Here is a 72,089-nt window from a genome sequence, read left to right on the forward strand (position 1 = left end):
TAAGACAAGTATAAACTCCTCAGGTGAGATGTACCGTTTGGGATAGGTTGGGTTTAAAGGACCATTGGGACGCCCAGATGGAGATGCTCAGGAGACAGCCAGGGAGACGGAAAGGAGAAAGGATGAGGCCCACTGGCCAAAGGCAAATAAAATCCTAAATTTTGGCTGGGCATAGTGGCTCATGCCTGTAATCTCAGCACTTTGGGAGTCCAAGGCGGGCGGATCACAAGGTCAGGAGGTCGAGACTGTCCTGGCTAACACAGTGAAACTCCATCTCTACTGAACAAAATACAAAAAATTAGCCGGGCGTGGTGGCGGGCGCCTGTAGTCCCAGCTACTCGAGAGGCTGAGACAGGAGAATGGCGTGAACCCGGGAGGAAGAGCTTGCAGTGAGCCGAGATCATGCCACTGCTCTCCAGACTGTGCAACAGAGCAAGGCTCCATCTCAAAAAAAAAAAAAATATCCTAAATTTTAGATAAGAAGGCCCCAGAGCTCCACCACAGCAATCTGTTGCTGTGGGTTTTTCCCAGAGGCAAACGAATCTCCCAGGCAATATCTGATATTTCCTCCTAAATCCAACCCTCCTTCACCCTCTGGCTGGGAAAAATCATCCAGGTTGCCCTAAATTACAAGACACCAGACTACAATTGATTGTACAAATGACAGTTGATACAACATAATGCTTTTTTATTTTGTTTTTTATTTTCATTTTTTTGAGACAGGTTCTTGCTCTGTTGCCCAGGCTGGAGTTGCAGTGGTGTGATCACAGCTCACTGCAGCCTCGACCTCCTGCACTCAAGCAATCCTCCCACTTCAGCCTCCCAAGTAGCTGGGACTACAGGTGTGCACCACCATGCTTGGCTAATTTTAAAATTTTTTGTAGAGACAGGGTCTCGCCATGTTGCCCAGGCTGGTCTCGAACTCCTGGGCTCAAGGGATCCATCCTCCCACCTCAGCCTCCCAAAGTGCTGGGATTACAGGTATAAGCCACTTTGCCCAGCTGGTTTTTTCAATTCTGGACATGATTTCCAGCTCTTGGGAGAAAAAGATCTCCTAAAGCAAAACGCTCACCTAAGGCTGCTCAGTCTTCCTGCTGTTCAAAGACTGAGAGAGTCTGGAAAATAGGGGCAGCTTTTCCAACCCAAAAGTGTTGTTATGAGGACTAAATGAGACTGTTTATGTAAACACCTTTGTAAGTGATAAAGTTCAGTATAAACATAGTGTCTAGCCGACTGTCTGGTGAAAAGCAATATGTCACTCTCTAGACGAATGGAAATAAACCAAAAAAACCTAGGGTCTTATCACGAGGACACCTTGGGAAAATATGTCAGGAGCAGGCCATGAAAATCTCTAAGTCCTTCTGCAGCTGTGACTTTCTGGCATCCCAAAGTCCAGGGCGGAGGTACAGCCGCCCAGGAATTTATTCCTCCATAACTTTGAGCTCCCCAAATCCCCACAAAGCCCAGGAATGATGTGGCTGCAGGGCATGTGGGCCCACTGGCAACAAGAGACCCTCCATAAATCAAGGTCTCACTTATGCTGGCCTCAGACTGCTTTTTCCAAGGTGACCTGGGCAAACTAAAAGGGTAGTTGCTTATCTAGGGGTGGCATCTGCCTTTGAGATGAAAGAACCCTGAAAATGCTAAGAGGACCAATTCTCTAGAAATACATTCCTTGCAGGAAGAGCTTTCTTCAGCTCAGATGACAATTCGGTTAGGAGGAGTTAGAGACAGAGCGGCAGTCTTCCCATATTTCAGCCAGTTTGGGTGACCCAAGAGGCCCCATGGGGCAGACCAGAGGGGCCCTGTTCCAGTCCTGGGTCAGCGCCAGTGAAAGTCAAGGTGACCTCAGCATTGTTGCCAGTTATCCACAAGACAGCCATGTGAATCACAGAATCTTAAATCAGAGGGCCCAACACCCTAATGGTTCAGGCAAGGAAACTATAAGTCAAAGATGGGGAGGAGCTTATCCAAGGTCACATGGCCTTGAAGAGAAGATTCCAGGTTAGACCTAGAGGTTCAGGTCCGCAACCTCTGCTTCCCGGGTTCAAGCAATTCCCCTGCCTCAGCCTCCCGAGTAGCTGGGATTACAGGAGCATGCCACCATGACCAGCTAATTTTTTGTATTTTAGTAGAGAAGGGGTTATACCACGTTGGCTAGGATGGTCTCGATCTCCTGACCTCATGATCCACGCACCTCAGCCTCCCAAAGTGATGGGATTGAGGCATGAGCCACAAAGTGCTCAAAAAATCTAATAATTAAAAAATGTGTATGTAGCCGTCTTTAATCTACCATGTCCATTAGCAGATAAATACTATAAGCAAAATAACAATGAAATAAACATAGACTTAGAGTATATACTCTGATTTATTTAATAAAAATTTGAAAATAGACCCAATTACTCTATGATAAAAAAAATCTGTTACTATTGAGGATGAGGGTTAGTGTTTGGAAAGGGGCAGGAGAAGTATCACTATTTTTAGTAATGTTCTATTTTCATACATGGCTATAAGCAAATAAATGTGTTTCATTAATCAAGCTGTCCATATTTAATCATTGTACTTTTCTGCACGTATATATATATATATATATATATGTCAATAAAATGTCTTAAATTATATACAGCAAAAATAGACAAAACCACAAGAAGACATACACAAATGTTAAACCTAGAGAGAAATTTGAATATAAGTCAGTCTCTGAATGGCTGGTAGAACAAACAGAAAAATAATCAGGATGCAGAGGTTTGGAACAGCATGATTAGCAAAATTGACATACCTGCCTTTTAATATAGGCAGAAACATAGTTAGATCAAAAAAGGGCTTGTCTCAGAGTATGACTTCTGAAAATAGTGGAATCAAGTTTGAATCTAGTAACTACATATAAATAAATGTCTTAAAACTCCTCTTATGTTAGCTAATTAAGAAGTATTATTGTAACAGATATTAGAAAATATTTTAATAAATTGAGTGGATTTCACACGCTAAGGAAATAATCTTACTTGCATTTGATAGTTCAATTACATACATATCTACCGTAAGTAGTTTAAAATATTTCTAATAACCTTATATACTTTTAAAAAGCATTGATGTCGGTTTGCACTATCTGGTCTATACAGTACACATACCAATCATGATTATAGCTCTTCTGCTATAAACTTCAAATGTCTAATTAATACAAAAATCTAGAATGAGAAGAGTTCTTTGCATTTTTTTTTTTTTTACCAAATAGAATATAGGAAAGATAGCTGCAAATATACCTGACACACTTATCTGTGAGTATGGTGGTAGCCTTTTAATTTTTATTTTTTTTTTGAGAGAGGGTCTCACTTTGTCACCCAAGATGGAGTGCAGTCATGTGATCAGAGCTCACTGAAGCCTTCACATACTGTGCTCAAGCGATTCTCCAACCTCAGCCTCCTGAGTAGCAGGAACTGCAGGTGCATGACACCATACTAGCTAATTTTTGTAAAGATGGGGTTTCACCATGTTGCCCTGGCTGATCTCCAACTCCTGGACTCAAGAGATCTGGCCACCTTGGCCTCCCAAAGTGCTGGGATTATAGTTTTGAGGCACCGCAATCAACCCAGCCTTAAAAAAGGCTGACTAGAGATCTTTATCTATGTATATCTATATCTATATATAAAATAAACATGTGTTTATTATATATAAATATATATTATTAATATTATATAAAAATTTTTTTCAAGGTAGAAATATATAAAGAGGCTGCATGTAGAGCCTGGGTCATTGTGTAGTGAAGCTGAAGGCCTCTGAAGAAATGCCCCTTGCGTCTTTTGTCTGGGCTAGAATCCGAGAAGGGAAAGCAGCAGGTGTACTGCTTCCCAGGTTCTTGGCATCCTACAGAGAGAAACATGTTTGAGCTAGGGTAGCGTTAAACACCCTTGTTCTTACTCTCCTGTTTTATGTAGTGAGCAGAGACTAGCTTCATGAGAACGGACTGTGACAGTCAAGGCTGTCTGTTATTTTGTGCAGCATTAATTGAGAAATTCTAGCACCTGAAGACCTCTGGGCAATTTGAGGGTTGGTGCAGGGGAGGAAAGGGAAGTTTGCATCCCTCCTGCTGTGGAGAGGACCCATGGGAAGCACAGACCTTGTCTTAACTGAAGGCAGACCCCCTTGCTAACCAGCTTCTCATCAGCCAACCCTGGATGAGTTTCCATGTCTATTTACTAAATAATCCTTATGGCTTTTCTTCATATGGGCAAAGTATGGTTTACAGGGAATATTGTTTTTTTGAACACCCATCGTGCAAACCCCTTCCTGAGGTGAGAAAACAGGCTTCCATATGTGTCTTATTGGGAAACACATAGGCAATTTCTATGTTTTTACTGCATCTATTTCATGGATATGGGAACTGAATAGTGCCCATCAAAGGCTCACCTGATGTTGGAAGTTGATCTGAGAGCACAGAAGGACAGAATTATTTCTTTGTTCCAGGGAAGTGGTGGTCGAGGGATCATTTTGTGGCAGCTACAGTGGCAATGATGGAGGCAGAATGGAGGGCTCAGTACCAAGACAAGGAGAGACTAGGCCTCACAATGGCAGCATTGCAGGGGTGCGCTCTGCAGAGCATTTGCTCACATGGTTTTGGGCATCGTCTCTAACTACATTGCTTCCCCAGTAGGTTGACCCATTCTAAATAACTCCTTTTCTCTTTAAAAGAGCAAACTTCATTTGTATTACTTGCAATCGTAAATGACACCAATTGGCCAGTTATCATTCAAATTCTCTGTTACTTAATCCTGCCTTTTCCTAAGGTATGCAACTTTCCCCTAAAACATTGGACACTTTGTTGCTTACTCATTGTCTTTACACATTGTAAAATGTTGCTTTATGCCCCCAATCCCTAACTGCATTTTCAATGTTTTGCAAGTGGAGTCCATGTGTTCTTCATTTACATAAAGCTCAAAATAATGGTTATAGTAACTAGTACTTCATAATTAAGCAAAAAGCTCTTATTGAAAAATGACAGAACTATACATAGAGATGACAACATGGAGAGATATTTCCTGAGATCACAAAGTTATGATATGGCAGAACTAGAACCGTGAGTAGAGATTCTGTGTTCCCAATCATTATTTCTACCACCAGCTTTCTATTTTGATGTTAATAATGTTCTTATGTGGGAAACCCTACATATTTGCCAATGGTTAGTTCATTGACAAACAAATATAAAGAGCTTCAAGAACACCCTAATCTATAAAAAATAAAATATCTATAATTGGCCATACGAAAAAATAGGTCTTGACATATACTGAGATCGTTTTATTTCGTGCTAGACAAATGAAGTCATAGAACAGAATGTGCTTTAAATATTATGAATAGTGCTTGCGTGTGTGTGTGTGTGTGTGTGTGTGTGTGTGTCTATAGATGCATATTAGGCCACTGAAAAGTTTTATTATTCTTTCCAGGAGAGAGACTGCCAACTTTTGAATCTAATTACAACAAGTATATTGCTTCTCCATATTTTTATTAAGGCAAAGAGAGTCTAGTTAAAAATAATTCAACTTATCATGGAAATGCTATAAATTGCTGTGAAGTGAGTTGCTGGCTATGGCTTGTGAGAACAAATATATTGTACAGATCTTAGGGGAGAATTAGTGCTTATGCATTAAAATCAAATCATCTTGCAGCACACTGAGAAAAAGGTTAGATTTTTAAAATAATTTCAAAGTCATGAAAAGAGCAAATATGCTCAACAAAGAGCCTAGCAACCCTCAATGACCAATTCCCCTTTTATATAGTTTGGTACCTGAATTAGAATCCCAGAATCTACAAATTCCTCTGCGTGTGGGTGCTGCAGTTTGAGGATTTTATAACACTGCCATCACCAAGCTCTCTTTTGATATTCACTTTAAGGAGTTAATTTACGGGAAACCAGAGAGTATAAACCAAAGTAGATATCTACCGATCTAGATAGATACATCTCCATAGCATTGACAGGATACCTTCTGGCCGAGTGTGAGTACAATCTATGGGTGTGGTTGGAGAGAACATGCGTTCCACCTGAATGGCAGATCAAGATTATTCCTTCTTATCTGCTGCAATGGCTCAGTGTGTTAAGGAGAGGAGCGAGACAGCAAGAACTGCATTCATTCAGTCACACAGACCAAAAGGAGGAATGTTGCCCAGCCCTCTAAAATAACCCAGAACCCAGTTCATGTCTCAACTGCTACTTCTACTACTTAGAAAGACGTAACTCCACCAAAGCAAGGTTCTGGACAAATATAGTTTTATTGATCATATACAAATAGATGAAGATGGACTTGGATGTTAAGAAAAATAATACTATACAAAATCAAGAGTAGACAGTCGCCCCCAGACTTAAATTAAGAGTGTGTACATTAGATAATTTAATCCAATGCATCAGGTAAAAACTTGAACAAACCTTTTGGCCTCTTCCATAAAATTCAGGGAAGCATGTCCTCCACAAAACAGAATCAAAATATAAATAAATGACTGGCTTAAGATGAAAGGAAACCTTATAAATGAAAAGAATCCAGATGAGAGGCACTTAACTGAGAATGAAAAGAAACTGAGTGGACAAAATAATTATGAGAAGATGAACCTTCAAATCAGAAAGAGGGAAAAAAGCTTCTTTGATAATATGGGAACTCAAAAGAGAGTGAACACGAATGTGAAAATTCCAAGAGTACAGAAAAGTAGCATAACTAAACTAAGAGCATGAGAAAATGTATACAATTTTGAGTAAAAAGAACAGAAATTAAAAGTTAGAATTGTATGTTATATTTTAGTAGAGCAACACTGAAGAAGGATGAAAACAAGAAATGATATGACTAAATATGAACATAATGAGAACAGAATACTATTTTAAAAATTTTTAGTTTCTAAGTTTATCTGAAATTTTAATTTTGGTTTCTTATGTAATACTACAGTTATTAGGAAGGTATTAGCTAATAACACTATTTTCAGTGATATTTTAAGTATTTATCCTAGAAAAATTTCTATTTTTTAAAAATGTATATTTAAAAATACATTAAATGCGTATGTACATCAATCATATGTATCGATTTCTGTTTTTTTTTTAATTGCAAATGAAATTTGTATTTTTGTGTTCCTGGAGTAAAATAAACTTGAATGGATTGTAATATGTTATTCATGCTGTAATTCAATGTATTTGAATACTTTAAGAATGTTACATTTATAGTTAACAGATATTGCCCTATAAATTTTCTTTCATATAATGATGCTGTGAGAAAATCTAAGAAGAATTAAAACTTTAAATTCATGTATTCCTACTTTTTTCTCTGTTCTCTAACTAATATATTTTAATTACAGATGGAGGAACAGACAGATATTAGATAAATAGGTATATAATAGATCATCCAAAATTATTATTCATATGATTTTATGTTGTCAGTATTTACATCTATTTTTCTACATGTTTATCCTTCCAATTTAGTTCATTACTTCCTGCCCCTTTGATGTCATATATATAAACAGGAAATGACGCATGGTGTCCGGGATGTAGAGAGAGCCACAGGACTTGGGAATAAAATCCACAGGCAAGGATGTGGCGATTCCTTTTGCAGTATTGCAGGGAATGCCAAACGCTACGTTTGCTGTGGAAAACAGTATGGTAGTTCCTCAAAAAATCAAAATGGTATTGCCATATGATTCAGCAGTGCCACATCTCAGGATAGCAAAAGAATTGAAAGCAGAGTCTTGAAAAAATATTTGCACATCCATGTTTGCAGCAGCATTATTGGCAATAGCTAAAACGTAGAAGCAATTGAAGTGTCCAACAACAGATGAATGGCTAAGCAAAATATGATATACACATACAATGGAATATTATTCAGCCTTAAACATGAGGGAAATATTCTGACATATGTTGCAACTTGGATGAAACTTGAGGATATTATGCCAAGTGAAATAAGTTAGTCAGTGAAGGACAAATACAGTATAATTCCATTTGTATAAGGGACTTAAAGTGGACAGAATCCTAGAGATAGTACAGTGATGGTTGCCAGAAGCTGGGGGGAGGAGGAAATGGGGAAGTGTTGTTTAATGGGTATAGAGTTGCAGTTTTACAAGATGAAACGAGTTATGGAGATGGATGGTAGGGATGGCTGCACAATGTTATGACTATAACTAGTACCACTGAACTGTGCACTTAAAGTGCTTAACAGAGTAAATTTTATGTTATGTGTATTTTACCACAATAAAAAAATAAAATACCTTAGGAACATTTTCATGAAAGAGTCCACATGAAATTCATTTTAATGCATGTGTTTATGCATAGCTTTCTATTTTTCTCTTTTCTATTTATATTCCAAATTAGAATATAATGCTAATCAAGCATAGTGGCTGTGTTTCTTGCTTCCTCTAGTCTGCAGGTAGCATCCAAATGTAATAAACTACTTATTAATGTTACATCTATTTATTTTCTGCCTTATACCAAGCTTGTGGGATTCTCTTAAATACATTGTTATACTTACACCTATGCAATACCCATTAGCATCGCCTTCCTAAATCAGGGGAAATTGAGCCTCTGTAAGGTGGAGTAACTTACTAAGATAGAAAACTCAGCATTAAAGTCTGTATACTTCAATATCCTGCCCTCTTCTCATTTGTTTTTACTGCCTTTTATGTATGTGTTGGATGTTCAATAAATTCTCTGTTTTAAACTGAATTTAAGCCGTGGATCAGTGTTTTGTTGAACAATAAATATGATATAGGACACTCTTCCTACCTTTCATTTATGATCCAGTTCATGAAAAACAGAAATTCTTTCATTGTGCTAGAAGCTTAAAATAATGAAAGTGCCACTTTCTACATTAAACAGAAACTGAAGGGAATCCAGATGAATTGCATGAGACATAGAAAACAAGTGGGAAAGAAATCTAGTATAATTTGCCCTTTGTGTACCTTTATTATTTAGCCTTTAAGTAAATGGTTCCCCCAAATATCTTCCCATCTTAATTCATGTCTATAAAGTAGACATTTATGTCTCACCTTATCAAGAAGGGCAAACTCTAACATAAACATTTCTCAAAAATGCTTCCTGCTAAAATGTAAGCTCAGTCTGGCTAGAAATTAAGCTCACTTCATAAAGATTATTTGGTAGCTAATCTTTACATGCTGTTCTCTGAACTTGAGTGAAAGCTGTCCATCAGGCATACAGGGAATGACGGAAAAGGTGACAACAGAAGATGAATGCTATGTCACTAACCTTCAAAGATGATCTTTCTTTTCTTTTAAATTCTTGATATCTTAAGACTTCATTAATTCTTCTCTCTTTGCCCTTGGTTCAACACTGTGCTATACCAAAACTCATGTAAAACAATGATCTAATGTAATAAAAATGGCATTTTTCTTTCACGTAGATGTAAGCTAACTGGCATTTTTACAATCAACATAGTTCCTTTGTCAATTTTTCATTCTGTATTGGAAGTAATTGATAGGTATTTCTGAAGGGATTAAGGTGTTTCTGTGTTCATTGTGATCCAAACTGTTTTTAGACCTAGTGGTGTTTGTAAAACAATTTGTGCCAGCTGACTGAGGACCACTGTGGCAGAAAGCAGCAAACTTGCATAAGATGTCACTGCCTCATAAGTTGGCTTTGAAAACAAGGGGCTTACTCTATAGTCTTATGAATCAAAAACATTGATAGATGTAGTATAAGATTACAATCATATTTTCCTTTTGACAGTCACATTATAAAGCATGATATATTGCAATTAATCTCAATTAGCTGATCACAATTAAAATTAATAATGTTTATTATTGCTGATAAACAATCATGACTCTCCTGTTCTGAAATGTGCAAGTAATTCTTGTAATTTCAATACAAATTTGCATATTATTACTAATTGATTTAATCTCATTGGATTTGGTTCATGGATCCAATTTATTAAAATATTGATAATGGGATAATGATTTGTCTCCCCATTTCATTTACACTAAAAGCCACAATTCTTACAATGGTCTGCAAGCCCATCATGATCTGCCCCATGTTAACCGCCAAAATTCTTTTACATCTTCACCCTTGATCTTACCAGTGGTCCTGGCCACCTCACTGTCCTCTGGACATGCCAACATGCTGCTGTCTTATGACCAAGACTCTAGTTAATTTCTTGGCTTGGAAAGATAGCCCTCCATATATCCATTGATCAGCTCATTCAACTTCCTCAAGTCTTTACTGAAACCTCACATTCTCAATGAGACCTATTCAGTATTTCAAACTGCCTCCCACTTGCAACACTCCAAAACCCCTTACTTTTCTGTGTATTTTTGAATGGATTTATTGAGATACAATTTACATAGTGTAGAGTGCACACATTAATGTGTAGAAGTCAATGACTTTTAGTATATGCACAGATAAGTGGAGCCATCATCACAATGAATTTTAGAGCATTTTCATCACTTCAAAAAGAAACCCCACATTCTTTAGCTGTTAACCTCCTATGCACCCATCCCGTACTCAATCCTAAGCAACACAAATCTGTTTTCTGTCTCTGTAGATTTTCCTATTCTATTTTCATCTAAATAGAATCATACAATGGGTGGCCTTTCGTGCCTGGCTTCTTTCAGTTGGCATAATGCTATCAAGGTTCATGTACGTATTGGTACTTTATTTCTTTTTATAACTGTATAACATTCAATTTCATGGATATAACATTTTGTTTATCCAATAATATTCTTATTGACATTTGAGTTGTGTTCAGCCTTTGGCTATTTTAAATACTGCTGCTAAAAAATACTTGTGTATAATTTGTGTTTGAACACCTCTTTCCAATAATCTGGGTGTATACGTAGGAATAAATTTCTAGGTCATATGACAATTCTATGTTTAATATATTTAGAAGCCATCAAACTATTTGCCAAAGTGGCCAGTTCTAGCCATAGAGTATGTAACTGTGGTTTTGATTTGTAGTCGCCTGATGAGTGATGCTATTGAATATCTTTTTATGGGATTATTGACCGTTCGTGTATCTCCTTAAGAAACTTATCTATTCCTATCATTTATCAGTTTTCAGTTGGGATATTTGTTACCGAGTTAAAACAATTTTTCTATATTCAAGATACATATATATACAGACATATAGATATGTGTTTTTCAAATATCTTCTCACAATTTTTGAGCTGCCTTTTGACTTGCTTGGTTTTCCTTTGAAACACCAATGTCTTTAATTTTTAAGAAATTTTAAATATCTAATTTTTATTTTGTTGCTCATGTTTTTGGTGTTACAGCTATTTCTTTGCTAGATCCAAAATCCTGAAGATTTTCCCATATGCTTTGTTTTAGCTCTTGCATGTATGTCTTTAATTCATTTGAGTTAATATTTTTGTATGCTTTGGGGTAAGGGTTCGATTTTATTACTTTGCAAGTGATGATCCACGTGTACGTTGTTGACCCAGTTTGTTCAAAGACTGTCTCTTCCTCATTGAATTGCACATGGCCCCACAGTAAGAATCCATTGACTACAGATACATAGTTTTATATATAGACTCTCAATTCTTTTCCATCAATCTAGATATTTTTCCTTCATCAGTATTGTGTTGTCTTGATTATTGATGCTTTGCAGTAAAGTTTGGAGTACGGGGGTGTGAATTATCCTAATATGTTTTCTTTTTTCAAGATTATTTTGGCTATTTTGAATCTCCTACAATTCCATGTGTATTTTAGAATCAGCTTGTCAGTCTCTAGACAGAAGTCTGTTGGGATACTTGCAGGGATTTCATCAAATCTGTAGTTCAAATTGTAAAGTACTACAATATTAAATCTTCCAATTCATGGCTGTAAGATGTTTGCTAATTATTTAGATCTTCTTTAAACAATAATTTTTAATTTTCAGAGTAAAATGTTGTATCACATTTTCCAAATTAATTATTATTTCTTTTTTTGATGCTATTGTAAATTGAAGTGTTTTCTTAATTACATTTTGAGGTTTTCATTGTAGATGTGTGCAATTGATTTTTGTATATTTATCTTGTATGTTCTAATATTGCTGAAATAATTTACTAGCTTTATCGTTCAGTGGATTCCTTAAAATTTTCTATATACAAGAATGTTATTTGCAAATAAAGTTTTATTTCTTCCTGTTCAATATGGGTGACTCTTATTTCTTTACTTGCCGATTTGCTCTGCATAAAATCTTTAGTACAATGCTGACTAGAAGAGGTAAAAGTATATATCCTATTCTTATCTCTGATCATAGCAGGAAAGTATCCTTTCTTTCACCATTAAGTTGAATGTTTGCTGTTGGCTCTTCACAGGTGCCATGTATATGGTGCAGAAAGTTCTCTATTCCTGGTTCATTTAGTTTTTATTTTTATTTTTAATTATTAAAGCATTTGGATTTTGTTAAATGTCTTTTCTGAATCTATCGAGATGATCATGAAATTCTTGTTTCTTATTCTATGGATAAGATGTATTGCCTTAATGGATTTTGGGCTGTTAAACCAACCTGGGATTACTAGTATAAATTTCACTTTGTCATAGTGTATAATTCTTTTATATGTTGCTAGATTTGATATGTTAGTATTTTTAAGGAATTTTGCATTTATACTTACAGTAGTAGTATTTTTCTATGCTATTTGGACTAATTTTTGTATCAAGGTAACACTGGTCCCACAGAATAAATTGGGAAGTGAATATTTCTCTTTTTGAAAAAAGCTAGTCAAGAATTAATATCAATTATTCAATACTAACAAATATTATTAAGGTTATAAATTCTTAATTTCTCTAATTTTTATTTTCTTCCTTCTGCTTGCTTTAGGTTTAGTTTGCTATTTTTTCCAGTGCCTTAATGTGGAAGGTCATCTTATCTCATCCTTTCATTTGTCTTTTTATTTCCGAAAGAGTGTCTTTTTAGCATCAGGTGAGCTCCCCAGGTTGGTAGTACTCCATGTTTATTGCTGTACAACAATGGCAGGTAATATGTCCTGAAGACAATGGAAACTTAACATTCAAAATCCTCCTAGATTCCACCTTATATGTCTCTTCCTTTGATTGGTCCTAATTTCTACCCTTTCTCTATTATAAACCACGAGTACAATAGCATTCAATGAGTTCTGTGAGTCTTTCTAGTAAATTCTTGAAACTGAGGGTGTTCTGGGGAAACCCCTGAACTAGCAGTTGGTGTCAGAAGTGACAATAGTCTCATATGGCCTCTTCCTTTGAACTTTGCAGCTGGACCCAAACTCTGCACAATTTGGGCCAGAAGTCTCGTGTTGACTTTGCAGCCTAAAGTACCTTGTAGTTTGTCTAACCCTCAATAAATTTGCTTTCATCAAATATTGTATTTGTTACCCCGAAATTACCATCATGGTTTTTTTTCTCCAAATAACTAACATTGGGAGAAATAGCCAGCTGAATCTGTAACTCAGCAGAAACAAGTGCTCCATATACTATATAAGCGGCCATTTCATTTTGCCTCCTTCCACCAAATCTTAGCAACCTCAACCACTGCCATGAGCCACTGTAGGCCTACCGGCTACAAACAAACAAGTATCTTTTAAAAATACTTCATACTCCCATTTGATAAATTTCCCAGCAAAGAGATGCTTACTTTAACTCTATGCAAGTGGCTCATATTCGCGAAGTCTGGAGATATTATTCATGTAGTGTGAGAAAATCATCCCAGCGATGCCAGCACATTCTCCTTCCCATGATCTGCTTAGTTTGCAAACATATTCAGGCCATGGGTGAGAGATTTGTATTTCACAGTATAACAATTTTATGGAGGGCATTGAAACTTAAATTGAGCATTTTAGTACAGTCACACATCATGAATGATAGGGATATGTTCTAAGAGATGCATCCATAGGCAATTTCATCATTTTGCAAACATCAGAGAGAATATTACAAACACCTAGATTGTACAGCCTACCACGCCTAGGTGATATGGTATAGCCTCTCTCTCCTAGGCTACAAACCTGTGTACTACATTACTGTACTGAATACTGCAGGCAATAAGAACACAGTGGTAAGAGTTTATGTATCTAAACATACTTAAACATAGAAAAGTATGTAAAAATATGTATTATAATCCCATGGGACCACTTTTGTATATGTAATCCATCTTTGACTGAAATGTTATTATGCATGACATGACTCTGACAAAAATAATAAATTGTAAAAAATGTACACATGTATCAAACATATTAATATTATAAAAATAAATATTTATTCAGTGTAAGAATTTGTAGTGGTCACAAAATGTTCACAGCTTGTATTTTAGTAGAGTTTCAAATGCCTAGTTTAATAACTATTTATTTCTTTGTGTATTTTAAACATATATATAATAAATACTTTTCAGGTTCAACAATATATATCAATCCTACTGGCTCTTATAAATATTAGTTAAAATCAATTAGTAAATTCATGTATATATATACATACGTGTATGAGTGTGTGTGCATGTGTGTAAATGTAATTGTACGTGTGTGTAAATGTAATTGGATGCATCCTAATATTTACCCTTACCTACAAGATTTCCAAGATTCATTTATTATCTTTAGATGATGTGCATTTAAAGATTTACCAAATAAAACTGTGATCGTGGAAAATATCAAGATGTTATTAAATTCATCTTGTGCACATAATTGTTTCTTTCAATTTATGTTTCTTGCAAAACTTGCAGTAATGCTCACGCACAAAATAATTTTCTAAATAAAAAATAAAAACATTTTCAGTCGTTAATTCTCAATAATTTCTCCCCAATAATTAATGTGAATTCTTAATTCTTAATTATAGAATAATGTTGCCCTTCAGACGTCTGAATCTTTTGCGTGTTGTATACATTTCACTAACTAGAACAACTTCTGAAATAATGGCATTAATTAATGTCCCTCAGCAATTATTGATTTCAACCATGATGGGGTATATTGAAAAGAATCTCTCCAGAAAAAAAGAAAAAGAAAACGGTTATAAAGCTATGTACAAAATGTTAAGCACTATTGAAGTCTCCCAATTCTACCAGTTATGGAGTTATTGGTCTTGGACTAACTGCTGAAAAGAAAAAAACAAAACAGAACAAAACCTAAAAACCTGTATAAAATAGTCTACCGTGGGCACTGGCAATGCAGCCAAGCAGGTACCACATGGGTGCTACATTCTCTTTGTCAGAACACGAAGCATTCATACACTCTTCTTCTCACCCTCACTCTCACCTTTTAATCTTAGATCTACTATTAAATGTATTCAACGTTACTATCAATCCTTTGGTCAAAATTTCTTTACTCACATTTTCTTGATGCACTTGGATAGACTGTTCAAGGAAGTGTGAGTAGTGAATTCCTCAAACTCTTGCATATTTAAAATTACATTTGTGAATCTTGATGCTTGAAGTGTAGCTTGGGTAACGGGTGGGCTTTCAGCCAATTTTGGCATGCAAGGGATTGAGTTTATTGCACATCAGCACATAAAAATATCCCCACTGAAAATCGTGGGGATGCAGGCTTAATTTCAACACTATTCTAAATACTTGAAAGATATTACATAATTCTTTAATAAACTCCTGTGTCTACAAATGGTTCAGATTAACTCAATATCCATGATTAGACATCTATAAAATCAAGGCACTGTTATTTGGTGGAGACTTGCTGGCTATTCTATGAGAGGAGGTATTGTTATTGTAATCTCATCCTCTCATAAAAGTGTATCATATTACTCATAACCAGCCCTTCATATTCTATTCCTATTTTGGTATTTTAAAATAAGATATCTTTGAAACACTTGAATTCAAAGAGGGAATCTGAATAGTTTTTAAAATGTCAATGAAATGCCATTTCTTCATGCTTGAACAACTAAAAATTGACTAAAGTGCTTCTCTTCAAACTTTCTGGAACATTTTTAATCTAAATTCTAAGAACAATCACAATAGGTTTTAACCACCAATGTGAGAATATTTTAAATGTTAGGGTGGAAAAAATTTTTTAAATAATTTTATGGTAATTTTTTTCATCATAGTGACACTGTGCTAAATTTTTTAAGTCAAATATTACTGTAGATATTTAAGTCAAGATTCTAAGAAGCTGTTCTAAAGTCCAAAATTTAGTTTCATATACAATGATATTATATATATATTTGCATACAAAATTAATATATGTGAGCCATGTTCCAAAGAGTTGAGAGATTATTATATCAAAGATTCTTGATTATATAAAATGCCAATTACTTATAGGCACACAAGTTTAAATCATTACAAAGGCAGTTGTGGTTGATTCTACTCTTGCTACTGGCATTTATATGGACATAATATTATGGTCTGAAGAATATTTAGGGAAATTTATCCCTCATATGGTCAGAAGAACAATGCAAGATAGTTTATATCTGAAAGGAAAAAAGTCTTTATATGGTTTTGAAAGCCTAAATCATTAACAACTTGGATAATAATTAGCATAAAAATACAGAAACATGCCTTCTTCCTAGCAGTAAGTACACAGTGACAACAGAATCAAAGCATGCGGCTATGTGCATGTTTCTATTTCAAGACGCAGAGCACTCTATTCCTCTTCTCTGCCCTTTCTAGATGGCACAATTCCTCATGAATCTAAGTGCCCCCATAGGGTGGATTAGGGTGACCTGCCATTTGTATGCAACTGATCTCTATTTTGGAAGTAATTAAAGTAAAAATATATTTTTAAAAGATAATTTCAAATTTCAGTGCAAACTAGCATGGTTTCACCGCTTTTCTTTGTAACATTTTTTTCTAAGGTTGGAAAAGTAAGGTAGGCTTTAGTACAATTTTTAATCATAACTTTTCAAAGTCAGAAGCAAAATGGTGGCGCCAACACATTTCAAGTCTGCTACATTTTGAATACACTTATTGGAGAAAAGACCTTCTCATCATTTTTCTCTTACAGGAAAGGAAATAACATGTACAGTTGACCCTTAAGCAACACGGAGGTTGGGGTGCTGGTCCCCCTGCACAGTAGAAAATCCACTATAACTTTGACTCTCCCAAAACTTAACTACTAATAGCCTACTGTAAGCCTTACAAATAACACAAGCAGTCAGTTAACACATATTTAATATGTTATATGTCTTATATACTGTATTCTTAACAAACATGCCAGAGAAAAGAAAAAGAAAATCACAAGGAAAATATATTTACTAGTTATTAAATGGAAGTAGATAATCAAACAGGTCTTCATCCTCATCCTTTTCATGGGCAGGGTGTGGAGAAGGATGTAGAATTGTTGGTTTTGCTAAGTGGACCTGCACAGTTCAAACCCCTGTGGTGCAAAGGCCAACTGTACAGCCATCGAATAGCAATTTATTTTTAGAAATTATCCTCACTAAAAAACTCTTAGAAGGATGCCAAGAAAAAAAATGAATAAGTATTTTTGGTTCATTTATTTCATCATTTCATTTCATTTCATCATTTTATTTCATTTCCTCATTTCATCATTTCATTTCATCCTTTCATTTCATCATTTCATTTCATTTCATCTCATCATTTCATTTCATCATTTCATTTCATTCTTTCATTTCATCATTTCATTTCATGAATTCATCTCAACATTTCATTTCATCATTTCACTTCATCTCATTATTTCATCATTTCATCTCATGATTTCATTTCATCTCATCATTTCATTTCATCTTTTCATCTCGTCATTTCATCATTTCATTTTATTTCATCTTTTCATCTCATTTCATCATTTCATTTCATCAATTCATTATTTCATTGCATTTATTTCATCATTTCACTTCATTTCATCATTTCATATCATCATTTAATTTCATCATTTCAACTTTTCATTTCACTTCATTTCACTTCATCATTTCATTTCATCATTACATTTCATTTCCTCATTTCATCATTTCATCATTTCATTTCATTCTTTCATTTCATCATTTCATCTTTTCATCTCATCAATTCATCCTTTCATTTCATTATTTCATTTCATCATTTCATCATTTCACTTCATCTCATCATTTCATCATTTCATCTTATCATTTCACTTCATCTCATCATTTCATTTAAACTCATCATTTCATTTCACCATCATTTCACCATTTCATTTCATTATTTCATAATTACACTTCATTTCATCATTTCATTTCATCACTTTCATATTATTTCTTCATTACATCTTTTCATTTCATCATTTCACATCATTTCATTTCATTTCCTCATTTCATTTCACCATTTCATCTCATCATTTCATTTCATCATTTCATCTCATGATTTCATTTCATCTCATGATTTCATTTCATCTCCTCAATTCATCTTTCATCTCGTCATTCATTTCATTTCATCATTTCATCAATTCATTTCATTTCAATATTTCATCATTTCATCATTTCATTTCATCATTTCATTCCATCATTTCATATCATTTCTTCATTTCATCATTTCATTTCATCATTTCATCATTTCATTTCCTTATTTCATCATTTCATTTCATCATTTCATCTCATTCCTTAATTTCATTTCATCATTTCATTTCATCATTTCATCTCAACATTTCATTTTATTTCATCATTTCACTTCATCTCATCATTTCATCATTTCATCTCATGATTTCATTTCATCTCATCATTTCATCTCATGATTTCATTTCATCTCATCAATTCATTTCATCATTTCATTATTTCATTTCATTTCATCTTTTCATCTCGTCATTCATTTCATCATTTCATCAATTCATCATTTCATTTCATTTCATCATTTCATTTCACTTCATCATTTCATTCCATCATTTCATGTCATTTATTCATTTCATCATTTCATTTCAACCTTTCCTCATTTCATCATTTCACTTCATTTCATCTTTTCATCTCATCATTTCATTTCATCTTTTCATTTCTTCAATACATCATTTTGTCATTTCATTATTTCATCATTTCATCATTTGACTTCATTTCATCATTTCATTTCATCATTTCATATCATTTCTTCATTTCATCATTCCATCTTTTCATTTCATTTCATTATTTCACTTCATCATTTCATTTCCTCATTTCATTTCACCATTTCATTTTATCATTTCATTATTTCATCATTTCATTTCATCTCATCATTTCATCCTTTCATTTCATTATTTCATCATTTCATCTCATCACTTCATCTCATCCTTTCATTTCATCATTTCACTTCATCTCATCATTTCATCCTTTCATTTCATTATTTCATCATTTCATCTCATCACTTCATCTCATCCTTTCATTTCATCATTTCACTTCATCTCATCATTTCATCATTTCATCTCACGATTTCATATCATCTCATCATTTCATCTCATTATTTCATTTCATCTCATCAATTCATTTCATCTTTTCATCTTGTCATTTTGTTATTTCATTTCATTCCATCATTTCATTTCATTTCATTATTTCACTTCATCATTTCATTTCCTCATTTCATTTCACCATTTCATTTCATCATTTCATTTCATTTATTTCATTTCATTTCATCATTTCATTTCACTTCATCATTTCATTCCATCATTTCATGTCATTTATTCATTTCATCATTTCATTTCATCATTTCCTCATTTCATTTCACCATTTCATCATTCCATTTCATCATTTCATTTCATCATTTCATCTCATCAGTTCATTTCATCATTTCACCTCATCTCATCATTTCAATTCATCTCATCATTTCATCTTTTAATCTCGTCATTTCATTTCATCTTTTCATCTAGTCAGTTCATTTCATTTCATCAATTCATTTCATCAATTCGTCATTTCATCATTTCATTTCATTATTTCATCATTTCTCTTCATTTCATCATTTCATCATTTTATATCATTTCTTCATCATTTCATCTTTTCATTTCATTTCATCATTTCATCATTTCATTTCATTTCCTCATTTCACTTCATCATTTCATTTCATGATTTCATTTCATTTCATCATTTCATTATTTCATCATTTCATCATTTCATTTCATCATTCCATTTCATCATTTCATTTCATCATTCCATTTCATCATTTCATCATTTAATTTCAGCATTTAATTTCATCTCATCATTTCATTTCATCATTTCATCATTTCACCATTTCATTTCATCTCATCATTTCATTTCATCATTTTATCATTTCATATCATTTCATCATTTCATTTCTTCATTTCATCATTTCATCAATTCATTTCATTTCATCATTTAATTTCATTTCATCATTTCATCATTTCATTTCATCATTTCATTTCAGTAACACATGTATTTAAGTGCTAATGTGATGCCCAGGAGACACACTATTTCCCTTTGTAAAACACCTCCTTCAACAAAAGGCAACCTCTCATGGCTGGCTAAGTCTACAGGGATACCAGCCTCTCTTCAACCACCCAATTTGATTTAGAACCTCAAACAGCACCTCAGTTTCATAAAAACCTAAAACATAAACACAACACTTGGTTGTAAGTGGCCAACAGTTTCTTGTCTCTTTCTCTACTCAAGGCTTAAGGCCGTGTCTCCCCAACTACGTTCAGTGGAAGAAAAGATCCCCTGGACAAAAGAATTTGAGAACTGTTGTTGCAGGCCTTCTCAGAACCTTTAAAACACAAATCCTCATACGCAGGGATCTTTAGGAGGGAGATGGCTGATGCAGCACAATTTTCTTTCACAGGAGCATCGTGCAGAATACAGTATGAGATACAGAAAGGCTGCATTGAGTCTTTTTAAGGGCCCGGGCCTTGGTGGGGGTGGGGTAGGAGCTCTCCAGATAGCATCTAATGAGTAGGAACATTCAGGTTGCTTTTTTTTTTCCTTATTGGCAAAACTGTGTGCACCATGAATGAAGCTGGTCTCCCTTATCCATATCAAAACTAAACCCAAATTAATTGGCTAAATTGGGACTCAACACCTCCAGGAGCCACGCGGAACAAAGCCCCACCACACTTTAAAGTAACTTACCTCATCATATTTGAGGAAAGCAAAACGCTGATAATACAAGTCTACAGATAATGCTGTATGAAAAATTACTTTTCCCAATCATAGCTGGCACAGTCCACATTTTGCATTACACTTTCTCCCCCCTTTTTAAATTTTAAACACAGGTCTTTTTCTCTTCTTTTTTTAAATTTTAATTTAATTATACAAGACGGAGTCTCAGTATGTTGCCCAGGCTGGTCTTGAACTCCCGAGCTCATGCGATACATCCGTCTCCGCCTCCCAAAGTGCTGGGATTACAGGCCTGAGACACTGTGCCCGGCCTTAAACACAAATCTTAATTCATTCTTACAATTATCCTGAGGTTAGAAAAATGGAAGGGGAAGAAAAATGGCAAGCAGGTAGGCTGGCTTCAGCTTCATTATTTGGAAGGACAGTTTGCTTGGTTAAAACACACTACTGCCCACAAAGGCCAAGACAACAGAAAAATACAGACTTATATAAATAGATTTTATATGTGACAGCAGTTTGAATGGAGACTTTTTCAATGCAAATGACAAACAGCTGTGCTTGAGAATAAATGACAACGAATTTTTTTTATCTCAACAACTGTCCTGAGAGCACGTCTCTACATCTCTACCTGCATTCTGGAATCAGGGAGAAAGCCAAAACGGACGAAAAGACACTAGATCACCACGTCCAACCCTTTGACTACAAGGACTTTTCCGCCTATCTGTGGTGGTGGGTATCATGAAAATTATGCACAAACCTTTTTTTTTTTTAAGCTCATCAGCTATCGTTAGCGTTAGTGTATTTTATGTGTGGTCCAGGAGCATTCTTCTTCCAATGTGGCCCTGAGAAGCCAAAACACTGGACACCTGTGCACTAGGTCAAGACTACTCCTTCTGGAAGCAATTGTAAAGAATTTCTGACATTATCTTGACATGAAAACCAATGGATAGTGGGACAGAATGCAAAATCTTCAAGAATTTTTTTTTTTTTTTTTTTTTTTTTGAGTCAAGGTCTTGCTCTGTGGCCCAGGCTTGAGTACGCTGGTGAGATCACAGCTCAGTGAAGCCTCAAGTGCTCCTCCCGTGTCAGCCACAGTAGTAGCTGGGACTACAGATGCGCACAACCACCCTTGGCTAATATTTTATTTTTTGTAGAGACGGGGTCTCACTATATTGTCCAGGTTGGTCTCAAACTCCTTGACTCAAGGGATCCAAGACAGGATAACAGGGGTGAGCCACCACACCTGGCCATGTGCATGCACTTTTAAGACAAATACAAGGCCCCACAAAAGTTAAGGTTTTCCCACCTAATTTCCAGGGGATCTTTTGGTGCAAGGATGAGAAGCCCTTAAAAGTACACAAACAACTCCAAAGATTCAAGACAGTTCATTCGGGCTGGGCCAGCCCACTGGGCAGACTGACCTTCAAGAAAGGCCCACCCATGACATACACCAGATGGCTCTCCAAGAATCTCTCCAGTCCTCAGGGTCCCTAAGGTACTGGACAGAGCTAGGAAAGCAAACCCATTTGCTTCTTCCTGCAGGAAACCCCTTGAGGTCAAGACCGCACAATCAGACGAGGATGGAGTGGCTCGCCCTCAGTCAACAGGCCAGACTAAGGTGGTATAATGTCTTCACCAAGGGTGTGGGCCCCCAGGTCTGACTCCCAAACTCAGTGCTCCTTTAATAACCAATCTTTGTTAATTCTCCCTAACAGGGGTCCCTGGCAAGTCAGTTCTCCCTCAGGCCTTCCGCTTCCTCACCTACAAAATGAGAGGGCTGGACCAGATGGAAATTCGGGGGGTAAGGGGATGTCGGCGCGCAGCCCACCCCGCCCACGGGCCCCTGGAGCCTCCATCCAAGTTCCCACCACGCACCCGCCCCACAAATCCTGCCCAAGGTGAGGGCTGGTCCCGGATCCTCCAGCTCCCAAATCAGCGAGTGCAGGAGGGAGGGGAAGCCATCAAGGGGGCGACGCGGGCTCAAGGATGCAACTGGGCCAGGAGTGAACTGGGGCCAGCAGGGAGGTGTCCGTGCCGCTCCTGGAACCCAGCCAGGGTCCCCCACCCCTTACCTCCATGGTCTGTATCTCCTGCTGGGTGAGGTCCTTGGACACAGAGCACTTGGCGAGCAGCCCGCACAGGCTGCCCATGGAGATGCCGATGAACTTCTGGAGCTGCCCGCACTGCTGCAGCGCCCGGCTGGCCGCGGCCCCTGCGCCTCCCTCCGCGGCCGCCGCATCACCCCAGCCACCGCCCTCCTTCTTCTCTCCCATCGCCGCCGCGCGCAGCGCCGCTCTATGCAGGCAGCAGGGGCTGAGGCAGGGAACCCGGGGTGCGGGCGCCTAGGGGAGGAACCTGGGAGCCGGGAGAGCTGGAGCGGGAGCGCCCCTAGGCGCTGCCCGAGCCAGGACGCGGGTAGAGCTGGCAGCCGAGTCTGCCGCTCCCGCCCTCAGAGCCGCGGCGGCGGGGGGTCAAAAAGCCGCGGCGGCCAAAAGCTCCGGCGGCGGCGGGGGGCAAAAAGCCGCCGCGGTGGGGCCAAAAAGTCGCGGCGGCGGCGACTGCAAAAAGCCGCGGCGGCGGGGGGCAAAAAGCCGGGAAAAGTGGCGGCGGCGGGGGCAAAAAGCCGGGAAAAGCGGCGGCGGCGGCGAGGGCAAAAAGCCACGGCTGCGGGGGACAAAAAGCCGCGAAAATCGACGGCGGCGGCGGCGACAGAAAGCGGGGCGGCGGGGGTCAAAAAGCCGCTGCGGCGGGGCCAAAAAGCACCGGCGGCGGTGGGGCAAAAAGCCGGCGGCGGGGGGGCAAAAAGCTTTGGCGGCGGGGGAAAAAAGCGGCAGCGGGAAAAAGCCGCGGCGGCGGGTCCAAAAAGCGGCAGCGGGAAAAAGCCGCGGCAACGGGGGCATAAAGCCGCGGCGGCGGGTCCAAAAACCCGCCGCCGGCGGCGGGGGGCAAGAAGCCGCAGCGCCGGGGGGGCAAAAAGCGGCGGCGGCGGGGGGGCAAAAAGCCGCCGGGGGTAAAAAGCCGCTGCGGCGGGTTCAAAAAGCTGCGGCGGCGGCGGCGGCGGGGGGGCAAAATAGTGGAAATGGGGTAGAAGGCCCCCACAGCTTCGCATTGCTGGAGTGTGATGTGGAAGGAAAAGTGCAGTCCGAGACAAAAAAAGATGGAAGTAGGCTTGACTCAGTGCAGCTAAGAACCCAGATGTTATCTTGAGGGTATTAACTAATAAACAGTTTAAATCAGAATGGCACATTCTGATTTGTTTTTTGTATGTTCACATTTGGCAGGCATAGATACTGTTTGAAGAGAGGAAAGTCAGTAGATAAAGGTAACAAACTTCAATATGTGCCAAGTCTAGAAACAAGACACTAGGGGGATAAGGACCTTTCAAAATCAAATGCAAAATTTGAAAACTGATTGGCTGGGGGATGAGTAAAAGGCAGGTCTTTAAGGTCAATCCCTGTTTTGCTTTAAGTTGTTAGGGGGTGGTTTTATCACATATTGTAGGATATGTCATTTCAGGTTTGAACATCTTGAGTTAAATTGTCCTAACATATCTTATGAATTTGATTTTCTTCCCTGGGAAGCTAATATTTCAAAAACTTAAAGAGTATAGATTTCCAACTTGTATCCAATTTATCATCTCTAGGCTGCTGGTTTCAGGAGGAGGCTCATGAATATTCTATTTGCAGAGAATATATCAGGAGTTAACAACAGCTTCAATATTTGCGGACAAGCAGTTAACTAAGCCACCTCTTAGTGTATTTACATGGGAAATCTTAGCTGAAGATATTCAATAATGAACCAACAGTGACTAAAAAATTCAATATTTAAGTATATTTCATTGTAATTCATTTGAATTTAAGTGGCCATATACAGCTAGTATTTACTACATTGGACAATGCAAATAAGAGGAAAAAATTAATAACCATCTCTAATACCACATGCCAAAATCCTCATAAATTTATTCTAGCTAAAGGAGTTCATCAGAAGCAGCAATTGAAAGCACCAACTAAACCAGCTGTGGTTAATTCATTGTCGTTCTCTCAGAACCATCTCTTTTCTGAACAAAACAAGTAGAAGAGTTAATTGTGAATGCAATTAACATTTATTCATTTTCCTTGCCGTCAAACACTGAAAACCCAGCAGCAGGGTTCTGGAATCCTATGTGAAGGACAAACACTCAGAACCCAGCAGCAGTGTTCTTGAATAATTTGAGACGGACAAACACTCCAAACCCAGCAGCAGTGTTCTGGAATCCTATGTGAGGGACAAACTCTCAGAACCCAGCAGCAGGGTTCTGGAATCCTTTGAAAGGTGCAAACACTCAGAACCCGGTAGCAGTGGTCCAGAATCCTTTGTGACGGACAAACATTCACATCGTCATAGCAGTGTTCTGGTATCCTATGTGAGGGACAAACACTAAGAACCCAGCATCAGTGTTCTAGAATCCCATGTGAGGGACAAACACTCAGAACCCAGACACTTTGTTCTGGAATCCTATGTGAGGGACAAAGACTCAAATCCCAGCAGCGTGTTCTGGAATCCTTTGTGAGTGACAAACACTCAGAACCCAGCCACTTTGTTCTGGAATCCTATCAGAGGGACAAACATTCAGAACTTCATAGCAGTGTTCTGGATTCCTATGTGAGGGACAAACACTGTGAACCCAGCAGCATTGTTTTTGAATCCCTTGTGAGGGACAAACAATCCAAATCCAGCAGCAGTGTTCTGGAATCCTATGTGAAGGACAAACAATCAAAACCCAGCAGCAGTGTTCCAGAATCCTTTGTGGCAGACATACATTTAGACCGTCGTAGCATTTTTCTGGTTTCCTATGTGAGGGAATAACACTCAGAACCCAGCATCAGTGGTCTGGAATCCTTTGTGAGTGGCAAACACTCAGAACCCAGCCACTTTGTTCTGGAATCCTATCTGAGGGACAAACTTGCAAACACTCGTGGAAGTGTTCTGGAATCCTATGTCAGGGACAAACACTAAGAAACGAGGAGCAGTGCTCTAGAATTCTTTGTGAGGGACAAACAAACAGAACCCAGCAGCAGTGCTCTGAATGCCATTTGAGAGACAATCACTCAGAACACAGCAGCAGTGTTCTGGAATCCTTTGTGAAGGACAAAGATTCAGAAACTCGTAGCAGTGCTCTGGAATTCTATGTGAGGGACAGACACTCAGGAGCCAGCAGCAGTGTTCTGCAATCCTTTGAGAGGAACAGATATTCAGAAACTCGTAGCAGTGTTATGGAATCCTTTGTGAGGGTCAAACACTCAGAACCCAGCAGCAGTGTTCTGGAATCCTTTGTAATGGAGAAACATTCAGACGCTCTAGCAGTGTTCTGAAATCCTAAGTGAGGGACAAACACTCAGAATCCAGCAGCAGCGTTCTGGAATCCTCTGTGTGGGACAAACACTCACACCCAGCAGTAGTGTTATGGTATCCTATGTAAGGGACAAACACTCAGAACCCAAGGGCAGTGTTCTGGAATCCTATGTGAGGGACAAACACTCAGAACCCAGCCACTGTGTACTGTATTCCTATCTGAGGGCTAAACATTCAGACAATCATAGAAATGTTCTGTAATCCTTTGTAAGGGACAAACACTTAGAACCCAGCTGCAGCATTCTGGAATCCCATGTGAGGGACAAACATTCAGAATGCAGCAGCATTGTTCTGAAATCCTATGTGAGAGACAAATTCTTAGAACCCAGATTCAGTGTTCTGGAATCCTTTGTGATGGACAAACATTCAGACCCTCGTAGCAGTGATCTGGAAATCTGTGTGAGTGACAAACACTCAGAAGTCATCAGCAGTGTCCTAGAATCCTTTGTGAGAGACAAACATTGAGACCCTCGAAGCGGTGTTCTGGAATCCTATGTGAGGGACAAACACTCAGAACCCAGCAGCAGTGTACTAGAATCCTTTGTGAGGGACAAACATTAAGAACCTCGTAGCAGTGTCCTGGAATCGTAAGTGAGGGACAAACACTGGGAACCCAGGAGCATTGTTTTTGAATCCCTTGGGGGGACAAACACTCAGAACCCAGCAGCAGTGTACTGGAATCCTATGTGAGGGACAAACACTCAGAACCCAGCAGGAGGGTTCTGGAATCCTAAGTGAGGGACAAACTCTCAAAACCCAGCGAGAATCCATTCTGACGGACAAACATTCAGACCATCGTAGCAGTGTTCTGGTATCCTATGTGACGGGCTAACACTCAGATCCCAGCATCTGTGTTTTAGAACCCTCTGTGAGTGACAAACACTCAGAACCCAGCCACTTTGTTCCGGAATCCTCTCTGAGGGACAAATATTCAGACACTCGTAGAAGTGTTCTGGAATCCTATTTCAGGGACAAACACTAAGAATCCAGCAGCAGTGCTCTAGAATCCTTTGTGAGGGAACAAAAACAGAACCTAGCAGCAGTGTTCTGGAATCTCATGTGAGAGACAATCACTCAGAACCCAGCATCAGTGTTCTGGGATCCTTTGTGAGTTACAAAGATTCAGAACCTCATAGCAGTGTTCTGGAATTCTATGAGAGGGACAGTCAGAACCCAGCAGCAGAGTTCTGGAATCCTAGGTGCAGGACAAACTCTCAGATCTCAGTGGCAGTATTCTGGAATCCTATGTGAGGGACAAACACTCAGAACCCAGCAGCAGTGTTCTGCAATCCCAAGTAAGGGAAAAACACTCAGAACCCACTAGCAGTGTTCTGCAATCCTACGTGAGGGACAAACACTGAGAACACAGCAGCAGTGTTCTAGAATCGTTTGTGAGGGACAGACACTCAGAACCCAGAAGGAGTGTTGTAGAATTCTTTGTGAGGGAAAAACATTAAGAACATCATTGCAGTGTTCTGAAATAGTATGTGAGGAATAAACACTCTGAACCAAGCAGCAGTGTTTTGGAATCCCATGTGAGGGACAAACACTCAGAACCAACAGCAGTGTTCTGGAATCCTATGTGAGGGACAAACACTGAGAACCGAGCAGCAGGGTTCTGGAATCCCATGTGAGGGAAAACCACTCAGAACTCAGCAGCAGTGTTCTGGAATCCTTTGTGAGTGACAAATATTCAGAACCCTGAGACTCTGTTCTGGAATCCTATCTGAGGGACAAACATTCAGACACTCATAGAGGTGTTCTGGAATCCTATGTGAGGGATAAACAATCAGAACCCAGCCACTGTGTTCTGGAATCCTATCTGAGGGACAAACATTCAGACACTCTTAGAATTGTTCTGTAATCTTTGTGAGGGACAAACATTCAGAACCCAGCAGTAGTGTTCTCGAATCCTTTGTGAGTGACAAACACTCAGAACCCGACAGCACTGTTCTGGAATCCTATTTGAGGGACAAACCCTCAGTACCCTGTAGCAGTGTTCAGGAATCCTATGTGGGGGACAAACACTCAGAACCCAGCAGCAGAGCTCTGGAATCCTTTTTGAGAGGGCAATCACTCAGAACTCAGCTGCAGTGTTCTAGAATCCTTTGTGAGCGGCAAACACTCAGAACCCAGCTTCAGTGTTCTAGAATCCTTTGTGAGGGACAAAAACTCAGAACTCAGCAGCAGAGTTCTGGAATCCTATGTGAGGGACAAACACTCAGTACCCAGCAGCAGTGCTCTGGAATCCTATGTGAGCAACAAACACTCAGAATACAGTAGCTGTGTTCTGGAAAACTATGTGAGGGACAAACACTGAGAACCTAGCAGCAATATTGCAGAATCCTTAGTGAGAGACAAACACTCAGAAATCAGCAGCAGTGTTCTAGAAACTTTCCTGAGGGACAAACTTTAAGAAACTCGTAGCGGTGTTGTGGAATTGTATGTGAGGGACAAACACTCAGAACCCAGCAGCAGTGTTCTAGAATCCTTTGTGCAGGACAAACATTAAGAACCTCTTGGCAGTGTTCCGGAATCCTCTGTGAGGGACAAACACTCAGAAACCAGCAGCAGTGTTCTGGAATCGTATGTGAGGGAAAAATGCTGAGAACCCAGCAGCCGTGTTCTGGAATCCTATTTGAGGGACAAACACTCAGAACCCAGCAGCAGCGTTCTGGAATCCTATGTGAGGGACAAAAATTCACAAGCCAGCAACAGTGTTCTATAATTCTTTGTGACGGACACAGATTCAGATGGTTGTAGCAGTCTTCTGGTATCCTATGTGAGGGACAAACCCTCAGAACCCAGCAGCAGGGTTCTGGAATCCTATGTGAGGGACAAAATTCAGAACCCAGCAGCAGTGTTCTATAATTCTTTTTGACGGACAGAGATTCAGACGGTTGTAGCAGTGTTCTGGTATGCTATGTGAGGGACAAACACTCAGAACCCAGCAGCAGTGTTCTGGAATCCTATCAGAGGGACAAAGATTCAGACCCTCGTAGAAGTCTTCAGGAATCCTATGTGAGGGACAAACACTCAGAACCCAGCCACTCTGTCGTGGAATCCTATACGTGGGACAAACATTGAGACACTCGTAGAAGTGTTCTGGAATCCTTTGTGAGGGACAAACACTCAGAACCCAGCAGCAGTGCTCTGGAATCCTATGTGAGAGATAAACACTCAGAACCCAGCAGCAGTGTTCTAGAATATTTTGTGATGGACAAACATTCACAATGTCATAGCAGTGTTCTAGAATCCTATGTGAGGGACAAACACTCAGAACCCAGCAACAGTCAGTAGATAGAGGTAACAAACTTAGATATGTGCCAAGTCTAGAAACAAGAGACTAGGGGGATAACGACCTTTCATAATAAAATACAAGATTTGAAAACTGATTGGCTGGAGGCTGAGGAAAAGGCAGGTCTTTAAGGTCAATTCCTGTTTTCCTTTAAGTTGTTAGGGGTTGGTTTTATCACATATTGTAGAATATGTCATTTCAGGTTTGAACATCTTGAGTTAAATTGTCCTAACATATCTTATGAATTTGATTTTCTTCCCTGGGAAGCTAATATTTCAAAAACTTAAAAAGTGTAGATTTCCACCTTGTATCCAATTTATAAAATTATCTCTAGACTGCTGGTTTCAGGAGGAGGCTCATGAATATTCTATTTGCAGAGAATATATCAGGTGTTAACAACAGCTTTAATATTTGTGGACAAGCAGTTAACTAAGCCACCTCTTAGTGTCTTTAGCTGGGAAATCTTAGCTGAAGGTATTCAATCATGAACCACCAGTGACTAAAATATTCAATATTTAAGTATATTTCATTGTAATTAATTTGAATTTAAGTAGCCATATACAGCTAGTATTTACTACATTGAACAATGAAAATAAGAGGAAAAAATTAACCATCTCTAATATCACATGCCAAAATCCTCGTAAATTTATTTTAGCTAAAGGAGTTCATCAGAAGCAGCAATTGAAGGCACCAACTAAACCAGCTGGGGTTAATTCACTGTCGTTCTCTCAGAACCATCTCTTCTCTGAACAAAACAAGTAGAAGAGTTAATTGTGAATCTGCATTTTCCTTGCCTATTTTAAGGTTTTGATATTGACACTAATTTGTGAAATCCCTCCTGTGGTGTGATATTTCGTTTTACCTCTTTTTTGTTAGGAAAAGAATGCTTCAGCTCTTAATTTAAAATTATGTTTCTCTCTCCTAGGTTGAGTGAACTTTGAATGCATTCTCTGACATATCCAAATTTTTGTTAATATGAATTTGGGGAAAAAAGCATACTTAATTAGCTAAGACTTCTTATTCTAGGCTTGACCCTGTGTTGGACATCTTTTGAATTTGTAGTTGCATAGTCTGCTCTCTGGCACTGGTTAGTGATCTGGAAGCTATATTAATGTTAGAGGAGGTGGTGTATGAACATTAGAGGTATCCTTGCAAGGAAAGACTTGTCTTATCTCAATATGTCTTTTTTTTGCACACAAGAAAGTCAATGTTTGAGTCTTCTAAAATCTTCCTATTTCCAAGCTGCAGAGTACCATTGATTCCTAAACAAAGATCTAATTTTTGACTCAGAGACATGGCAAGGTAGTGAATCACCATTATAATTTAAAAATCTTCAAGATAATATTATCTCTCTGATATTTAGATTTTGCCCAATTATTAAGATATTTGGATGTTTCGTTAAGAATGGAAGACTCTAGTCTCTTGAGCAGAGACTATAAAGGCCTCAGATGATCATTTATAATTTTATGCTCTTTTCTTTAACATCTTCAACACAGTTGGAAGCAGCCAATACTCCCCAGACTTGTGTTTTTTAAACCAAGTGCATGGTTCAGTGGTAGAAAACTGGGCTGATCCAAGTTGTTTTCAGTAAACACTTCATTTCAGGTGACCTATTTCATATTAAATAATCTCTAGATCCTGTCTTCAAAACTAACTAGATCAGATAACCTACCCTAGATTTTCACCTTTTAGGGTCTGTTAGCTGCAGTCACTTTTGTGAAAATGATTGCAATGAAAAGATAGAGTTGTAGATGGGGAAAATGTTTTGACTAATTTAAGCATAGTGGTATTTAATATGAGAATTTAAGTTACACACATTTTAAAATTATAATGGAGTCTCTTGACTGAGCTTTAAAAAGAAATTGTTTAGGCTAAAAAGGGAACTGCTACCTCTCCTAAAATCAGAAAGATGTTACAGTAATTCTCCATTCTCTAGAATTATCAGGAAGCACCTTTGTGATGATTTAATTTTGCTCTTGGGAGTGTGAGCCTGTGTAGTCGTGGAACCATCAATTAGAATGATGGCTTTCTGATCCCAAAGTCATTCGTTCTGAAAACAATATTTTTCATAAATTTGAAAGTGAGAAGTTTTGATCTTGCCATTCCCAAGTAACTCTCTTAATAAGAGGCATCAGTATGCTTCAGTGACAGCTGTCACCTTCCAGTGCTTTGAGTTCTCCATTTCACTCCCTACACTCCAATTTAGCTGCAGTTCTCTTGGCCAGTCCTATGAAATACATCCATGGCCTAACGACTTCTCACCACTAATACCACTCATACTAACAGCATTCTCACCTAAGTCGCTACCTTTTTTCTCTGGATTACAATAGCCTCCCAATTTATTACTCACCTAACCTATTTATTCTACACAGTGCACCAGATACACCCCTTTGAAATGCAAACACAATCATGTTATTCTCTGGTGAAATTATCTCATATATTCCTATCGCATTTAAAATTAATTCAAAATAATCCCATGATTATCAAAACCCTACATGATCTTCCACAACATGGTTTAGTTCCAGGATACCTCTTCAACTTTTTTTCACTGTACTGAATTGGTGACTAATAGTCATATTTTTGTTTTTGCTCAAAAAGTCTTGACATGTAAATTTTTCAGTTTCTCCTTTATCCACAGGTAACTCTTTCCTCATAAGGCTAATTGCTTGCTTCCTTGAGCAAGCAATCTGCTCTCAAAGATACCCTTCATTTTCTACCTAATATTAATAATTTAATCATTCATGATTCCATTACTATGCTTTATAGTGTATACAATTTCTGTTCTTTGTCATGTTATTAACTAAATTATTTGTTTCAGGAATGTATTCCATAAATATTGTACACATAAAAATTGTGTTATTTTTATTGCTGTATGCTCAGCTGCCCAATAACAGTTTGAGGATTAACATATTTGTTAAATGGACAAATACATTCTTTCACAAATATTAGTTTAATAATTTTATATTAAACTCCCTATATACTTACAATATGAATTAGATAATTCAGAGTCAACATTCCATTGGAAAAAACTAAACAATTAGTTATAAAACATCCTTAAAAGCATCAGAAAGTTAATACAGCAATGAAGAATTACAGGACCAAATTAAGAATCGTATGGAAGCCTGTTTGTGCGGCTTATGTTTGGGTTATCTCTTTACTTAGAGTGACTATAAATCTCCAAAGAGAACTAAAGGGAGAAATAACCATATCTACTAACATGGTAAGGGTATTTAAACATCTCTTAGTTATTGAGAAAATTGAAAGAAAAGAAAAAAGAGAAAGGGAGAAAGAGAAACAGAGCAAAAGGGATAATGAAGGAGAGAAAGGAAGAGGAAGAAAAGTAAAAAGGAGGAGGAGGGAGAGGGAGGAAGAAAGAAAGGTGAAAAGAAGGAATGGTAAAGTTTTAACATAATTTATCCTTCTAGAATATGAATGTTGGTCTATTTGATGATGTCCCACAGATTCCTTAGGCTCTGCTCATTTTTTATTTGTTATTATTTCTGTTTCTCAGAGTCAATATTTTCCATTTTCGTATCTTCAAGCTCATGACTTCTTCTGTATGTGCAGATATACTCTTAAATCCCTCTGGTGATTTTTAAATTTTTATCATCGTAGTTTTCAACTCCAGAATCTCTGTTATCTCCTTGTTGATATTCCTACTTTTTTTTTTTCTTTTTTGAGACAGAGTCTCGCTCTGTCGCCCGGGCTGGAGTGCAGTGGCGCGATCTCGGCTCACTGCAAGCTCCGCCTCCCGGGTTCACGCCATTCGCCTGCCTCAGCCTCCGAGTAGCTGGGACTACAGGCGCCCGCCACCGCGCCCGGCTAATTTTTTGTATTTTTTAGTAGAGACGGGGTTTCACCGTGGTCTCGATCTCCTGACCTCGTGATCCGCCCGCCTCGGCCTCCCAAAGTGCTGGGATTACAAGCGTGAGCCACCGCGCCCGGCCGATATTCCTACTTTTTAATATTTTTCTGATTCCTTTATTTCGTTGTTTATGCTTTCCCGTTCGCCGCCGGGGTGGCTCGTCCAGTCCGTGCTGGGACGGGGCCTGGGGAGCGTGGGTGGGGAAGCGATGAGGCGGCGGTGCGGAGTCGGGTCCGTGGCTCGCCGGCCCCTGTCCCAGGGTTCCGCCCCTCGTGCGTCTTTCCTCCGCACGGGTCGACCAGCAGACCGCGGGTGGCAAGGCCCGGGGCGTTCCCTCACACGGCCCACCTCCACTCTCGACGATCGGGCCTTGGAGGGGGGGAGTCGACCAGCTGCGGCTCGCCGAGTGAGTCCCAGGTCGACCGAGCGCTGTGCGAGGATGCCCGTCGGCACGAGCCGGATCCGGAGCGTCCACGTCTCGGTTGGAACTTCCGGGGTCGACCAGCTGCCGCCCGCGAGCTCTGGACTTAGCTGGTGGCTCGCTGTGTCTCAGGTGGACCGGCAGGCGGCCTGCGACGGTCCCGCTGGTCGCTGCGGCGCACGGATGCGAGGGCGCCAATCCCCATTCACCCGCGCGTGGCCTTCACCGGCCTCGGGCCTTCGGTGTAGCTGGGACCACGCGGAACTCCCTCTCCTACATTTTTCAGCCCCACTTTGAGTTTGCTTCCGCAGAGGGAGTCACTGTTGCAGTCGGTCAGCGTTGCAGTCGGTCAGCGTTGCAGTCGGTCAGCAATACTTCCTCCTGTTTGTGCTTTTTTTTTTTCCCCACCGCCCCCCCACTCCCTTTTTCTGGAGATGCAGTCTCGCTCCGTCGCCCGGGCTGGTGCTGGAGTTGGGAGTGCAGTGGTGCCTTCTCGGCCTCACTGCTACCCCTGCTCTCTGCCTCCAGGGTTCAAGCGACCAGCAATTTTTGTATCTTGAGTAAAAGACGGAATTTCACCATATTGGCCAGGCTGGTCTCGAACTCCTGACCTCGTGATCTGCCCGCCTCCGCCTCCGCCTCCGCTCCCAAAGAGTGCTGGGAGTAGAGGCGTGAGCCACTGCGCCCGGCCGATTCCTTCTTTTTTTCAATCTTATTTTCTCCACGCTGCTGCGTATAAACATACATTTACACACACACACGTACTGATAAACTATATAAATTATATTTCCATAATTTATACATGTTTGTTATAAATGCTAATTTTAATGTATGAATATGTATTAGAAACCCATTCATTTACATGTATATGTATATCCTTCCTTTCTTCCTTCATTATTTATTATTTCTTATTTTTTATTTTGGTTTCTTTATTTTCGTTTCTTTTTTGGCCTGCCTGGTCTTCTCGCTCTGGGCTCTGGTGACCTCAGCCTCCCAAGTAGCTCGGACTACGGGGATCTCTTAAGCCCGGGAGGCAGAGGCTAACGTGGGCTGTGATCGCGCACCTCCACTCCAGCTTAAGTGAGGTGGGGTGGGGTGAGGTGGGGGTGGGGTGAGGTGGGGTGAAAACAATTGATTGTGATCTTCACTACCTTTTAGCTTTATTCGTGCCCTCTTCTTTGCTTGTTTATTCTCATGGGTTATTCTATGTCGTTGTCATATTCATCGTTTGCTGGCTTGCTGGCTTGCTGGCTTATGTATTTACTCACCTACTTCCTTACTTATTTCCTTACTTACTGGCACGGTCTTCCTCTGTCTCTGTCGCCCAGGATCACCCCAGCCTCCACGCTTTGGACCGACCAAGAGGTCGTCCTGCCTCTGATCCCTCCCATCCCCGTTACCTGGGACTACAGGCACACACCACCACACCGGCTGACTTTTATGTTGTTTCTCATGTTTTCCGTATGTAGGTAGGTAGGTAGGTAGGTAGGTGTGTGGGTAGGTGTGTAGGTAGGTATGTGAGTGAGATGGGGTTTCGGGGTTCTATCATGTTGCCCAGGCTGGTCTCAAACTGCTGTTCTCAAGCAATCCGCCTGCCTGCCTCGGCCGCCCACACTGCTGCTATTACAGGCGTGAGACACTGCACCTGGCTCATTCTATATTTGCCTGCCTGTCTATCTGTCTGTCTGTCTGTCTATCAATCCTCTTCTTTTTAGTACGGATGTGCTCTCGCTTTTTTGTCCATGCTCTGGGCACATATAATCTCTATGATTATTGTTATTGCAGGTGTCGTCTCACATGTCGACGTGATCTCAAACTTTTAGGCTCCAGCGATCCTCCCACGTCGGCCTCCCAGAGTGCTGTATGACACGCTTGGGCACGGTACGCTCTGGTCCTATTTGTCATGTGTCGGTTCTTTCCGTTTTTACTACGGGGACTGCAAACACATAAAATTTTGAGACGCATCCCACCAATCTCACCAATCTGCCTTTCCCTCCCTCCCTCCCTCCCTCCCTCCCTTCCTTCCTTCTCTTTCTTTCTCTTTCTCTCTTTCTCTCTCTCTCTTTCTTTCTTTTTCTTTTTTTTTTTTCTTTAGACGGGGTTTCACTCTGTCGCCCAGGGTGGAGTACAATGGCGCGATCTCGGCTCACCGAAACCTCCGCCTCCCGGGTTCAACTGATTCTCCTGCCTCAGCCTTCCCGAGTAGCTGGAATGACAGGAATGCGCCATCATGCCCGGCTAATTTTCCTATTCCTATTTTCTTTTTTTTTTTTTTTTTTTTTTGAGACAGAGTCTCGCTTCTCGCCCAGGCTGGAGTGCAGTGGCGCAATCTCGGCTCACTGCAAGCTCCGCCTCCCGGGTTCAGCCATTCTCCTGCCTCAGCATCCCGAGTAGCTGGGACTACAGGCGCCCGCAACCACGCTCGGCTGATTTTTTTTTTTTTTTTTTTTGTATTTTTAGTACAGACGGGGTTTCACCGTGTTCGCCAGGATGGTCTCGATCTCCTGACCTCGTGATCCACCCTCCTCGGCCTCCCAAAGTGCTGGGATGACAGGCATGAGCCACCGCACCCGGCCAATTTTCCTATTTTCGGTACACGTGGGGTCTCTCCATCTTGGTCAGTCTGGTCTTCAACTTCTGACCATTGGGGAATTTTAACTTTCTTGGTGGTTCTTTATCTATTTGTGTTGTTTTTCTTTTCTTTTCTTTCCTTCTCCTCCCCCATCCCCACCCCCCATGTTCTCCTCCGCCTCCTCCTTTTTCATTTTTTTCAGCTGGGCTCTCCTACTTGTGTTGCTCAGTTGCTCACGCTGGTCTCAAACTCCTGGCCTTGACGCTTCTCCCGTCACCTCCACCGTCTGGTTGTTGAAATGAGCATCTTTTGTAAAATGGAAAAGATGAAAAAAATAAAGAGAAAGACAACAAGCCTGGAGTGAACGTTTCTCTTGCCGTCTCCCAGGGTGTACCTTGGACCCGATAAGACGGAGGGAGCTTGGCTCAGTGGGTTCCCGGTGCTAAATCCTCCCGAGGGCCTCCTTCCCTCTCCCCCCTGTCCCCGCTTCTCCCCCCGCCAAGGCTCCCACCGCCGCCGTGGCATTTTCCGTAGGAGAGGTATGGGAGAGGACTGACGCGGCTTCCAGATCTGTATCCTGCCACACGTCTCTGCCTCGGCGTCCCCCAGTGGCTACCTGCCACCTTCCGGGGAGCTCTGAGGCGGATGCCCGCCCCACGATCGGGTCCCGCTACCCTCCCCCGGCTGGCCTTTGCCGGGCGACCCCAGGGGAACCGTGTTGACGCTGCTTTCGAATCCTCCGGTGAAGACTTCCACCAGATACCCCGGGTGGGCCGGATGGGATCAGACTGGACCACCCCGGACCGTGCTGTTCTTGGGGGAGGGTTGACGTACAGGGTGGACTGGCAGCCCCAGCATTGTAAAGGGAGCCCGGGTATGGAAATGGCACATAGGATGCCCTCCTTCCAGTCAGCCTGCCTGCAGCTTCCTCAGGCATGAAGACAACTTCCCATCAGCACCTGTTTTCTTCCCTTTCTCCACCACACAGAGGAGACGCATGGGAGGGAGAAACAGCCCCATAGACACTGTTGACCTTCATTTGTGGAATCTTCAGTCATCTACAGACAGGGACCCAAATCAAACACCATTTTCCAGGTCCTCATGGTGGGATTGGTCTCTCTCTCTCTCTCTCTCTCTCTCACTCACACACACACACACACACACAAAGTTTCCACATCTAGTTCACAAACCACACTCACTTATCCTTTTCACGGTACGCAGGCTGAGTAAAACCCACCCCACCCTCCACCCGTCGGCTGATGAAACCCCTTCTCTACAGTTGATTAAAACGACTATCTGGGCCGGGCACGGTGGCTCACGCCTGTCATTCCAGCACTTTGGGAGGCCGAGGCGGGTGGATCACTTGTGGCCAGGAGTTCAAGACCAGGCTGGCCAACGTGGCGAAACCCCATCTCTATGAAAACTAGAACAATTAGCCAGGCCTGGTGGCATAGGCTTGGAACCACAACTACTCAGGAGACTGGGGCGGGCGAGTTGCTTGAACCTGGGAGGCCGAGGTTGCAGTGTGCTGACATCGTGCCACGGCCATCCAGCCTGGGTGACAGTGCGAGACTCTGTCTCAATAAAATCATGATATTATTAGAAGATGAGTTGTGCGTGGTGATGCCCGCCTGTACTCGCAGCTACACGGGAGGCTGAGATAAGGAGAAGATCACTTGAGGCCCCACAGGTCGAGGCTTCAGTCAGCGGTGACCCACTGTATCCTGGGCAGTCACCAGTCAAGGAGATATGCCCCCTCCCCGTTTCCTTTTCTTTTCTTCCCTTCTCTTTTCTTTTTTCTTCTCTTTTCTTCTTTCTTTCTTTTTCTTTTCTTCTTTCCTTCTTTCTTTCTTTCCTGCCTGACTGCCTTCCTGCCTTTCTTCCTTCCTCCCTCGCTCCCTTCCTTCTTTCTTCCCACCTCGGCCTCCCAAAGTGCTGGGATGACTGGCGTGAGGCACCATGCCTGCTGGGCCTAAAGACACACCCTTTGAAAGTAACACACAGAGAGCGCCTTCCAGTGATCTGATTGATTGACTGATTCAGAGACAGCATCTCACTCTGTCACCCTGGCAGTGGTGCCATCGTAACTCACTCACTGCAGCGTGGACGCTCCTGGGCTCAAGCGATCCTTCCACCTCAGCCTCCAGAGTACAGTACCTGAGACCACAGGCACGCGCCACTGTGCCCAGATCATTTTTAATTTTTTTTTTTCCCAAGACAGAGTTTCGCTCTTGTTGCCCAGACTGCAGTGCAATGGCGCGATCTTGGCTCACGGCAACCTCTGCCTCCCGGGTTCAAGTGATCCTCCTGCGTCAGCCTCCCGAGTAGCTGGGATTGCAGGCATGCGACACCACGTCTGGCTCATTTTGTATTTTTAGTAGAGACGGGGCTTCTCCACGTTGGTCAGGCTGTTCTCGAACTCCCGACCTCAGGTGATCCGCCCTCCCCGACCTCCCGAAGTGCTGGGATGGCAGGCGTGAGCCGCCGCACCCGGCCTTCCATTTTTAATGTGTTTCCACAGACAGGGTCTCATTATTTTGTTGCAACCCTCCTGATCCGGCGACTCAAAGTGCTGGCGTGACGGGCGTGAGCCACTGAGCCTGGACTCCGGGGAATGATTCACGACCACGACCGCTCGCTGTACTAATTCTTCTTTCTTTCTTTCTTCCTTTCTTTCTTTCTCTTTCTTTTTCTTTCTTTCGTTCTTTCTTTTTATTGATGAATTTTTTTATTATTTATTTATTTATTTGTTTGTTTATTTTGAGACGGAGTCTCGCTCTGGGCGGGGCGAGGCGAGGCGAGGCTAGGCGCATCGCTTTGGGCGCCGCGGCACCGCCTTCTAAAGCCCCATTCATATGCACAAAGCCCTATTCCCTTCCTGGAGTTGGAGCTGATGCCTTCCATAGCCTTGGGCTTCTCTCCATTCAGAAGCTTTTACGGGCGCAACCCCACCCAGAGGCTGGCTGCGGCTGAGGATTAGGGGGTGTGGTGGGGCTGGAAAGTGGGTCCCCTATTTTTGATAGCTCGGCCAAGACATCCCCCGACCCCTATCGCTTGCTCACCTTTTGTGATCCCCCGCCTCCACCGCCTTGGAGACTCACTTCTTACTTTCATTTCTGTCTTTCTCCCTTTCTTGCGTTTGAGGAGGGGGTGCGGGAATGAGGGTGTGTGTGGGGAGGGGGTGCGGGGTGGGGACGGAGGGGAGCGTCCTAAGGGTCGATTTAGTGTCATGCCTCTTTCACCGCCACCACCGAAGATGAAAGCGACGATCAGCTAAATACCGCGTGTTCTCATCTGGAAGTGGGAACTTACAGATGAGAGTTCTGCATGGGCAGAACGAGGGGAACGAGAGACGCGGGAGCCTACTTGAGGGAGGAGGGGTGGAAGGACAGACAGCTTCAGGAAAAGACAAAACACAAAAAAACACGAAAACTGTCGGGTACAGCGCTGAGTATCCGGGTGATGAAATCATCTGCACACTGAACCCCCCAGTCAGAAGTGTACCTATGTAACAATCTTGCACATGTATGCTTGAACAAGAAATAAAAGTTAGGGGAGAAAGAGAGAGACAGAGAGAGGAGGAGGGGAGACAGAGAGAGAGAGAGAGAGAGAAGTAAAATGAAACACCACCTCCTTGACCTGAGTCAGGGGGTTTCTGGCCTTTTGGGGGAACGTTCAGCGACAATGCAGTATTGGGGCCTGTTCTTTTTTTGTTCTTCTTTTCTTTTTTTTTGGACTCTCTCTCGCTCTGTCACCCAGACTGCCGTGCAGTGGCGCTCTCTCGGCTCACTGCAACCTCTGCTTCCCGGGTTCCAGTGATTCTTCTTCGGTAGCTGGGATGACAGGCACGCACCACCACAGCTGGCTAATTTTTCTATTTTTAGTAGAGACGGGGTTTCTTCTTGTTGGCCACCCTGGTATCAAACTCCTGACCTCAAGTGATCCGCCCTCCTGGGCCTCCCAAAGTGCTGGGATGACAGGCCTGCGGGGATCTCGGCCTTTAAAAGTGCGGGCCCTGCCACCTTTCGCTGAGGCCCTTACGCTCTGAATGACGTGTCCTCTCTGCCATAGGTTGACTCCTTGAGTCCCCTATGCCATTGCACTCTAGCCTGGGCAGCAAGAGCGAAACTCCGTCCCCCCAACTCCTCGCGCAATAAATACATACATACATACATACATACATACATACATAAATACATAAAAAAAATCTCTACACAAGACCTATAAGTATGTGTTCCCGTGAGTGATTTCCAAGAAATGGCACTGTACACTAAACGCAGTGGCTCACATCTGTCATCCCAAGTTCAGGAGTTCGAGACCAGCCTGGCCAACATGGCGAAACCCCGTCTCTACTGAAAAGACGAAACTGAGTCCGGCGCGGTGGGGCAGGCGCCTGTATTCCCAGCTGCTCGGGAGGCCGAGGCGGAAGAATGGCTTGAACCTGGCAGGCGGACGTTGCGGTGACCCAAGGTCGCGCCGCTGCACTACAGCCTGGGAGGCAGAGTGAGACCCGGTCTCCAAATAAATTAATATATAAATGAAAGAAAGAAAAAAAGGAAAGAAAAGAAAGAAAATGAAACAAAAGGCACTGCATCACTCCCAGGCTAGGACCTTCTCTCTGTTTCTCTTGTCTCTCTCTGTTCGTCTCTGTCTTTCTCTATCTGTCTCTTTCTCTGTCTGTCTGTCCATCCGTCTGTCTCTTTCTGTCTCTCTCTCTGCCTGTCTCACCGTGTCTGTCTTGTCTTACTCTCTTTCTCTGCCTGTCTGTGTCTCTCTCTCCCTGTCTGTTTCTCTCTCTCTCTTCCTGTCTGTCTCTGTCTGTCTCTCTCTGTCTCTCTTCTCTTTCTGTTCTCTCTGTCTCTCTCTGTCTTTTCTGTCTCTCTCTCTCTGTTCTTTTTTTTTTTTTTTTTTTTTTTTTTTTTTTTTTTTTTTTTTTTTTTTTTTTTTTTTTTTTTTTTTTTTTTTTTTTCTCTCTCTTTTCTGTTTTCTCTGTCTCTCTGTTTTTCTCTGTCTCTCTGTCTGCCTCTCTCTTTCTTTTTCTGTGTCTCTCTGTCTCTCTGTGCCTATCTTCTGTCTGACTCTCCTTCTCGGCCTGTCTGTCTGTCCCTCTCCCTCCCTTTCTGTTTCTCTCTCTCTCTCTCTCACTCTCTCTGTGTCTCTCTCTTTCTGTCTGTTCTCTTTCTCTCTGTCATCTCTGTCTTTCTGTCTGTCTCTCTCTTTCTTTCTGTCTCTCTCTCACTCTGCCTGTCTCTTTCACTGTGTCTGTCTTCTGTCTGACTCTCCTTCTCTGCCTGTCCATCTGTCTTTCTCTGTCTCTCTCTCTCCCTCCCTTTCTGTCTCTCTCCCTCTCTCTCTTTCTTTCTGTTTATCTCTTTCTGTCTGTCTGTCTCTCTCTTTTTCTCTGTCCCTCTGTCTCTCTCTCTGTGCCTGTCTCTCTGTCTGTGCCTATCTTCTGTCTTACTCTCTTTCTCTGCCTGTCTCTCTCTCTCTCCCTCTCCCTCCCTCTCTCTCTCTCCCTCCCTGTCTGTCTCTCTCTCTCTGTGTCTCTGTCTCTGTCTCTTTCTGTCTGTTTCTCTCCCTGTCCATCTCTGTCTTTCTTTTTCTTTTTTTTTTTTTTTTTTTTTTTTTTTTTTTCGTCTCGCTCTGTCCCACTGTCTGGCTATCTCTCACTGGCTCGCTCCGTCACGCCTTTCTCTCAGCCTCCAGTCTGGACTCAGCCCCCCACCCGCCCGGCTTTTTTTTTTTTTGACGGTTTCCCTTCTCTCTCCTCTGTCCCGCCCCCTCCAGTGCTGGTACAGCGTGAGCCCCGCCCCCTGTCTCCTTCTCGTCAGTCTGTCAGACCCCCCCCGTCCCGTGCCGGGGAGGGCCCTGCCCCTTCCATGAAAGTGAGAAGCAAGTGCTTAGGTGCTTCGAGAGGCCGAGAGGAATCTAGACAGACGGGCCTTGCTGGGCTTCCCCACTCGGTGTACGATTTCGGGAGGTCGAGGCCGGGTCCCCACTTGGATGCAAGGGGCATTTTCAGACTTTTCTCTCTGTCAAGTGTGGAGTCCGTACTTCTCATATTTCCCTGATAAGCTCCTCGACTTAAAAATAAACAGTTAAGGCCGGGCGTGGTGGCTCACGTCTGTCATCCCAGCACTTTGGGAGGCCGAGGCGGGTGGATCATCTGAGGTTGGGAGTTCGAGACCAGCCTTGCCAACACGGCGAAACCCCGTCTCTACTAAAAATACGAAACTGAGTCTGGAGCGGTGGGGCAGGCGCCTGTGATGCCAGCTACTCGGGAGGCTGAGGCGGGAGAATCGCTTGAACCTGGGAGGCGGAGGCTGCAGTGAGCCGAGATCGCGCCACTGCACTACAGCCCAGGCTGCAGCGTGAGTGAGACTCTGTCTCTAAATAAATAAATAAATAAATAAATTCTTTTCCGTGCTGACTGACACTTGCAGGCATCGGTTGTCTTCGGGCATCACCTAGCGGCCACTGTTATTGAAAGTCGATGTGACACGGAGGGAGGTCTTCCGCCCTGGCGGGGGCCCTATTGTTCTTTGATCAGCGCTTTAGTTTTCTTTGTGTTTTGGTTTCTTTCGTGCGCACTCTTCGACTTGGGCTTTAGTTTAATTTTCAAGTCGCCCCCCGGCTCCCCCCACTAACCACGTCCCGTTACCTTCATTTAGTGAGTCAGTTAGGTGGGTTCCCCCCAAAACCCCCAACCCCCGCCTCCCAACACCCTTCTTGGAAACCTTCCAGAGCCACCCCGGTGTGCCTCGGTATTCTCTCTCCTTCCCCCACCCCTTGCCGGCGATCTCATGCTTGCCAGGCTGACATTTGCATCGGTGGGCGTCAGGCCTCACTCAGTGGCCACGTTTTTGAAGATGGGGGCGGCACGGTCCCACTTCCCCAGAGGCAGCTTGGGCCGATGGCCTAGCCCTTGACCCGCGTGGGCAAGCGGGCGGGTCTGCAGTTGTGGGGTTTTTCCCCCGCTCCCTTCCTCAGGCCTCCCTCCCTAGGAAAGCTTCACCCTGGCTGGGTCTCAATCACCTTTTATCATGATGTTTTAGTTTCTCCTCCCTCCCTCTGGCCAGCATAGTTTCACAGTGGGAACGGCGTCACAGCTCTAGTCTGGGCCTTTCTTAGTATTTGCCCAAAATAGAAACGCTTTCTGAAAACTAATACTTTGCTCACTTAAGATTTCCAGGGACGGTGGCGGGAGGGGGGAGGGATAGCATTAGGAGATACCACCTGATGCTAAATGACGAGTTAATGGGTGCAGCACACCAACATGGCACATGGATACATATGTAACAAACCCGCACATTGTGCACAGGTACCCTAAAACTTAAAGTACAAAAAAAAAAAAGATTTCCAGGGACAGTGCCTTGGCCCGTGTTTGTTGGCTTGTTTTGTTTTGTTCGTGTTTTTCCTTTTTCGTATGTATTTCTTTTCAGGTGAAGTAGAAATCCCCAGTTTTCAGGAAGACGTATATTTTCCCCAAGACATGTTAGCTGCTGTTTTCTCCTGTTGTTAACTAGCGCTTTTCTGAATCTCTCCACGTGCAGTGAGAGCCGGTTGATGTCTCCTATACTTCATAACATCTTATTTTCTAGAAATCCGTAAGCGAATGCTGCTGCTGCTCTTGCTGCTGTTGCTGTTGTTGTTTTCAAAGTATACCCCGGCCACAGTTTATGGGATCAAAAGCATTACAAAATATGTGTAATTATTTCTGGAGCACGCCCTTCCTCCCCCCTCTCTCTGTCTGTCTCTGTCTCTCTCTTTCTCTGTCTGTCTTCTCTCTCTCTCTCTGCCTATCTGTTTCTCTCTCTCTCTCTCTGCCTGTCTCTCTCACTGTGTCTGTTTTCTATCTTACTCCCTCTCTCTGCCTGTCTGTCGGTCTGTCTCTCTCTCTCTCTCCCTGTCTGTCTGTCTCTCTGTCTGTTTCTCTCTGTCTTTCTCTCTGTGTCTCTTTTTCTCTGTCTCTTTCTCTCCGTCTCTCTCCCTCTCTCTCTCCCTCAAAAGAAGACATTCAAACTATTTGAAATCTTTCTTTGGAAAATATTCTGTTTTGCTAGTTGTATTTTGTTTTCCGTATTATACTTAGATTATATATCTGTGTTCTGTCTTTAACTGTTAGGAAAAGAATAAATGTTTAATAATTATCTTTTACCTAAATATGCCAGCAACCTTCACAATATGCTGATATTGAAGTAGAATGGAACTTCAGTATCAGGAAATCAAGTGATTCTAGTTTATTCAAATGAGTAATGTTTACTTTGTTTCTGACAATAAAAGCATTATATACTTCTTATAGGCATGTGGGCAATACATTAAAGAAGAAGGCAGCTGCTTGTAATTCAACAATGCTGTGACTACCACAGTGAATAACTGGTGATTTTTTGAATCTCCTCTCTCCACTCTATCCGGTAGGCTCATGAAAATCTGAAATGAACTGATTTTTCTTGCAACATCAAGTCTCTGAATTGCTAAAAGAATGAACATTCTGTACATTCTGCATTTCTCAATTTTCCATTTTTTCTACTTCATTATTTGTGACTTGTCTGAATTCACACTATGTGGTAGAAAATTAAACTTAAAATATAATTAGTGAAATGACGCATGTAATTCTGTCATGTTTTGTCAAGTGAATGGGAGAGTGAAGACAGAGCCCTCTTGGCAGAGGCCAACTATTTAGTTCTGAGTAGCACAGCTGTAAATGATTGAGTTAAGTGGGGTTTGATTGAAACTAATGATGCCACAGATAAGCCTAGCCACAGTTGAGCCTAAGGGTGTTAAAAAATCTGCTTAATATTAAAGAGCAATGAAAGTATGCATGATAGCTCCATTGTCTAACTTTAGGCAATAAAGAGGCTCTGCAGAGAAGAAGAGACGATATTGGTAGCAAGCTGTCATTAGAAGCGGATTTTAAGGCAAAGAGTTTTTGTAAACCAGCTTCCTTGCTACATACAGGGAAGTCGCTGGTGAGGAAACTGGAGGGCCTCAAGATTCTACAGTTACCTCTTTCCACCTCCACCACTTCTTCAGCCTAAACTTCTGGGAGAATTCAACCATTTTATACTGCTCAGTTTGTTCATTCCCTAGGTAGCCCTTAAGTATATTACTGCCTTATTCCAAATTTAAAGGGCATAAGATAAACCTTATTATCGAAAGTGTATGTAAAGATACATTGCTAAATTTTCATGCAAATTCTGATTAGTTCTTAAAACTGATTAAGAATGGAGCACAGCTAACATAGGAGAACTCAAAAATGTTACGGAGGGCTGGTAGCTCTGTTTCCCAGAAGTGGGCACTCTATTGTCAAGACTTAATGACCACGTCACTAGTCTTGCTCAGGTGCACCAGGTAAATGCTGTACCACCTCTGCCTTCTTCCTGGAGGGCATCTCTACCACTTTTTGCCTCTGGCATCTCAACTTGACACAGTCTTTCCTCTGGAAATTGCCCTCTCTTCTCACTCCTACCCCCAATCCCTCAGGCTGTATTAGACATCCCTCCTTAATATTCTCTTGGTACCCCAACTCTTCCTTTTCTTCACTTGAGCTATTGAGTTACTCTGTGAACTCCCCATGGACTCTGTAGGAAATGCACATTGTTAAGACAGGGCAAAAGCTGATTCATTTCCTTCAGAAATACTTGGTTTGCACCCTCTTTCCAAATGATGACATTGTGCAATCAATGAACACAAATGTTTTTATTCAATGATAATACCTAATCTTTATCATGTTCTGGGTTTTACACACAAGGCCCTCCTTACCATAGGCTGTTAAGACTCACCTACAAGGATGCAGAATCTCAACACTCTAACTAAAAGTTCCCCCAGTGACTTCTAGGAGTTCCCAGAGATTCTCTCACACACTACGAAGATCATGTGAACTTATATTTTTGTTTTGTTTTCACTACAGCATCCCCAACAAAGTGCCTGGCAACCACCCTGTTGGATGCACCTTCTCTGCAAATGCTCCTCCACTGCTGGGGAGCTGGCATCTTCCCAGGTCACGGTGCCTTCAGCACCTGCCCTTCATGCACTGGGCTCAAAACCAATGCTCAGGGCTGGGTAGCAGTGGGATAGGGACAATGGCAGCTGCCTCTTTGCTCCTATTGTCTTTATCTTCCATGTTTTCCCTCTCAGCCCCAGCACAAAATCTCCTTTCTCTTTAGCCAAAACTGACAAACAAAACTGCCCACAAAATTCTTAGCATATTGGCTCACATAGATGTGTTCCCAAAGTGGTCACCAGGTTAACAGCTCTCCAAATAGTGAGATTCAGGCATTTAAAAAGTGACATTAAGAGCCTCATGATGCACCTACACCAAGAAAAATATCATTTTCCAAAATTAAGTGAAAAATGTGTCTCAAATATTATTCATGTACAATATTTTCAAATAAACATATAAGTAAACCAACCTAAAATATGATTGGAGACAGAGTTCTAAAGTCTTATTTATTTATTATTTTTTTATTTTCTTGAAATGGTGTCTCACTCTGTCATCCAGGCTGGGGTGCAGTGGTGCGATCTCAGCTCACTGCAACCTCCGCCTCCTGGGTTCAAGCGATTCTCCTGCCTCAGCCTCCCGAGTAGAGTAGCTGGGACTACAAGCGCACGCCACCACGCCCAGCTAATTTTTGTATTTTTAGTAGAGACAAGGGTTCACCATGTTGGCCAGCCTGGTCTCGAACTCCTGACCTCAGGAGATCTACCTGCCTTGGCCTCCCAAAGTGCTGGGATTCCACGTGTGAGCCACCACGCCTGGCCTAAAGTCTTATTTAAATACTGAAGGAACTCATCCTTCTTATAGTTGCTGACACCATGGCAATTAAGCAGCCTGCTCAAAGTCAGACCACAGTTGACCAGATAAGGATGAGAAGAGGTTGCAGTTTTGCTGACTCCATTGCGAAGCTGGATTCCCCAGCTCCTGATGCACATGTCTGCTACAGCTGCTTTTTTTGTCTTAAGTATTATAATTACTTTAAACTTCTGAGGAAGAAGGAAGGGAAGACATCTAATTTCTAGGCTGATCTTCAAATTTTTTTTTCTAAGTTACATTTAAATAAGATTTGCAAATCAGATTGGAGATATATGAAGAATCTTGGATAACAGCTTGCAAGAATTTAAGTAGATAATTTGGGCCAGATTTATAGCTGATTTACAATGATAAACATGCCTTTTTCCATCTCTGTATTACCAATGACATTAATTTTGTTTGTTCAATTTGTCTTCAAGGCTGCAGGACTTTCTTACTGTGTCAAAAGACACTAATAATTAAAATGATTTCAAACAATAGAAAACAGCCACAAATGAAAACAAGGCCAGAACCAGATAAATCCTTCCACATGCTGCTCATTTTTCAGTCAAACTCCAGTTTCACTGAGAAGTGGAAAAGGAAAACCTTAGTGCTTTGCTGAAAATTACTCTTCTTGAATTCTCTCCTGAAGGTTTAACTTTAGAACTGCTAGTGGGACTAGTAACCAGACTGCAACAGTTTTAGCAGCCCACAGCAATGGTGTCATTCATTTAAAGAACACTTTTGCTTAGTGCAGTGTTTCCCAAAGTAAGATAAGTGGTGTGTGAGATGATTTGCCTGCATTTTATCCAATATGCAGTGGAAACATCTGATAGTATCTTAAGATGGCTCTTACTTAAGGTTCTATGTGATACATTCCTCCTAGAACTTAATGTCAAGTACATTTTCCTCCAGACAATTTGAACTTTAAAAACATTTCCTGTTTCTCCCATATTTCCTTATTGTCAGGATATGAAGGACTAAATTGATGAACTGCAAAACTCTCTTACTTTTCTCAGTGGATGGTTTCTGATTTGTGTCTGTTGTTTTTTTAAATTCTGCAATAATACCTGCTAATTTTAAAGGTTCACAAAGTTTAGCAATGTATAAAAAACACGAATATTATCCAGAATTCTGCAATCCAGAGATAACCACCATCAACACTGGGTTGTATATATTTCTGGACTTTTCCCCAATTCATATAACTCAGTCATGTGCCACAAAACACTACTTTGGTCAATGGCGGACTACCTATATGATGGTGGCCCCACAAGACTGTAATACCATATTTTGACTATACCTTTTCTATGTTTAGATATGTTTAGATACACAAATTACCACTGTGTTACAATGCCCTACGGTATTCAAACAGTAACATGCTGTACAGATTTATAGCCTAGGAGGAATAGGTTATTCCCTAAAGCCTGGGTGTGTAGTAGGCTATACCATCTGTTTGTGTAAGTACACTCTATGATGTTGACACAATGATAAAATCACCTAACAATGCATTTCTCAGAACTTATCCTCATTGTTAAGCAATGTGACTGTACGTATGCATTTAAATCAGTAGCACAGAATGTTTTGCAAACTGAATTTTTTCACTTAGTAATATGTCATGATCATCTTTCTATGCCAAAAGATATATAAGGTCATGTTTAATGGTTGCATAGTTTTCCACTGCACGGGTGTATATGTGATAATTTATCTAGGCCCTTATTCGTGTGTTTAGGTTGTTTTAGGATACTTAAATTATAAATATCCTTATTTAACAGTTTATCTCTTTTATTATAAGTTCCTTAAAATTGTCCTTCAAAATTGATAGGTATAATGAATGAATAAACGAATGAAAGAATAAACTTCTAGGAATATCCTGGATGTCTGCAGCTATATTTAGCATGCATTAGTATTACCATGTATTTGCTATGGTGCTGTGATTCTGGAGATAATTTTCTTTCTTCTCTAGGTCTCAGCCAAAATGAATGATACCCCTTCTACTGGTTTTTCCATCATTCATCCTACTTCGTCTGAAGGTCAAGTTCCACCCCCTCGCCATTTGAGCCTCACTCATCCTGTTGTGGCCAAGCGGATCAGTTTCTACAAGAGCGGAGACCCCCAATTCGGAGGGGTCAGGGTGGTGGTCAACCCTCGCTCTTTTAAGTCCTTTGATGCTCTGCTGGATAACTTGTCCAGGAAGGTGCCCCTACCTTTTGGAGTGAGGAACATCAGCCCCCCTCGGGGCAGGCACAGCATCACGCGCCTGGAGGAGCTGGAGGACGGCGAGTCGTACCTATGTTCCCACGGCAGGAAGGTGCAGCCTGTAGACCTGGACAAAGCCCGTCGGCGCCCGCGGCCCTGGCTCAGCAGCCGGGCGATCAGCGCACATGCGCAGTCCCACCCTGTCGCCGTCGCTGCCCCCAGCATGCTCCGCGCTCCACGGGGCCTGGTGGTCTTCAGGAATGGCGACCCGAAGACGAGGCGCGCGGTTCTTCTGAGCAGGGGGGTCACCCAGAGCTTCGAGGCATTTCTACAGCACCTGACAGAGGTCATGCAGCGCCCGGTGGTCAAGCTGTATGCTACGGACGGAAGCAGGGTGAGCGTTCTGGGGGCTCCTCGAGCCTGACCTCATTTTGAGCACCCTACTAATTGGATTCGTGTGGGATGTGAATGGTGGCCCCCGGGAAGGAAGTCTTCCTTCCTCCCTGCCTGTGTATGTGAGTGTGTGCGCGCCGATGCTGCCATTGTTCCTTTGTCAGAATCTGACTGGAATCTCATCTTTTCCCTCACGCTACCTACCCCTTTCTGTCTTCCCTGAGCCCCGAGTTATATAATGTTTTCACATGGAATCCAATCTTGATAATATTTTTTGGAAAGGAGTGACAAAGAGTAGTATTTTCATACAGGAAGCATTTTCCTGGGATCCCTGCTGGGACGTAACTGACTCCCCCACCCAACCTTGACATTTGGTATTTCTACTTATTTTGTATACACCATTGGTGCCTAAGAAAGTGCTCAGTGATGATGTCTTTCAAGCCTAGGAGGTTGTTGATTTGATTCAAGCAAAGTTATAAAATTACCACTTAGTATAAAATGTGCTTATCTCAGGATAATGACTCTGGCCTCTTTTAGGTTCCCAGCCTCCAGGCAGTGATCCTGAGCTCTGGAGCTGTGGTGGCAGCAGGAAAGGAGCCATTTAAACCAGGAAATTATGACATCCAAAAATACTTGCTTCCTGCTAGATTACCAGGGATCTCTCAGCGTGTGTACCCCAAGGGAAATGCAAAGTCAGAAAGCAGAAAGAGTAAGTCACTTATTAATATATAGCCCATATTTTTAGCCCTGAGATTTTTTTTGCCTCAACGACAGCAAAAATCCATGCTTAAATGACCAGTTTTCTTTCACCACAGAAACGAAAATGAGAGGATTTAAAAACATTTTAAACTGAAATTGGCTATATTTATAGTTGGAAAGAGTCATAGAGATTATCTATTTTTTAGACTTTTCCAAATCAATGATATGCCTGTTTAAATTGATGATGTGTACTTTTTTGCATAAAATACCTAGTTAAAAAAATAAAAATGCCAGCATTTCTTGCTTTAGAGTGGAATCTGTGTAAGTCTCTTCTCTGGTAGTTGCAGAGTTTTCTCTAAATAGTACCATGCAGCATCCATAGCTGACCTCAGCAGGTTAGCAGAATGACCGTATTTTTTCAAATCTACGTTATGTGCTCTGCCTTCTGAAGTTATTCCTATAAAAATCACAGGTTCTTAGATCCACATTTTATTTATTAAATAAAAGGTTCATGCAGTCAATTCATGCTGGTTAACGATAATGTAGGTTGATAATTCTGTAGGATCTGCTGTGTAGCATTATCCTTTGGTTAGGGGAGGAAGAGGGCCTCTTCAGGCCCAGGGATGTGGGATAAGCTGTAAATTGCCTATATAGCAATTTACGTTAGCAATGATGAGCTAATCTTATTATTCATTGTACTCAGTATTTCCAGGGAAGACAAGCTCTTTGCTAGAGTACTGATTGTTTTTTATATTTAAATTTGTTTTTATTCTCTTTAGACTTGGATAATATGTATTTTAAATAATATTAATCTCTCTACTCACTGCTAATGTGGGTGAAAGTAATCCATTGTTGTTTAATGATTTCATGGATATATTCAACAGATAATTATTAATGCTTCTATTTTGTAAGCGTTAGGTTGCCACATATACGTTATAAATATGGTAGTGCTATTTCACGTTTGTCATTTTACTAAAATGATTTTATTATCTTATGTCTGATACAGGTTGCCGAGTATGGTTTTTGATGACTGCAGGGAATCTGAGGGCTTTGTTAAGTTTTCTTAAAAAATTTGAGACACTTTGATTTACAATTTAAGTAAAAGCATATCAAAAATAAGAAAAAATATTTCTAGGTTTATACTCTACAACATTAAAGGGGCTTACCTGATGGCAAGTATGTGCAAATCTATATAGATTTGCTAACAGGAATTTTTTTTTTCTTTTTGAGATGGGGTCTTGCTATGTTACCCAGGCTGTTTATGATGGGCTCAAGTGATCACCCGCCTCAGCCTCCCAAAGTGCTAGAATTACAGATGTGAGCCATTGCGCCCAGCCCAGGCATTTTGATTGAATTTGAGAAGCAAGAGTGCCAAGATTAATGCTGAAGATACACATTAAAAAGACAACTGATATCTGGACTTATGTCTATCTCTGTTCTCTCTTGTGCCCTATATTAAGTCAGCTGCAACGATTATACAAAGTGCATGCTAAATTAGTAATTAGTACTTGATTAATTCAGTCTTAATTATAAAAATGTTTCTGCTTTCATAAAGCTATGGATACCTCTTTTGATGTGTAGGTGGGAAGATGAATACCATCATAAATTGTTGCTTGCCTTGTTTGAATAGGTAAGTGGTACTTGGTTAGACTCCAGTTTCAGTATTGGTAAAACAATGAAATGAAAACCCACAAAAACTTTTATCTTTGGTAGAATTCTTAGCAGTTTTTACTTTATACATTTTTTAAATTAAAATTACCTTATTAAACTTGTTAAAATTCTCTGAACCTCCTCATTGAAGTTGAAGTAGAATTAGAGATCTCTTCTAAAGAGTGGTTTGAAGAAATGTACCACTGTTACAGTAGGTTTTCTCAAATAACTATTGGGAAAATACATAGGCTGAGTGTGGTGGCTCACGCCTGTAATCCCAGCACTTTGGGAGGCCGAGGCGGGCGGATCACGAGGTCAGGAGATCGAGACCATCCTGGCCAACATGGTGAAAACCCATCTCTACTAAAAATACAAAACAATTAGCTGGGCATGGTGGTGCGGGCCTGTAGTCCCAGCTATTCGGGACGCTGAAGCAGGAGAACTGCTTGCACCCTGGAGGTGGAGGTAGCAGTGAGCCCAGATCATGCCACTGCACTCCAGTCTGGCGACAGAACAAGACTCTGTCTCAGAAAAAAAAAAAAAAAAAGAAAAAGAAAAAAATACATAGAGCTCAGAAACGTATCAGTAACATTTTACTATGAAATACAGAAAATATGCTACTTTTCATACTAATCATTTCTCCTTTTCTCTTTTTTCTTTGCTGCCTCTTCCTTTGGATATTTCTAACTTCCTTTGGATATTTTGATGTGGGCACCTTTTACTCTTAAAATCTTTAAAGTAAGCACACATATGTCTTCAAGCTCAAGGTCCCAGATTTATTCTGTTTCTTCTGAGAAAACACATAATAATGATTGTTACTTAGACTATTCTTTTGTTCCTGAAAATTACTTGGCCTTAGAAAAGAATGATTCTCAGAATTTACCAATATATCCTTCTGAAGATGATATTGAGAAATCAATTATTTTTAATCTAGATGGCACTATGAGAGTTGAGATGAAAGTTCGATTCAGAATAAAAGAGGAAGAAACCATAAAATGGACAACTACTGTAGTAAAACTGGTCCTTCTAATAATGATGAAAAGAGTGAGATGAGTTTTCCAGGAAGAACAGAAAGTCGATCATCTGGTTTAAAGCTTGCAGCATGTTCGTTCTCTGCAGATGTGTCACCTATGGAGCGAAGCAGTAATCAAGAGGGCAGTTTGGCAGAGGAGATAAACATTCAAATGACAGATCAAGTGGCTGAAACCTGCAGTTCTGCTAGTTGGGAGAATGCTACTGTGGACACAGATATCATCCAGGGAACTCAAGACCAAGCAAAGCATCATTTTTATAGGCCCCCTACACCTGGACTAAGAAGAGTGAGACAAAAGAAATCTGTGATAGGCAGTGTGACCTTAGTATCTGAAACCGAGGTTCAAGAGAAAATGATTGGACAGTTTTCCTATAGTGAAGAAAGGGAAAGTGGGGAAAACAAGTCTGAGTATCACATGTTTACACATTCTTGCAGTAAAATGTCATCAGTATCTAACAAACCAGTACTTGTTCAGATCAATAACAATGATCAAATGGAGGAGTCATCGTTAGAAAGAAAAAAGGAAAACAGTCTGCTTAAGTCAAGTGCAATAAGTGCTGGTGTTATAGAAATTACAAGTCAGAAAATGTTAGAGATGTCACATAATAATGGTTTGCCATTAACTATATCAAATAACTCAATTGTGGAGGAAGATGTAGTTGATTGTGTGGTATTGGACAACAAAACTGGTATCAAGAACTTCAAAACTTATGGTAACACCAATGATAGGTTCAGTCCTATTTCAGCAGATGCAACCCATTTTTCAAGTAATAACTCTGGAACTGACAAAAATATTTCTGAGGCTCCATCTTCAGAAGCATCCTCTAATGTCACTGCAATAATTGACAGACTAATTAATGAATTTGCTCAGTGTGGTTTAACAAAACTTCCAAAAAATGAAAAGAAGATTTTGTCATCTGTTACCAGCAAAAAGAAGAAAAAATCTTGACAGCAAGCAATAAATTCCAGGTATCAAGATGGACAGCTTGCAACCAAAGGAATTCTTAATAAGAATGAGAGAATAAACACAAAAGGTAGAATTACAAAGGAAATGATAGTGCAAGATTCAATAGTCCTCTTAAAGGAGGGATACTTTGTGAGGAAGACCTCCGGACAAGTGATACTGTAATTGAATCAAATACTTTTTGTTCCAAAAGTAATCTCAATTCCACGATTTCCAAGAATTTCCATAGAAATAAATTAAATACTACTCAAAATTCCAAGGTTCAAGGACTTTTAACCAAAAGAAAATCTAGATCACTAAATAAAATAAGCTTAGGAGCACCTAAAAAAAGAGAAATTGGTCAAAGAGATAAAGTGTTTCCTCACAATGAATCTAAATATTGCAAAAGTACTTTTGAAAATAAAAGTTTATTTCATGTATTTAACATCCTTGAGCAAAAACCCAAAGATTTTTATGCACCGCCATCTCAAGCAGAAGTGGCATCTGGGTATTTGAGAGGAATGGCAAAGAAGAGTTTAGTTTCAAAAGTTACTGATTCACACATAACTTTAAAAAGCCAGAAAAAAAAGGGGATAAATTGAAAGCAAGTGCTATTTTAAGTAAACAACATGCTACAACCAGGGCAAATTCTTTAGCTTCTTTGAAAAAACCTGATTTTCCTGAGGATATTGCTCATCATTCAATTCAAAATTATATACAGAGTTGGTTGCAAAACATAAATCCATATCCAACTTTAAAGCCTATAAAATCAGCTCCGGTATGTAGAAATGAAATGAATGTGGTAAATTGTAGCAATAATAGTTTTTCAGGGAATGATCCCTATACAAGTTCTGGAAAAATAAGTAATTTTGTTATGGAAAGTAATAAGCACATAACTAAAATTGCCAGTTTGACAGGAGATAATCTATGTAAAGAGGGAAATAAGTCTTTTATTGCCAATGACACTGGTGAAGATCTCCATGAGACACAGGTTGGATCTCTGAATGATGCTTATTTGGTTCCCTTGCATGAATATTGTACTTTGTCACAGTCAGCTATTAATGATCATAATACTAAAAGTCATATAGCTGCTGAAAAATCGGGACCAGATAAAAAACTTGTTTACGAGGAAATAAACCTAGCTAGAAAAAGGCAAAGTGTAGAGGTTGCCATTCAAGTAGATCCTATAGAAGAGGAAACTCCAAAAGACCTCTTACCAGTCCTGATGCTTCACCAATTGCAAGCTTCAGTTCCTGGTATTCACAAGACTCAGAATGGAGTTGTTCAAATGCCAGGTTCACTTGCAGATGTTCCCTTTCATTCTGCAATATGTAATTCATCCACTAATCTCCTTCTAGCTTGGCTCTTGGTGCTAAACCTAAAGGGAAGTATGAATAGCTTCTGTCAAGTTGATGCTCACAAGGCTACCAACAAATCTTCAGAAACACTTGCATTATTGGAGATTCTAAAGCACATAGCTATCACAGAGGAAGCTGATGACTTGAAAGCTGCTGTTGCCAATTTAGTGGAGTCAATTACAAGCCACTTTGGACTCAGTGAGAAAGAACAAGACATGGTTCCAATAGATCTTTCTGCAAATTGTTCCACAGTCAACATTCAGAGTGTTCCTAAGTACAGTGAAAATGAAAGAACACAAGGAATCTCCTCTTTGGATGGAGGTTGCTCTGCCAGTGAGGCATGTGCCCCTGAAGTCTGTGTTTTGGAAGTGACTTGCTCTCCATGTGAGATGTGCACTGTAAATAAGGCTTATCCTCCAAAAGAGACATGTAACCTCAGTGACTTTTTTTCCTAGTGATGGTTATGGTGTGGATCAGACTTCTATGATTAAGGCTTGTTTCCTAGGAGAGATCTGTTCACTTACTGATACTGTGTTTTCTGATAAGCTTGTGCTCAAAAGGAGAACCATATCTATGAGGGAGCTTGACCAATTGATGAGACCTACGTTCCTGTCAATGTCTGCAATACCATTGACTTTTTAAACTCCAAAGAAAACACATATACTGATAACTTGGAATCAACTGAAGAGTTAGAAAGAGGTGATGACATTCAGAAAGATCTAAATATTTTGACAGACCCTGAATATAAAAATGGCTTTAATACATTGGTGTCACATCAAAATGTCAGTAATTTAAGCTCCTGTGGCCTTTGCCTAAGTGAAAAAGAAGCAGAACTTGATAAGAAACATAGTTCTCTACATGATTTTGAAAATTGTTCACTAAGGAAGTTTCAGGATGAAAATGCATATACTTCATTTGATATGGAAGAACCAAGGACTTCTGAAGAACCAGGCTCAATAACCAACAGCATGACATCAAGTGAAAGAAACATTTCAGAATTGGAATCTTTTGAAGACTTAGAAAACCATGACACTGATATCTTTAATACAGTGGTTAATGGAGGAGAGCAAGCCACTGAAGAATTAATCCAAGAAGACGTAGAGGCTAGTAAAACTTTAGAATTGATAGACATCTCTAGTAAGAATATTATGGAAGAAAAAAGAAAGAATGGTATAATTTATGAAATAATCAGTAAGAGGCTGGCAACACCACCATCTTTAGTTTTTTGCTATGATTCTAAGTAAAATAGTGAAAAGGAGACCAATGAAGGAGAAACTAAGATGGTAAAAATGATGGTGAAAAACATGGAAACTGGAAGTTATTCAGAGTCCTCTCCTGATTTAAAAAAATGCATCAAAAGTCCAGTGACTTCTGATTGGTCAGACTGTCGGCCCGACAGTGACAGTGAGCAGCCATATAAAACATCCCGTGATGATCCCAATGACAGTGGCGAACTTACCCAAGAGAAAGAATACAACATAGGATTTGTTAAAAGGGCAATAGAAAAACTTTACGGTAAAGCAGATATTATCAAACCATCTTTTTTTCCTGGCTGTACCCGCAAGTCTCAGGTTTGTCCTTATAATTCTGTGGAATTTCAGTGTTCCAGGAAAGCAACTCTTTATGATTCTGAAGGGCAGTCATTTGGCTCTTCTGAGCAGGTATCTAGTAGTTCACCTATGTTGCAGGAATTCCAGGAAGAAAGACAAGATAAGTGTGATGTTAGTGGTGCGAGGGACAATTATTATAGGGGTGACATGTTAGAACCTGGTACAAAACAAAATGATCATAGCAGAATCCTCACAGACATAGAGGAAGGAGTACTGATTGACAAAGGCAAATGGCTTCTGAAAGAAAATCATTTGCTAAGGATGTCATCTGAAAATCCTGGCATGTGTGGCAATGCAGACACCACATCAGTAGACACCCTACTTGATAATAACAGCAGTGAGGTACCATATTCACATTTTGGTAATTTGGCCCCAAGCCCAACCATGGATGAACTCTCCTCTTCAGAACTCGAGGAACTGACTCAACCCCTTGAACTAAAATGCAATTACTTTAACATGCCTCATGGCAGTGACTCAGAACCTTTTCATGAGGATTGGCTGGATGTTCACAATGAAACCTGTGCCAAGGAAAGAATAGCAAATCACCATACAGAGAAGGGTAATCATCAGTCAGAAAGCGTATGCACATCTGTCACCCATTCCTTTATTTCTGCTGGTAACAAAGTCTACCCTGTCTCTGATGATGCTATTAAAAACCAACCATTGCCTGGCAGTAACATGATTCATAGTATACTTCAGGAAGCTGACTCTTTGGATAAACTGTATGCTCTTTGTGGTCAACATTGCCCAATACTAACTGTTATTATCCAACCCATGAATGAGGAAGACCGAGGATTTGCATATCACAAAGAATCTGATATTGAAAATTTCTTGGGTTTTTATTTATGGATGAAAATACACCCATATTTACTTCAGACAGACAAAAATGTGTTCAGGGAAGAGAACAATAAAGCAAGTATGAGACAAAATCTTATTGATAATGCCATTGGTGATATATTTGATCAGTTTTATTTCAATAACACATTTGACTTGATGGGTAAAAGAAGAAAACAAAAAAGAATTAACTTCTTGGGGTTAGAGGAAGAAGGTAATTTAAAGAAATTTCAACTGGATTTGAAGGAAAGGTTTTGTATGAATTTCTTGTACACATCATTGTTAGTTGTGGGTAATATGAATTCAAATACACAAGACCTCAGCAATCAGACAAATGAAATCTTTAAAGCAGTCGATGAGAATAACAACTTATTAAATAACAGATTCCAGGGCTCAAGAACAAATCTCAACCAAGTAGTAAGAGAAAATATCAACTGTCATTACTTCTTTGAAATGCTTGGTCAAGTTTGCCTCTTAGATATTTGCCAAGTTGAGACCTCCTTAAATATTAGCAACAGAAATATTTTAGAAGAACTTTGTATGTTTGAGGGTGAAAATCTTTTCATTTGGGAAGAGGAAGACATATTAAATTTAACTGATCTTGAAAGCAGTAGAGAACAAGAAGATTTATAATTTCAATATCAGCACAGTCATTCTTTGTCAATTCATTTTTTCCCATAATGAGATGAAGCACATGTGACGAATATAGACTAGATAACCTCTAAGAATTTTCCGCTTCTTCAAAATGAACTTACTCTAGAAAGCTTACCCTTGGATAACCAGTTTGACTCTCATAATTTCTCTGTTCTTTGTTTTTCCAACAATTACAGACTCAGGTTCTCTTATTTTGGAAGTTTCTATCCGGTTTTGTTCTGAAATTACATGGTTTTTATTTTTTGGTATCTATGATTTTTTTTGCTCAGGGCGTCAAAATGGTGCTAAGAACAAGAATTATATCCTTTTTAAAAAAATGTCGTTAGTTTGGTGTAAAATGTATATTGACTGTATTGGTGAATAAATTGAATAGACATAACCTCAAAGTACTTCACTTATTCTTTTTAACTACTGATTTGATAAAAAGTATGATTATAAGATATCCACAACAATCTCATAGTTTCTTGTGCCAAATGTGTTGAGTCCAGTTCCTCAGAATATCCAGTGAAATTGCAAGCATTTCGATGGGACAGGATTTAGTGTTTTTCTAATAGACTAGACTATCAAGTATCAATTGGTTTGAATGATTGTGGTGTATTTCCCAGGAGTTAACCAGAAAGCTTTTAAGATTCCTTCCACTGCATGACCATATGATGGTATAGAAACAAGTCTTAGAAAACTTGGAAATCTATGCCTCTTGTCTACAACTGACTCAAATTAGAATGATCAGTATTTTTAGAGCCACACATGGAGATGCTAAAATAACATAAATTTGGCATTGAGGAACAAAAGGTAATTAAATTAATTACATCAAGAATAATGTTGGTGTCAGTTCAGCATGAGTCATAAATTTGTAAAAATTATGAATTGCTACTTCATCAGCTGGAGACTACTTCTAAGTAGAATATGCTTTTTAAAAAACATTAAGTGATGTTTTCTTTTAATGAAAATATGGAAGTTATAATGTTATGTAAGTTTCTGTAGTAAGCAATGAGAAATTATAGTGAATGAAAGGGCACAAAGTTTTGGAGAAAAAATAGAAAGGAGAAAATAATTTACATTAATTTTGTGCCTACTGTGTACCAGGGACTGTGGTACACCTGCAGGCTTTTTGTGTGTAATTCTTCCTCATAAAGGCACTGTGAATGTGGCTTTATTACTCCCCCTGCATTTTTTTTTTAATAGAGAAGTTAGGAGCAAAAGGTGAAGGACTTTCATGAATGGTTTACAGTAGGGTATCATGCCAGGATTTGAACCTAGTTCTTTGTGCTTGAAAATCAATAGTCTTTTTACTACCTTTTTTTTTTTTTTTTTTTTAAAGCTGATTCTCAGTATGTTTCCCAGGCTGGTTTTGAACTCCTGGGCTCAAATGATCCTCCATCCTCAGCTTCTCAAGTAGGTGGGACTACAGGTACATGCCACTGCGCTGGGCTTACTACATTTTTATCATTGTTTTCATGTGAGGAAGAAGGGATAAGATTTTTTTTTTTTTTTTTTTGAGACAGAGTTTCGCTCTTGTCGCCCAGGCTGGAGTGCAATGGAGCGATCTTGGCTCACCGCAACCCCCGCCTCCTGGGTTCAAGTGATTCTCCTGCCTCAGCCTCCCAAGTAGCTGGGATTACAGGCATGCACCACCACACCTGGCTAATTTTTGTATTTTTAGTAGCGACGGGGTTTCTCCATGTTGGTTAGGCTGTTCTTGAACTCCCAACCTCAGGTGATCTGCCCACCTCGGCCTCCCAAAGTGCTGGGATTACAGGTGTGAGCCACTGCGCCCAGCCAGGGATAAGATTTTTTTTAAGAATTACCACTCATTCTCTAGTGCAGGGAGACAAGGAAAGAATTTTTCTTTTTAATTTGGAAGGTGTGAAATATAGATATACCCAAGAAGATTGAGGAAATCACTTATAAAAACCAGGAGGTTTCAAGAAATATGGCATGCAGTATGTAGTTTTTGGCAATACTATTACACCAAACAGTGTCCTTTGTGCATAATAATTGGGAGAAGCTGGAGTGACAACCATGAATTACTAATGCATGACTGTGTAACATACTTCTGCTTTAAACATACTTCTTTAAAATGAACGTGTTCACATGCATTGATTTCTGAGATCTTGGGCCACATCTTATTCACAGAGCTAGCTTCGTACTTGGGACATGGTAAGTACCTAATAAATGTGTGTTAAATGGATAAGAAGTGCTTTTGAAGGCATTTAATTTTTCTTTACCTCTTACTAATTTCAGATCCATACATGTAGAAGGATGTGCAAATATGCTGAAGGATAGAACTCAGTTTTTTGTATTTTTTTTAGTTTTTTAATATTTTATGAAAGCAGTATTTTACTTATCCTTAAAATGTCTGTAAAGATGATTTTTTCTTTTAAACATTCAAAGCATGTTTTTATTTTTACAAGATTTATATTTAAAAAATCTTGTCACACTGCGAAATTTACAAAAGTAAGTGAAACTTTAGAGGAAATGTAAGAATATTATAGAGACCTAGCTTTTGCTTTACAGATGAAGTACCTGAAGGGCTGAGTATGGAAGTGTAGCCTCCCTTACTCAGGGGAAGATATGTAGAATTCAGTCTCTGGTCCCAAGGTGGAGTGGTGAAATTATTGTGTTTTGCCCACCAGATGGCAGCTGTGCTATGCGCTGCCAGAAGTTCAGGCACTCTGAGAGGCTTGCATGGATAAAGGCAATGCTTTAAGCATTGGGGCAGTCTCTGAGCTTCCTGCTTCTGCTTCAAAGAAAGCTGAATGCCCAACTGTGCAGGCATCTCCCAAATATTAAACCCAGAAGAAGTAGCAGTGTTCAGAATTAAAATAAATATACTATTAGTATATTTAGTAGCAAGGAGCAGAAGTTCAAAAGTAGAGGCACTCAAAAATGCCAGCTGTCAAGTATCATCAGAGTTGATTCCAAGGAAAGCCCAATTTGGGGACGATGGGACCCACCAAAATTCCCTAGTTCAAGTTGAAACTAAGTTAATGAGCCATTGGCTCAGTGGATAGGGGTAATTTTTACATGACACTTTCAAATATTATAATGTAACTTTTCAGTGACACAAAACATACCTCATTTTTCAGAGTGTAAACTGAGGTATTGAAACTACATTCCATATTTGTGGCACTCAAAGTCCTTATGAGGAGCTACCTTATAAGGTGGTTGTTAGAGGATCACTAGAGAAAATACTTGTAAAACTCTTAGCAGAGAGGTTGGCACACAGTGTTAAACATGTTTTAGCTATTTTTCTTTAAAAAGCCATTAGTGTTAATATGCTTGATATGCTTTTCAAAGTCGGTGTTCTTCTGACCAAGATGTATTTTAGCTTTATTATGTGCATATATATATATGAAATGTAATATTTTCAACATTTAGTCATACAGCCCTTTACAAAAGTGAAGGTGACTAACAGTTTGAGCCCCTGCTTGGTGCCAAATATTGGGCTAAGTTCTTTATGTGTGTTATCTTCGTCCTCACAAGAACCCTCTCGATGGATAATAGTATCTTTAATGTAGCAGGAAGGGGACTAAAACTCACAGAGGCTAGTAAAGAAGCGCTTTTACTTTAATATCTGTATTTGATCTTCATAAAAAGTCCTGAGTTTTGTGGTTTGATACTCCATGTACAGATCTACCCTGAAAACAAAATGACTTTCTATTCCCTGTTTATTGAAGTTAAGAAGGATTCCATAACTACCCAGGGTTCTTTTAATCCAAAGTACTTAGCGTTTTTCCTACTATTCTACTCTCTTGTCCATTAAGGTATTAAAGGATAATTGTTTTTAAAAAGCAAAATCATGAATTCTATATAGATATAACATGACCATGTGCCAAAGATTACAAATTACGTAGGGAATTATTAACATATACAATAGGCTGAAGGAAGAATTTAAAGTATCACTAAAAATAAGCAATAAGAAATGCTGAAATGAATTTGGGTCTGTCCAGGACAAAAATTACATTCCCTGGACACAACCAATTTATATTTCTATGGAAAAGAATAGTTTGCATTATCTATGTTTTTACAATTTGCAGGATTATCAGATAATTTAAAGATAATGAAAAAACAGAGATAACCCCAAGAGGGCTTGACAAGGCACTTAGTAATTTCTTTTTTGTCCATTTCAGGGTATTTCACAGTTTTTTTCCTAAAAGGGTTTATCTTCCAGTGACTTAAGTGCTAATTTATTAAGGGAATGTTCCCAAGTCAGCAAAGAATGTATGACCGAAAAGCTTTTGAAAATTAAGCAACAAAACAGCAAACCTTCAATAAGAGACAAGTACTATGTTTGATGGTTTAGAGAAGGTATGTTCATCTTGTTCTAGACAAAAATTAGTAAACAATTCCCATCATGGGCTTTAGATGTAATATACAATGGGCTGGGCGCAGTGGCTCACGCCTGTAATCCCAGCACTTTGGGAGGCCGAGGCGGGCGGATCAGGAGATCGAGACCATCCTGGCAAACACGATGAAACCCCGTCTCTACTAAAAATACAAAAAAATTAGCCAGGTGTGGTGGCGGGTGCCTGTAGTCCCAGCTACTTGGGAGGCTGAGGCAGGAGAATGGCATGAACTCAGGAGGCGGAACTTGCAGCGAGCTGAGATCACACCACTGCACTCCAGCCTGGGCAACAGAGCGAGACTACATCTCAAAAAAAAAAAAAAAAAAAGATGTAATATACAATGATTATTTTTTAACAATGGGAATTCTTTCTAAAGGATGTACACATGAGCCTTTTCTCTATGCATAGATATTTCATATATTAATGTTTACTTTTTGATTCATACACAGATTATCATAACAATCAGTAACAGCAAGAACAAAAAACAAAGGGCAATGGAGTAAAAATCATTTAGATGCTTTTCCTCTTGAGAATAGTTCTTTTATTCTATAACACTAATGTTGCTAAATGGCTGCAGTCTACAGACTACTACCTACGTAAGACTGCTTAAGGCTCAGGTGAATCAATACAACCAAGTAAATTAAGATAGGATGGTGGGTTCATGGGAAAACATGACTTGCACATCACAGGAATTCATTATATTGAGAGTGAAAGTGGTTAGTGAGAAATGGGTGATACGAAGCTAAATACTATATTTATGTTCATATATATTAATATTCATTATATATTTATAAGTTTGTTTAACGTAGTTGCTGCCTCAGCGTCCATTTTTAGCCCTGACATAATATTTGAAATTTAGTCTTACTTTGTCACCTTTGGCTTAGTTAAAACCTTACTTTCCTGTGTAGTTGTTTGCCATGTGGCCTACTTGTTCCTCCTTTCTTTGACCCCAAAGCCAACACACCCCACAGCTATTGAACATGATAAAATGTAATGGTCAACACCAGAGTCACGTAAATAGGTTCACTGCTTCAGGAGGGAAGAGGGGAACTTATTTCTTTAAATTAGCCCATCTACAACCCCCACAAGAAAGCCTAAGGGATAATGCCCACAGACCTTAATAAAGGCATACACAGTCCCAGAGATTTCCCCCTCCCTCTCTCCCAACCGTTCTCTCTCCCAATCTCCCTTCTTCCCTTTCTCCCTCTTCCTCTCCTTCCCACCGACCCCTTGCTGATTGAGCTCCCTGCTGCCTCTTTCTGTTGGCACTGCTAACCTTTCTGGGAACTGTGAATAATAAAAACTTACGTTTCATGCATTTTCGTTTCACTTCATTGTGTCTCATTTGGCATAGACAGTCTTAACATAGCCTTCTTTTTGGTCAGAGCTATCTTAGAGAGTGGCTGTCTTGACAGGAATAATCTGGATACAGGTCAGGCAAGACCCACAAGAGTGTCTGCCTATAAAAACAGTTTCTTGTGAGAGGGACACCTAGTCATGGGTCAGACACTTAAGCAGTAGGCATCCTTCAGGATAAAGAGGCATCCCATGGAAGGTGCACTGTCAACATCCACAACCAAATCCTTTGAATTTCTGGCTAGGGCAAGGCTGGAGCTTATGGCCACTCTCAAGAAAAACCTCAAGACCAAATTAGAAAGAAACCATCATACAAATCACAACACTTGGCTGGGCCTGGTGGCTCATGCCTGTAATCCCAGCACTTTGGGAGGCCGAGGCATATGGATCACCTGAGGTCAGGAGTTCGAGACTAGCCTGGCCAACATGGTGAAACCTTTCTTTACTAAAAATATAAAAACTGGCTGGGCCTGGTCGTGGGTGCCTGTAATCCTAGCTACTCAGGAGCCTGAGGCAGGAGAGTCTCTTGAACCCGGTAGGTGGAAGTAGCAGCGAGCTGAGATCACACCACTGTACCCCAGCCTGGGCGGCAAGAGCAAAACTCCCTCTCAAAAAACAAAAACGAAAAACACACTTGCATACATATGTATCCCATTTATTCTCGTGGATGTGGTATAGAGAATCCAAAAGAATAATTTCATGTCATTTAAATGACATTGGAGTTTGTTTTAGACATATATTTCAATGTAGGCCTGTTAGTGGAAATTCTCAGTCAAAAAGCCATTAAATGAAGAATAACTGGGACCAAGAGAAGGTTCTCTAGATTTGTTATTTTATGCTTTTGCTTACTTTCTTCCTGTCCACCTATTAGTTTGCACCAATCTGCACAATGGGCTCTGTCCTGTCACCCTGCCAGGAGGCATGGTGTAGTATAGCATTATGGAGATTGTCTGCTGCTCTTCCTTCAGGAGGTTGATGTCGAGGTTAGCCTTGGATTGCCCTGTTTGGTATCCTGCTAGGAATTTGTAGATCTAATCTGGATCAACAAATAGAGTCTCATGAAATTTCTGGTTGTCATGAAACGTCAAAGTATGTAGAGTGCTATGTAAGTCCTCCATAGGACTGATTGAACTCCTGGGTGGCCCTGAGTGGGTTAGGAAAGGGGTCCACAGTGAGTGTCTAGCTGGACAAGTCTCTGCATACAGCTGACCACCTAGTGTCTATAAGGCATTAAGAGCCAGAACCACACAGTAGACCTGCACTGGCAGGCTATCCAGCATAGAAGTTTTACTTTTTCAATGGTGAACCCTTCCATTTGCATTTTTATTTCTTATCAAAGTTATACATTTATAACTAGTTTTAATCAGAAGTGCAAGGCTCAAAATAAAAAACAGACAACTTTCTGACCCTGTACATAACCTAATTCCCACTCCAGAGTCTAGAAAATGTTTAACTGTTTTTCTGCTGTTTATTTCTGTATTTAGAGACATACTGCTTTTTTTTTCAATTTTAGATTTTGTCTATTGACATTTCACTTTCAGCCTCCCACCTCCTGTCTCTGCCAATATAATTTTTTAAATTAAATTACAGGGTTTTCATTAATAGCCATGTAATTATGTAAATATTTTCCTCAGCTGAGCCTTTTAGTATATCCTGACTACATTTTCTTTTTTGAACTATTTTTTGTTTTCCTTGGATTAAAAATGGACTATCATTTATTACTGAACTCTTCCCCAGGGCTGACTCTGTCAGCATAAAAGTGCATATCTATTCTATTTTTTTCCCTTGGGGACATTATTTTTCTTGAAGGCATTCCTTGGGGAAGTCCCTTCCCAACTCCTCTACCCACCTCCCTCCTCATCCGACATGAACTGCGTCAATCCAGGTCGGCTGTGCAGTTGTCATTCTGAGCTATCCCTCAGCAACATCCTGGGAATCTCCTTTTCCTCTCTATATTGGATGTCTTGTTTATTGAAATCTTAGTTTAGGCCTCAATTTAAGTGGAGAAAATTCTCTTATAGTTTATAATAAGGGGTGCATGGGAGTTTTTTTTTTTATTCTTGAATGTATGAAAATATCTTTTGGCAGGTGGATTGCCTGAGCTTGGGAGTTCGAGACCAGCCTGGGCAACACAGTGAAACCCTGTCTTTACTAAAATACAAAAGATTAGCCAGGCATGGTGGTGTGCACCTGTAATCTCAGCTACTTGGGAGGCCGAGACAGGAGAGTCTCTTGAACCCAGGAGGTGGAGGTTGCAGTGAGCCGAGATCGCGCCACTGTACTCCAGCCTGGGCGACAGTGTGAGACTCTGTCTCAAAAAAAAAAGCATATCTTTATTCTCACGTTTAATGGATAAAAATTATATGGCCTTATACATTAGAGGTAACTCAAACATTTTGAAAGCTTTAAAAATTTGTCTTTTATTTTCTAATCCTAACATGAAAAGTACTAAGCCATTCTCATTTCTGCTCCCATACATGTGACCCCTCTCCCCTTCCCAAAAGCTTTTAGGACCATCTGTTTATTCTGGTATTCTGAAATTTCACAATAATACACACTTGTATAGGGTTTGTTTGTTTGTTTTTGCTACACTAGGCATTCAGTACCCGTATCCTTTAGTTCTGGGAATTTGTTTTATATTATTTCTCTGATCTTTCCCTTCTGTTTTTTGTTCTTTCATTTTAAAATTTCTATTATGAATATTACCTGAGCTTGATGAACCTCTGCAATAATTCCTTAATTTTTAATTTCCTTCTCTCTCTCTCTCTCTCTCTCTGTCTGTCTCTCTCACCCTTTATTTGGGTATAATTTACATTTGATAAAATCTCCCCAATTTTAAGTGTCATGATTTAATGGGTTTTGACAAATATATGTATTCACATAATCACCACTGTAATAAGATAATGGAACATTTCCATCACCTAAAAAAGGACTTTTTATTTCCCTTTATAGCCAATCCCTTCTCCCCTTTGCCCAGCCCTTGGAAACCATGGATTCACTTTCTGTGGCTGTAGTGTTTTTTCTAGACTTTTATGCAAATGGAATCTTATGGTCTGGCATCTTTGATATCTGCTTCTTTTACTTAGCAAAATGATTTTGAGATTCATTATTGTTGCCTGAATCAGTAGTTTGTTTTTCATTGCTGAGTGGTATTTCATTGTATGTACGTACCACACTTCGTTTATGCATTTGCCAGCCAATAGACATTTATTTCCAGTTTTTGGTTATTATGGATATAAGTTATATAAACATTCATGTCCAGTCTTCTTGCAGGGCATACTTTTTTATCTTTCCTAGGTAAATATCTAGGAGTGAGATTGCTAACTTGTATGGTAATTGTATGTTAATGAGAAATTGCCAACTCCTTTCAAAAGTAGTTGTATCATTTTGTATCCCTACCAACAATATATGAGGATTCTAGTTGTTCTGTATTCTGGTTTGCACTTGCTATTATTAGACTTAAATTTTAGCTATACCAGTGTGTTTACTTTCTGCATTTAATTTGCATTTTTCTAATGACTATTGATGTTGGACATCTTTACATGTACTGATTTGCTATTCATATATCTTTTGTGGTATAATGTGTTTTCAAATTTATTTTCTGTTGGGCATTTGAAATCTAGAGCTGCAAGAGTTCTTTACATATTCTGGGTACAATATATTCACTTGATCTTAGCCAAAAGGCTGAGAAGCAATTGTATATATAATACAATATACAATATATTCAGATATATGTCTTGCACACATTTTCTCCCAGTGTAATAGCTTGACTTTTCACTTTCTTAGTGGTGGGATTTTGAATGAAAAAGTTTTAAATTTTGGTAAGCCTGGTTTGTTAATTTCCTTTGTATGGCTCATGCTTTTCAAGTCTTACCTAAGAAATCTCAGCCTGCTTATCTCGGCCGGGCGCGGTGGCTCACGCTTGTAATCCCAGCACTTTGGGAGGCCGAGGCGGGCGGATCACGAGGTCAGGAGATCGAGACCACGGTGAAACCCCGTCTCTACTAAAAAATACAAAAAATTAGCCAGGCGTGGTGGCGGGCGCCTGTAGTCCCAGCTACTTGGAGAGGCTGAGGCAGGAGAATGGCGTGAACCCGGGAGGCGGAGCTTGCAGTGAGCCGAGATTGCGCCACCGCACTCCAGCCTGGGTGACAGAGCAAGACTCCGTCTCAAAAAAAAAAAGAAATTTCCGCCTGCTTATCTCAATGACAAGATTTTCTCCTGTGTTTTCTTTTAGGAGTTTCATCATTTTAGTTCTTACATTGGGTCTATTTGTCCCATTTTGAGCTTTTTTTTTTTTAATATACCGTGGGAGGTAAGAGTTGAGATTCATTTTATTTTAAATGGATATCCAGTTATCCCAGCACTCTTTGTTCCAAAGACTATCCTTTCTTCATTGAATACTTTGTATTAGAAAGGATAGTCTTTTGTCAAAAGTTAATCAACCACATGTGTAGGGGTGCATTTCTGCATTCTCTATTCTATTTCACTGATTTGTGCATATATTTGTATGCCAAAATATACTGTCTTGATTACTGTAGCTTTATAGTAAGCCTTGAAACCAGATAGTGTAAATTTTTCCAACTTTGTTCTCTTTCAAAATTGCTTTGGCCAATCTAGGTTCTTTCATTTTTCCTTTTTAAACTGCTAAACCAGCAGCTGGAGACTAAAGCTTTGAATGCCTAGCTTGGAATTTCTCCCTGCTGTGTAAATTTTTATCTATGCCAGAAAAGTAGCCTTGGGCCTTATATTCCTGGGTGAAAAGAGAGACCATAGAAAGATGGAGTCAAGTCGGCTGGTGCTTAGAGGCAGTGTGCAGAAGAGTCCTAGAGAGAACTACACACAATGACCCTGCCCATCTGTAAAGCAGTCCATCATTATCTTGGACACTCAAATTGGTATTTTGCTACTTCAGGTTTTTCTGGCATGAAAAGAGAAACAGTTATCTTCCATTAGTTCTGTATCTTATACTACTTAGAAGTTACTTATTTTATGGCTACTTGTGATTTCACACAATCTTTTTCAAACAACGGCGGCTAAGATTGAACACTCTTATTGCCTTGCTTGGAGTTTGATTTCCAATGGTTTAATCCCAAGTATTTGTGATTTATACTTGCCCACCAATATAAATCTCCTTTTTTTTTTTTGGAGACAGAGTCTTGCTCTGTTGCCCAGGCTGGAGTGTAGTGGTGTGATCTTGGCTCACTGCAAGCTCCTCCTCCCAGGTTCACGCCATTCTCCTGCCTCAGCCTCCTGAGTAGCTGGGACTACAGGCACCCGCCACCACGCCTGGCTAATTTTTTGTATTTTTTAGTAGAGACGGGGTTTCACTGTGTTAGCCAGGATGGTCTCAATCTCCTGACCTTGTGATCCACCCGCCTCAGCCTCCTGAAGTGCTGGGATTACAGGTGTGAGCCACCGTGCCCAGCCATAAATCTCCTTATAGACACCATTGTAATCCAGTGCTACATACCTATATCATGAAGGCTGGTCCTTTCCTGTTTCTTTTTATTGTTATGTATATGAATTGCAATCACTCAGGCATGTAGACAGACACAGGCACTATTTCTCTAATTTTGTATATTAGGAGATTAATTTCCATTTATATAATAAATTTGTCCTCTGAAATTTCCAAGGTTGATAACAGTTTTTACATGTAATTCTTAAGTAGCTTAATTAATTAGCTTCTCAACTTTTTTTTCTGTTATTGCCTCCTGTTAATGAGAGAAATTAAATACTAAGGAATAATGTTTTGCCAGATAGCACTGAGTTTAGAGGGCCCCAAACCATTGTATATTTAAGCTTTTTTGCTCTCCAAAAACCAGTTTTTGTCCTTTGGGATTAATATTGCTCTCATGAGAATGCATGGTCTAATTGATGCAAAAGAGGTAATTTTGTAACAATTACAATGAAAATAACTTTCCTTTCTTGGGTAGCTGTTATATAATAGGCACCTTACTATGTGCTTAACACATGTTGTCTGATTTAGCTCTCCTAAAGGCCATGTGAGGAATGTATTATTTCTGTTTTCTGAATGAAGAAACTGAGAAAGTTTAACTTATCTAAAATCAAGTTTCAGACTAGATCTCAAAATGATTATGTGTGATGTTGAAGATCTACTACTCTCCTCTCCTCGCAAAGATACTATTCACTTTCATAGAAAAGTCAAGCCATTTCTCCCTAGAGATGCACAATTAGTTGTGGTACTAAATGTCGATGTACTGATTTGCAGAAACGGTTCAGTCTTTTCTGTTTGGCATCACTTATAGATTATTAAAGATTTTTCTAGCCTGTGAATACTCTACTGGGAAGAACAGTTTACATATGATTATTAGGAACTCTAAATATAAAATGATAACTCTAGAGAGGACTTTTACAATCACAAGGTGAAAACATTTTTTTTTGTTTTGAAAGAATTTAGGCACAGAGTTCCTATATGCTGATACTCCTAAAGAACTTTTCATTGGTTCACTATATATATTTTTCTCTTTACATACTTAACCAATTTAAAAAAGGTAAAAGTTATATAGCATGTAGTAAAAAAATTAGATGGTGTAGGCAGGTATTAAATAAACAATGTCTTCCTTCTCCCATCTCCAACTTCTAAACTTTATTTATAAAGGTATCTTAAGGTGTTTTTTCTAAACTTTAAATGTGCATAGCAGCATGTGTACATATATTTAGGAATATCTTTTTTATTTGTAAAACTGAGATAATAGTATCCAAATTGTACCATATTTTGCTTTATTCTTTTAAAATAGTTGTGTATTGCACTGAGTCAAAATTTAACTCATTCTGTATTTAAAGATACATGATTGTATCTAAATATTTGCTACTTAGATAAGGAGACTTTTGAAGAATGTTCTTAGTACACATAGTTTGGGGTCGTTCTAGGTATACTTGTATAGTAAATTACAGGAGTAAAATAGTTACAATAAAGAATATGTGCATTGTAAAATTTTGTAGATATTCTCAAGCTGCCATTCCATAAAGGTATATGAAACTTCACTGATGTCAAACTGTGTCTGAGAAAGCCCATTTCTTCGCACGGTTATAACACTAGGTGTTTTAAAACTAAAGATTTTTGTCACTCTGGTAGATGAAAAACAATGTTTTGATTTGCCTTTCTTTAGTTACAAGGGAGGTTGAGAATATTTTCTATTTCTTGATCACTTGTGTTCTTTCTCTATTTTTAATGAATTGCCTATTCATATTCTTGTCCATTTTTCCATTGTGATATTGATGTTTTGTTTAGTTTTGTTTTATTGATTGTATGAATTATTTGCAAATAAAGGAAATTTGTCCTTTTACATTTGTGTGGCAGTTTAAAACAGTTTTACCATTTGGGTTATAACTTTTACAAATTTTGTTTATTACTGTTGAAAAAAATCAACTTATTGAGGTATAATTTACCTAAAGAGATGTATGCATTTTAAATGTACAATGTGATGAGTTTTTAACAGTTGTGTTCACCTGTATAATTACCATCTCAATCAAGATACAGAACAATTCTATCCCAAATAGTTTCTTCATGTTCTCTGAAGATAATTCCACCATTCCTGGCCCTAGGAAACAACTCATTTGCTTTTAGTTATACAACTAAGCTTGCCTTTTTCTAGCAGTTCGTCTGTGGAATCATAAAGTATATACTCCTGTGACTAGGGTTTTGATCATCATGAAGCTTAAGATTCATCCAAATTGTTACATCTATTAGTAGTTTGTGCCTTTTAATTGCTGAGTTGTATTCATTATGTAACACATTTTACCTGTAGAGTCACCTCTTGTTTGCTGGGGCTTCTGTAACAGATTACCACAAACTGAGTA

General features: G+C 40.1%; 1 protein-coding gene and 1 pseudogene across 1 annotated transcript; both read left to right on the forward strand.

Moving 5' to 3' along the window:
• The first annotated feature begins 22,434 nt into the window (after positions 1-22,434).
• On the forward strand, positions 22,435-24,061 carry LOC100600230 (annotated as a pseudogene).
• Positions 24,062-49,165: 25,104 nt separating this feature from the next.
• LOC100592026 (RP1 axonemal microtubule associated) lies at positions 49,166-58,539 on the forward strand. The gene is given in 8 exon segments (XM_030805781.1): positions 49,166-49,780; positions 50,317-50,488; positions 52,868-53,134; positions 53,137-54,228; positions 54,231-54,686; positions 54,689-55,904; positions 55,906-56,006; positions 56,009-58,539. Coding segments are annotated over 8 exon segments (6,450 nt in total).
• Positions 58,540-72,089: the final 13,550 nt, after the last annotated feature.

This window comes from Nomascus leucogenys, chromosome 24 (genome assembly GCF_006542625.1).
Source record: "Nomascus leucogenys isolate Asia chromosome 24, Asia_NLE_v1, whole genome shotgun sequence".
Lineage (NCBI taxonomy): Eukaryota > Metazoa > Chordata > Mammalia > Primates > Hylobatidae > Nomascus > Nomascus leucogenys.